At 39.5% G+C, this 70,478-nt stretch overlaps 2 protein-coding genes across 2 annotated transcripts; both read left to right on the top strand.

The window, feature by feature from the left end:
• Positions 1–11,652: 11,652 nt before the first annotated feature.
• Positions 11,653–23,199, top strand: LOC120526671 (olfactory receptor class A-like protein 1). The gene is made up of 2 exons (XM_039749826.1): positions 11,653–11,724; positions 22,225–23,199. The coding sequence occupies exons 1-2, from the start codon at positions 11,653–11,655 to the stop codon at positions 23,197–23,199; spliced, it is 1,047 nt and encodes a 348-aa protein (XP_039605760.1).
• A 43,087-nt stretch (positions 23,200–66,286) lies between these two features.
• LOC120526670 (olfactory receptor class A-like protein 1) lies at positions 66,287–67,243 on the top strand. The gene has a single exon (XM_039749825.1). It carries the CDS (start codon positions 66,287–66,289, stop codon positions 67,241–67,243), a length of 957 nt encoding a protein of 318 aa, XP_039605759.1.
• Positions 67,244–70,478: the final 3,235 nt, after the last annotated feature.

Here is a 70,478-nt window from a genome sequence, read left to right as displayed (position 1 = left end):
GTCCCAGTTTGTGGCCATGTGCACTCTGCAGCAGGTTTTATTCAGGAATCTCTCTGTAATTTAGTTACATTCATTCTTCCCTCACTTGTGACTGGTCAACTTGTCCCTGCCACTGAGAAACACTCCCATAGCATGATGCTGCCATTACCCTTCTTCACCGTAGGGTTGGTATTAGGCAGGTAATAAGCAGAGTCTTGTCTTCATCAGACATAGTGCTTGGAAATCATTTTTCTCATGCAATCAAAATCCTTTAAATGCTGTTTGTCAAACTCTAAGAGGTTTGTCATATGCCTTTTACTCTGCCTCACCACTTTCCAGTAAACACCCAACAGATGGAATGTTGCTGAGACGATTGTCATTCTGACAAGTTTTCCCATCTCAAGAGAGGACTTCTGAAGCTCTGTTAGAGTGACCATTGGGTTCTTGGTCATCTCCCTGACCCAGGCCCTTCTTGCTTGGTTACTAAGTTTGGTTGGATGGCCAAATCTAGGAAGACTCATAGAGTTGAAACGTTTTCAGTTTCACAATTATTGTGCCACATGTGGACTCCAATCGAATTCTAGAAACATCTCAAGGAAAATTAAAGCAAACAGGCTGCACCTGACCACAATTTGGACAGATACAGCAAAGAGTCTGAATACTTTAATATAAAGATTTCCAGTTTTGATTTTAATTTGCAAATCGTTCTGAAAAATGTTTTCACTTTGTTGTTATGCATCATTGAGTGCAGATTGGTCAAAAAAATGTCAAATTATTCAATTTAAAATTAAATCCACAACATTATAAAGTGTGCATAAAGTGAAGGGCTCTAAATAACTTCTGAATTCACTGTATGCGGAAATCTTGTTTTTTCTGTAAAGTGCATTTGGGTTGGTTAGTTGGCTAGAGGCTTAGGTGCTAAATGTTTTTAAAATCTCGTAAATGGTTTTCAGTGGCAAAATGTTTAAACCGTTTATATTTATATCCTGAGAATGTGCTAATTCCACAAAGACAGCAACTGGGCATGGCATTCAAACAGGACAGAACCTGCATCAGGGAGCAGTGCAAACCAATGAGACACCATGCCACCCCTAATAAATTTAATAAATTATAATCATTTTTCAGTTTTTTTCCAAATCAAGCCAATTGATTGATAATTACATGCCTAAAAGCCTAAATATTAAAGTATGATATTTTTTTCCCTTAACCACTGGATGCCATGTTCTCTCAAGTATTTTTAAGACACGCAGTACAGTGGTGATGCAGAGCTACACACAAAAATACATGGAGGTGTACTTTTTAAATGCCTCTTGTCCTTTTCATCTCAGTCTAGCACAGCTTGACATTTCTTATTACCTAATCAAAACTGAACCCTCGCAATCCAGTTCAGGGTCATAAAGTGGTAGCCTATTCCAAATATTAATACAACAAACATCTACAAATGTTATTAATCCAGGAGATGGCAGGAACAGTACTATTGATAACAACAGTAATTATTTAAAGAGTGTAAAGTACAATGCTGTTGTGATTATAAGAACAGTTTTAAAAGGCATAAATCATTCAGCACAACACAGCTTGACAGTTCCTATTACCTAACCCATAACTGATCCTCCAACCCAAAGTCATAAGGATGAGAGACCACAGGGCACACTCATGCACTGTGACAGTCTGGGTTGGCTGAAGCTGCCATAACGTCCTGTTGATAGTCATGTCTGTGATGAGCCAGCCAATAAAGACACATAACACACCAAGAGGTGGTGTGACAATATAACAATAAATATAGATATAAAAAATGTTAAAATCCCAGACAGAATTCTGTCCTTTAAAACAATCCAAGGTGATTCCACCCCTCCCGTTAGGGCCTTCAGCAGAGGGACATCCAAAGTTGTAGGTCACTCATTTTTCCAAGTGCAGTCAGCAAGAGTGACATCTGCCCCTCTCAAGTGCCACCATGAACTTCTCTTCGGCCTTGCTTCCTCTCCTCAATACACTGACTCTGCTATTTTTCTTTCTTTCTTTCTTTCTTTCTTTCTTTCTTTCTTTCTTTCTTTCTTTCTTTCTTTCTGTTCCTTGCTCAGGCTCCTCTTTATTTTGGGTGCTGATCCTGAAATTAATCATGGCCTCTGGAGTGCTAACAATGAAATGGACTACTGCACATATCTGCATTCGAATACCTGGCCAGTCAATTCCCCATCAGCCCCTGAACCACTCGACCATGCTATCTTGTGTACCAGTGCCCATCCATGTGCTGTTTTATATATTAAAAACTGCACATCACCAAGGACCTACAATGTGCCCCATCACATGCACACACCCACACTGGCCTTAATTAGATTAATTAGCTCCATCTAACCTAACCTGCACATCTCTGGTATGTGGCAAATAACTGGATGGAGTAAGAAGAAAAAAAAAATACAATAGAATAATGTGCAGACTGCATACAGACAGAGACCAGGGCTAAAAGTTAACCCACTCTCCAGCTACTAATCACTTTGCTACTTACAGTAACTGCCCATCTTTTCATTTCAACATGCTGATTGTAGCCAGACCATCTGTATATATAAATCTATGGGTGAAGAATATTTTGTAATATTTGTGCCAAAAGTACTTTTAAACAACTTCCTTAACCTCTGCCTCTTATTTCTTGCTCTTAGGTCTTAATGTTGAAATATTATGGACACCAGAGCTGTCATCAAAGCTTCCAGTTTTCTTATCCTGACAATCATCAGCGTTCCTGCCAACCTGCTTGTCTGCTGTGCCTTCCTGCACAGCTACTTGATCGAGGCCAAGCTCCTAACGGCTGACATCATTCTTTGCCATCTGGCCTTTGCTAACCTCATGGTGGCGTTCACTCGTAGTATCCCACAGACACTGGCCGCCTTGGGCTATGTGCATTTCTTTGATGATGTTGGCTGTAAAGTTTCTCTGCTCTGCTTCCGTGCCTTCCGGGGTCTCTCCATTAGCCTCACTTGCCTTCTTTGTGTCTACCAGGCTGTAGCCATCTCACCTGCCACCTCTCTACTTGCCCCACTGAAGACAAGAATCCCCCAGTTTCTGATGTACATCATTGTGCTTCTGTACCTGCTTTACTACTTTACAAGTGTCTCATCTGCTCTTTATGCTGTCTCCAGTCTCTTCAACAACACCATTCCTCCATATACATTTAATTTAGAATACTGTTTTGTTTCATATAGGGAATACTTTACATATATCTTTGTAGGTTTTGGTGTCATGTCCAGAGACCTTGTGTTTATACTGTTAATGATCATCATGAGTGGCTACATACTAATACTTTTGTACCAACATGGTCAAAAAGTTAAGAACATTCGAAGCTCAGACCACAGCCAAAAAGGAGGAAGAGCAGAGACCAAAGCATCTAGGGCGGTGGTCACCTTGGTCATCCTGTATGTTGTCTTCTTCGGTGTTGACAACATTATCTGGCTGTACACCATGACTGTCTCAAGGGTGGCACTTCTTATTTCTGACATCCGGGACTTCTTTTCAACCCTATATACTTCAGTATGCCCCATTGTGGTTATCACCACTAATCCAAAAGTCCAAAGAAAACTAAAACTAGTCAAGATGAAGAAAGAAGCCCAGCCCAGCGAGAGCAGTACACACACAATGTGAACAATAATTATTTTTTCCACTGCCCTAAGATAAGATGTATTGAGTGAAATTTATCTTATAAATGTACCAGATGTTTTACATTGTAAATTTAGATTATAAATGAATGACAAATCAAATTAAACTGATTCCATAATTTACCATTTGGAGACCTGATACATCTAGAGAGTCACTAAGGGACACACAGTTGGTGAAGCAGCTTGTCACTTTCCAAACCACAGGCTGAACCTCTAAGCCTTTATCAGCTTCCTTTAAGAGAAAAGAGAATTGTAACCAGGGTGGGATTTGGACACTGCATTTTACAGGAAACATACAAAGTCCCTACTGGACTTTGGCTACATAAGTTAAGCCAAACAAATCTGATCAGTCTCTATGGATAACAAGATGAATCAATCAAATATCATAAGAGCTCATCCATGCAGTGTTAACTAACGTCAAACACTCAGTGACCTTTCCTACATGAACATTATAATAAAACGATACAGAAAAAAAAAAAAAAACTATATGTAAATGCTAGGGGTCGCTGTTGCCCTGTTAACCCCAACAGGCAGTTGCTCTGGACACCGAGTAAAAGTCCCAAGAAGTATTTTATTATTATTTTCTTCTTAAAGACAATACTTTAAGCACTACAGCCACAATAGCACAGGTAAATAATAAGAAATCAAACACAAATACAATATAAATCTCTCCTCCACACCTCCCAGCAAGCGTTGCCTACCTCCTCCGGCTCCGACTCTGGCCCTCTGCTGGTTTCCCAGCAGTCCTTTAAATAGTCCTTGACCCAGAAGTGCTTCTGTCCTTCCAACCACATGACTGGCTAGCACTTCCGAGTCTAATGAAGAACTGGCTTCTGGTCCTTTGACAGCTCACCCTGGCAACACCCACGGCACCCAACAGGGCTGAGAAACCAAATTCCAAGTTCCAGGATGCCCTGTGAGAATCTGGGGCACCGCTGCACTCCATGGGAGCTGCCATCTAGTGTTTTGGGGGAGGCAGTGTCCAAAAGTAGCTGCCTTCCCCCATCCTTCCATCCTTTGGGTATCCCGGCCAGGTTGAGCTGCTGGCCATCCCTCACATATAATTGCCATGTTGGGAATGATGGCAATATTCAACTCAGGTAAATCACTACCATCCTGCACAATATTGCAAAATGTACATCTTTGCATATCTTAGCCCAGCAAGCCTGATGGCAAAGTGAAGCTCCTCATGCAAACAAACCATCTTTTATCTTTAAACCATCAAATGACAATAGATAGATAGATAGATAGATAGATAGATAGATAGATAGATAGATAGATAGATAGATAGATAGATAGATAGATAGATAGATAGATAGATAGATAGATAATGTAAAACAAGAAGCAGACACAGAAAACAGTTTGGGGAACTACTGTGACCCCATATAATCAAAATAAATCAAAATGGAAAATGACCTTTTTACAAAGATAAGTTTGACGTCTTTTCAGACATGGAGTCTGATATTGAACTGACTCATAAATGGCTAAACTGCTGGTCATATGGGTTCCAGGCAGGAAGGGGTGGGTCCAGAAAGGCAGGCAATGGAAGTGATGTCAGAGGTGGAACGGCTATCAATCTTCTGTTCTGCATGGGGACTGAGAGAGAAGTCATTAGCACACAGCGCCCACCCCTGTTTCAGCAGATAACTACCATCATCGGAGCCCTTAATCTGACTCCCAAGAGCACACACGTGACGCTATATAGCATTTTATTTGCCCCCAGTGGAAACTTGGAAAACGTTATCATAGCAATCCATTTAACTCTGTTGCCTTAAACACCTATCAACAATTTTACTTCCACAAAGTTTCTGTGGTCTGCCGCATCGCCATATTTGGTATATGTAGAAGGTTAGGTTTTTCATATTAATATTTTTATTTCTTTTGTTTTGATGGTTCAAGTTAATTTTGCAAGCAATTTAAATCTAATAGAAGTGTATGTAGAGACAAATATCTGTCCTGAAGGTACATGACATGCTCTTCTATCTTAAGGATATCTCTCTTAATTCCTGTGATAAATACGTTATCACATTTTATTATGTAGTAACACTGAGTGACTAATCTAAAATGACTTTAAATGTTCTCTTCTACTCTGTTTTTTCATTTGATTTTGTCATTACTCTGTGACACTCTTGTCTCTGTATGACTTCAGGTGGATTATTAATGCTATCTCTTTGCTTCTTCACCCCAATAAAAGCTTCAGAAAGGGTTTTAGGGCAGGAAGTTGTTGTTCTCCCTCGATATTTCCAAAGATATGTGCCGTGTTTCAAATGCGTGTTGTGCTTTTCTATTACTTTTCCTGTCATTTTCTGCTCACCATTGATATGTAGCTGAGGATAAATGGGTGATGTGTTACTGACTAGGGAAGTGTGACATGAATATTACTTTGCAGTTAATTACGGTTATCAACAATGGCTGAGTTACTCAGTATGCTTGGTAAAGATAAGGACACAAGCTTAATGGGTTTTTTATACATTTTACTTTAAAAGTGATTTTACCATTTAACAATAACACCAATTAGTTAAATCCAGTAGCAGGTTCCACTTCTAATGAAACACATCACGAGAGACCATCTTGGCCATAAACGACAAGAATTAGGACTTGCATGTCCATAACTCCAATTAATAGAGTTTGTTCACTTCAATAATCCAATGACTTTACACCAAAACACGAAAACCCACATTTTTGTTTGTTTGTTTATTTGTTTTTCTGCACCATTTCATATGATTATTACATTATTACCAATAATGATTAGCATCTTTATTGGTAATGTTCCTCTCTATAATGGACTGGTGCTTTACTGGAAACTTGAATATAAGCAAATACAGACAGGAAGTTAGTGCCACCCTTTGGTTGAAATATACCAAGGTAAAATAAAGTAAGATCTGACAAAAGAATACAGTGACGAATTCAATGGAACCTTGGTTCACGAACGTCTCAGACCACATACAATTTGGGTATGACCAAAATGTTCACCAAACTTTTGCATCTGTTTACGACCACACACTCGGGTGACGAACAAGCCAGTTTCCCTTCTGGTTCGTACACGCCAATGTATTCGGCACGTATTCAGTCTCTTCCTGTATTGTACATTGTTCTCGGTGCATCATGCAGAGGGACTCTCCCTCAAAACTGTAACCTCCTCTCAACCCAGCTTCTTCCTGTGGTATAGCAGGTCCACAGCTCCCGTCAAAAAGGCCAGTTTTAATAAATAATCACCGCGGCTTAGCAAGGGGGCATGGTGGTGTGTGGCTGAAGCGGTTCCTGAGGAGTTCATGATGTGGGTGTTTCTCACCTAAGTGCACAGGTGAGACGCGGTCCGCATCTGTAATTGTTCCCAGGAGCTGCTGATTGTCACGACTACCATGCCTCTTCATAAATACAACGTAGAAGCGTGAGTCGGCTTAACTGAAAAAGAAGAGAACAGGAAAGAACAGGAGGTTGCAGGAGAAGGCAGGAAGCAGGAGAGAGAAAGAGAGAGCGAGAGAGCGAGCGAGAGAGAGAGAGAGAGAGAGAGAGAGAGAGAGAGAGAGAGAGAGAGATTGAGAGAGAGAGCGAGCGCAGGCTTACATGCAGCTGAGAGCGAGGGAGCTGCTGAGCAGGGGGCCTGGGTGTTTGTCTCAGTGTTATTCAATGTTTTTTTTCATTTAGTTTACTATTACACTGTGTATTCTATGGTATAATTAACTATTTTTCTGCTTAGAAATCTTTAAAGAAAAAATATTTGCATACAGTTTGTATGGTCTGGAACGGATTAATTGTATTTACATATAATACTATAGGGGAAATTACTTCGGGTCACAACCAAATCGGGTTACAACCAGAGTTTTGGAACGAATTATGGTCGTGACCCGAGGTCCCACTGTACAATGAATGTATACAAGTATAAACAAAAGTATATAAATACTTTTATAAAAAGTATTCACACCCTTGGAAGTTTTCACATTTTATTGTTATGGATAAAATTGGGCTATTTTGACCCTGATCAACAGAAAGACTCTTTAATGAGATCACTGTAAGGAGGTTGGGAGCATGCACTGATACACCGTACCTCCCACATGATGAACCACCAGGACAGGGACCAGTGAATGGAGTCCAAATGTGCAACAGGTGACACCTCGGCAACAAACTGGAAGAGTGTGAGTTTTTTTTTACAGTGGTTGGAGTGCCAACCCCCAAGTTTTCTCTGCAGGTTGGAGGACTTGCGTACAGGGCTGGATGCAGATTAACGTCATACCCAGGACAAAGCAATTGCATGTTAAGGGCTTTGCTCAAGGGCACTTCTAGAGTTTATGGGATTTGAACCGACATCCTTCCGACTGACAGCACAGATCCCTGGCCTCAGAGCCAACACTCCACCTTAAAGGAAGGCAGTCTAAAATAATACCAAATACAAAACACAAAAAATGATAATTTTAGTATTTACCCCTTTCATATGACACACCTGCATCATCACTGGTGTAGCCAACTGGTTTTAGAAGTGACAGAATTAATTCAGTTGATATAACCTGCCTGGGGTTTCAGTGGAGTGTAGTCTAAATGCCCTGTATGTGAATTGTCCAACTTTGAGGAGTCAATATGATGGCTTAACCTACAAAATAAAGACAAAGGAATTCAACAAACAACTCAGTGGGAAGGGGATTGAACAGCACAGCTCTGTGGATGGAGACAGCAAAATGTCCAAGTGACTGAATAAACCTCGGGATCCAGTTAAATCAGTCATTCAGAATTTAAAAAAAGTATGGTAAAGCTGTAAATCCATGATGAAGACTAGTGAAAGAGGCAACCACGAGACCGCTAAGAGCTCTGAAGGAGTTACAAGTTACAGTTGGTAATACTGAAGAGTTTGTACATACATCTATTGCTTGGTGCTTCATGGGAGAAAGACAATGGGAAAGCCACTGTTAAAAAACATATATTACATCTCAATTAGACTTTGCTATAAGGCACATAAGGCACTGATATGGTCTGATTAGACCAACATCGAGCTTTTTGGCTATCAAAACAAATGCCATTTGTGAACACTGCACATTATTGAACTGTGAAGCATGGCGGTGGCAGCATAATGCTGTGGGAGTGTTTCTCTGCAAAAGGCCATGTAAGGCTTGTGAGGGCCAAGGTTATAATGGACGAAACAATATAAAGGGAAATCCTGGAAGAAAACCTAATGCAGTACACAAGAAACCTGCGCCTTAGGAGAAGATTAGGTTATAGCAAGATGACCACCTCGAGTATAAAGCCAAAGCTACACAGGAATGGCATTAAAACAATAATGTTAATATCCTGGAGTGGCTGAGCCAGAGTCCAAATCTCAGTTTAGTTGAGAATTTGTAGCTGGACATGAAAAAGGCTGTTCTCTCATGATCCCCATGGAACCTAATAGAGCCTGAGCAGTTTTGAAAAGATGAATGAGGTTGAAAAGGCGGTGTGGAGATGCACAAAGCTGACAGAGAGAAACCTCTGCACACAGACTAACGGCTGTCATGCCTGCCAAAGGGGCATTGACTGAATACTGGTATAAAATGAATTCAAAAGAAGTTAATTAGGAGCAAAAACAGGTCACTAATTAAGAAAAAAGTTAGAGTGAAAACCTGCAGCTACTGTGGTCCTCCAGGACCAGAGTTGGTGACCCCTACTCAAGACCATATCCTGTTAGCAACAAAATGTAACCAATCATGGTAAAGGTATTTGCTGATACAATACATTTTTGGAACTATTGTATAATTAATAAAATGTATATAAGAAAACGGTATTAGTTCCTCTTTGCAACACTTACTTACTGCCAGTTCTGACATGGCATCCATTCATAGCTGCAGCACTAAAATTGAATTCTGCACCACAAAGAATTAAATTGAGTCCCTGCGGACTACTGTGGGGTACACTTAAGTTAAGTTTGAAACACAAGAACATCTCAAAAAGTAACAACAACACAGCAGCAACTGTCATAAATGCAAGTCCATGTTTAGCATTATTATTTTGATTGTTTACTGATTGATCTCATTTTGTATATACTTTATTATTTTCAACCATTTTGTTTCATGAATGACACCATTTTGTAGTGTTCTGACTATGATGCCCATTGCTGTTCATGTGGTTGTAGCGTGTACCGTCACGTGGGCACACCATACTCGAGATGGCAGCACGCAGCCCATGGCATTCATGTTTTGGAACCATTTCTTAAAAATTAATTACGTTTTTCTTTGCAATAGTTATGTGAAATTAGACACATCATTTGTAAAGACTTTTGATTTATTTTCAGTTGTGTTTTTTCGGTTTTGATGAATTCTTGTCTCCTCTTGGCATTCTGACTCTTTGCCTGTCTGTGACTAAAGCTATGACTGCACTACTTTACTATCATTTGAAAATGGCATTTTTAAATAAAACAACCTCCATCCATATTAACATTTAGACAGTATGCCTGTCTACATTAAAACACTAGGAATTGCAAACAACGAAGACATTCAACCTTCACTGTGCATGTGTACATCAGGTGGAAAAATTCTTGAAGGGACATTGTAGTGAAAAACTCAGAGCCCAACGGAAATCAAATTCCTAATTTCTGGACAGAACTTTATAGATTGATAAATAGAATTTTATTTGTCTTCTTATAGAAGCTCTTTAAATAAATAAATACATAAATAGGTAGATAAATAAGAAAAATGAATACCCACACACTTTGGTCTGAACAGAGAAGACAATTAAAAAGAAAAAAAACCTTCTGACTTGGCTGTCCCATTTCCAGGGAGTCATTATGCAGACATATTGCTGTTGGTATAAAGGAGCCCGTCTAGCATTTCTTGACACACTTCTGCTGAATAATACATTGACTGAAAGTCCTCAATGTTAGCGCATCACAAAGAAGATGTGCAGGATTGTTCATAATGGCACTCAGTTTTGTTTTCATTCTCTCCTCCTCTATTATCTCTGGGGGGTCCAGAGTGTGTCCTGTAACTGAGACTGCATTTTTAATTAGCCTGTTGATTTGGTGGGCCTCCCTTCAAGTGATGTTACCAGCCCAGGACACCACACTGGCCATCACAGAGTTATAAAGAAACACAGTCACCTAAGGAAGAAGAACCTTCTCTGCCCTTTCTTATATAGTTCCTCTGTGTACTGAGAGCGGTCTAACTTGTCATTAATGTGGACCTCCAAGTACTTGTAGAAGTGCACCACTCCATGAATATTGACCAAAAATAGAGGCTCTTTGGTGCAGCGAAAGTCAATAACCAATTCCTTGGTTTTGCTGATGTTAAGATGCAGACTATTCCCTTTCCCCAAGAAACAAAGTTCTGCGTCTGACTCCTATACTCCATCTCATCCCCTTTATCTCTGCACTGAAACTATCAGCATGCGCAGGACTCAAATACTGCATTTACAGCACACATAAATAAATTCCTAAAGGAGCCATAGCAAATTGCCGCACTATCAAAATAATTATAACAACTGACCATACAAAAACTAGAGAATATTACACCAGTACCAAAAATATTACACCAGTACCAAATTCATGATAGTGTACACTACTTTTAACATCACCTAATTCTGAGAAATGTTTCCCCAATACCATAATCCTTTGCTCCTGTTGTTTAAGCCAATTTTGCATCCATCTACATATGGCATCTTGGATTCCCACTTCTTCTCTTTTAATCACCAGCCTTACACGTGTTACCTTATTCTGTTCACTTTCTTTCTCATAGAATTCTAGAATTTTAGTATAACAGAACCACCATTGTCTGAATCCATTCTGACCATTCATGATTGTGTTAGGTTGTGTTGTTTTTATTTTCAACACTATAAGAAAATATTTAGCAAAATCCCTTAGGTTATCCATAACCTGTGAGACAGCTTAAACTCTAATGAGCTTGTAATAACAGGAGATTTCCTTGACAGTAGATATCTAGAGTATTTTATTGACGTTCTTATCCATATGTGCTGTATCTGATGCCCTGCTCTTTAGGGGCTTTCATGGCTTTCTGCCATTGCTTCACACAGGAGGGACCTGTTAGTGGGAGGCTCACTACATAAAAGCAGGATGCACCACAGCAAATCTGCCAGCTGCTTTCACACACCGGCACTTGGAAAAGAAGAGTCACAGTCGACAAAGGTAAGACGTGTGTTTGTTTTCAGTGCTTCCATCCAGACGTAAGAAGACCGTAGCTGCAGATCCAAGTATTAGCCAGCAAATTCTATTGTCCCATTAGATCCTAACACGAAGAGTGGGATATTCAGCCAGTACATTTGGGGTACTTACTTAAAGAACATAATCTATTAGAAATTTCTAATTGGCTCTCTGATATTGACTCACTCTCTCTATAATTTCACCCTTCCCTCTCATAGTGACTACATGAGGCACAATACAACATGTCAGTCTATTACCAATGCACCTTGTGATTTTAAAGTCCACTGTTCTATCCACTATACTATGTTGCTTAACATATTATATCAATGTAATGGGAATTTCCTGAAAAGTTTACATTTTACATGGATAGGTAGCAACAACAGAAACCAACCAGAAGAAATGAAAAACTTTAATTATCCTTAAATTCTTCCACTCTACTATTCCCCAAAATTAAATCTACAGTAAAAATCACCTGAATTAAATTAAATCAAACATCAGGAAAATCATATTTTCTAACCTCTAGCATTTTCAAAATTTAAAAAGAATGGAGACAGTGAGTAGAATACATTTTATTTGAAATCAATAAATATTAGGGTTTTTTTTTCCTTGGGTAAGAAAAAGTCTAGAAGCTTGAGACCCTTGTAAATCACACGCCCCACCCTTAAAAAAATAATTAAAAAAGAAATAACCTATGAGTGTGCTACAAGGTTTTGGGATGAAGTAGTGGCTCAGGAGCCTCACACTTGTAAGTATGTTTGTTCTCTCACCATTTGTGTGTTTCTAATAGTAGCTTAATAAACCCTGAGCAGCATTAGGTACGTGTGGCTTGTACATCAGTAAGTGTTGTTTCATTTTAATTTCATTTATTTTGTTAATTCAAATCATGGGTTATGCCTTGATCTTGGAAAGATTTTACTGGGAGGTCATAACAGATTATTGTCCCAAACCTTCTAATTCTGGACATTATGGCTGAGAATGTAATTACTCTATGTGGAGCCACAAAGTTTTAGGAAGAGTCTTGACACCCTTGTCAAATTCAGTAAATGTTTTATTCAGAGGTTTCTTGGAAGTTCTTGGTAATTGAGTGATGTGCCTATAGGCTTGATTTAATGTTAACATTAATTTGATATGTTTATTATTAGGTAAATCATTGTAGAGTTTAGTCACCCGAAAGCTAATATCTGTTAAATGAAGCTCACTTGTCACATGCAGTCCCCAAAGTCTATAATTCCCTCATCCATTTACATTTCTTGCTTACCTGGCGTCTTTATCAAAGGCAACTTACAACATTTATGATATAAGCGGTTACATTTCTTTTGAATCTCAGAGTCTGAAGTCCAAAGCCTTAACAACTATGCCACAGCACCTGCAAATCCCACCTTAACAGTCCCCTAGATGCCCCACGTCCTGCTCACCTAAATACTCAATTTTAAGGAATGCCTGCACATGGTGCCAACGAGTGTCATGTGCCATATGTAGTTCAGATAAGCAAGCAAGCATGAAGCTCACTCTACTCTGTCTCTATAAATGAATCTTGAACTCTTTTTCCACGTGGATTTTTTACCAGTTTAGCTCTTTCTATGTTATATTAGCTGGTAACTGGATATGTGTGAGTGAGTATGGGTACGACTGTGAGTGTGCCCTGCAATGCAGTGGCACTCCACTCTGGGTTTGTTCCTACTTTGTGTTCAGAGATACTAGACCCAGGCATTCCATGATTGTGAATTGGATAAGTGGCCATTTAAAAATGAATGAATACAAATTTTAGGTCAAACATGTGTTGGTTAGGTTGAATAACTTATCTTGCACTTTCATTTATTTTGAATTCAATAGTCATTTGCTTAGCAGATGCTTATATCCAAAATGACTTACAAAAGAGGTCAACACGTTCAAGTAAGCATCACTCTGGGAAACTGTTAAAAAGTTTTACAGGACAAGAAAACAGAATTGATCACCACAAGTCCTAACAGTCAATATTAGTTAGACACCAAATTTACTAAACATGAGAATCTTCAAATGCTTCTTAAAGACATTGAGAGAGCCAGAATTTGATATGGAGGTGGGCAGTTTATTCCACCATCTGAGAGCTACACATGAGAAGAGTCTGGACTGAGATTTAATACCATGCAGCAGTGGCATCACAAGAGGCCGCTCATCAGCAGATCTGTGAGGTCAAGAAAGAGCATAGGTCCTCCCAAATGTCTCCATATATATTGGTGCTGACCCTATGACTACTCTGTAGGCAAGCATCAAGGATTTGAACTGAATATGTGCCACTACAGGGAGTCAATGCAGTGATCTGAAAAGAGGGGGGACATGTGCCCACCAGATCTGTCACAGCATTTTGAATCATCTGCAGTGGTCTGGTGACACATGTCGGTACACCTGCCAGTAGAGAGTTTCAGTAGTCCACACAGGATAAGACCAAATCCTAGACCAGAAATTGTGCAGCATACGTTGTCAGATATGGCCTGATCTTGAAAATGTTGTATAGAGTGAATCTGCAAGACCGAGAAAGAGAGAGTAGTAATATTGCTGTTGGACAGCTGGTCATCAATCACCACCCCAAGGTTACATACAGACTCGGTGGGTGTTAGCGATAAAGAACTAAACAAAAATGGAGAACTGCATAGCTGGAAGGCCAGGGATAACAAGAAGGTGTGTCTTTGTCAGGCCAAGCTAGAGATGGTGTTTCTTCATCCAGGCTGCAATATCAGTGAGACATGCAGAGATACTAATTGATACCATGTGGTCCTCTGGAAAGAAACACAAACTGTGGGACAGGATGATAGGAGATGTATATAGAGAGAAAAGGAGAGGGCCGAGCACCAGTCCCTGGGACACCCCCATGCTTGCCTAGTGCACCCTTAATATCTCTCCTCACCAGGACATACGGCAGAATCTGCCCAAGAGGAAGGACTCAAACTGCCTGAGGGCAGTCGCAGTGATGCCAAGATCAGAGAGGGAGGTAAAAAGGATCTGGCAGTTGACCGAGTCGAAGGCGGAGGAGAGATGTTTTCCAGTAACAAAACAGCGTAATGCATTACAGTTTAATATTTTTGCTATCATATTACAGTTAGAACTTCATTACTTGTTACATATGTTTCTAAGCAGATAAATGTAAGAGTACTGTAAACTTTTCAAAGAGCTATCAATCCATTTCAGCTAACGTTCAGGAAGGTAACTCCTCGATATGTGATCCAATTCCCAATTTGCTGTTAACTGTTAGCAAATGTAAGATCATTACAGCTGCAGGTGTTTGGCAGCATATCTTGTGGGCTCAAATAATAGGCACATCTCGAGTGGGGCAGTTCAAATGGCAAGTACTTTACTAGCTAACACCAACATTATTAGTCACAGATACAGAAATCACAGTACTATACATAAAACAGAGTTTCAAATTCATCACTAACAAATCACAATAGATCACAAGTCATTGATAAAAGTTGTTTCTTTTTTAAAAGGAAGTAACACAATGCTGTCAATTACTTTGTGCACAGATAAATAACCGCTCTCTGTTACTTACAACACACTGAAAAGAGCCAAACATTTACAAAAATATATATTGTTACATGTTCCTACAGACATGAATCCATCTTGCAAGCTCTTCAATGGCATTTTAAGGTTCTACATTGGGTTATTTGGATTGTTGTTGAGCTACTGCTTGACAAAGCGCCAGGCCATTCTGAGAAGGGTTCTCTGCATATGAAGTTGGATCTTTGTAATTTAAAAAACTTCTAAAAGGCAGAAAAAATTTTGAAATCCTATATGGAAGGCCACCTAGGAAAACACTGACAGATTAAGAAGACCTGGACTTAGCCTGTGTTATTATGTGCAGGAAGACTCCTTTTAAAATCAAGACTTATCATATTTCACAAATCTGTTGCCATCTCTTCATAGTTATTTGCTGTATGGAGCATATTACAGATCTAAATAAATAAAGGATCTTTCCAGAACCTTCATGTGGATTGGTCTGTTGGGAAACAAGAATTGTTCCCCTTTGGCATAACTCTGAAGAACCACTCATGCACCTTTATTTTTGAGAGTTTACACTGACTCTGAATTTGTCCAGTAGGATGGAGAGCGGATTTGTGTGAGGACCCAAAGGAAAAGCCAGACAGGTATCAACAGACAACAGCAAAATACTATAATTAAGGAAATTATTTGTGGTTTTTGAAGCACGGGAAGATGAAGTGAGATTTTCAGTATCACATAGTAAGACAAAGAAAGGAGCTGAACCTGAAGTCTTTTTGGTTAAAGTTCATAGTCACAGCTACACTGTCTAAAATCACATTTATTTATGTTATACTGCTGGAATGTGAGCATCCTGCAAAGGCAACATTATGTGGATGTCCTCTTTTTAACACTTAAAAGAGCAAACTGGCTAGTATTTTTAAAGTCCATGATTTTGGCTTGATTGTTACTTGGACTGTTTAAAGACACAGCACACCTATAGATGTTTTCTGATCCAGGTATGACACGTATGTGTCTTTGTGTCAGTGTCACGCCAGAGGGTTTGTTTAAAGAAAAGCACAGAAGGCAGAGAGCAGTTTGACTCCACTAACAGCCAGGTGGACTGGGTAGAGCCACACAAAGGTTCCAGAAGGAACTTGTATTTATTTAGATCCATAATAGTAAATACAGTAAATAGATGGTAACAGATTAGTGAAACACCAAATGGGTCCTGATTTAAAATGACTCTTGCTGCATACAATAACATAATAAGTTCAGTTGTTCTTAAATTGTTCGTTTCCTGCTAGAAAACCTACCATATATTAAAGATTTCAGGTTTTTTCCCCCTACATATTAGGAAGTTTATCACGCACAAAGAATAAACTTTGTATGCAGAGAACTCATCGTCCAAAAATGAAATGGTGCTTTGTCAAGCAATGGCTCTATGAAGAACCAGACAACCCAGTTACAGACCATAAAATGCTATTAAAGAAACAGTAGAGTGTACAGACAAATAATAATAACTAGCCAACCCGCGGCGTACCATACGACGCATAATCAGGACGTTTTTTTAATAATTTTAAAGCACAGGGAGAAAATTAACATTTGAAAAATCGGTAATGTAATAAATCAGCAAGAAAAGAAACATTGTAACAATGCACGGAAAGAACCAACACACAATCGTCCGTGACTAAAAACTGCCGGACCGCCATTGCTCATGTGCCCACCTCCAACTCGTCACTTGAGTCATTGTCATCTTTGCACAGTCCAGATGCACCTGTGACTCACGTGGACTTTTCGTGTTCCTGCAGGAGCATCTAAGAAGACGAATGTTTGTCGCGGATGCGAATTGCTGTATGTAGCGTGTAAAACAGTTTGCTATGGTGCACGAGATCGTGCGTCGTAACCGAAAACTCGGTTTTTAAAGACTGCTTACTTCTTGGAGTTGGTGGGCGTGACTCCTTCCTACGTGCACCTTAGGTGTCTTACTTGTCGGCGGCTTAGTGAATCCATGCCCCTTCCGGCGTGTTTTCCATGGGTGTCTTGCCTTAGTGAATTATATATATAGATAATAATAATAATAATAATAATACACATTTTTTAAATTAGATTGTAACTATTAGGAAGCTGAATGTGCAATCACATAAACTAGGATGTGCAACTTAAGGTTCACATTCTCTCTGAAGACCACAAAACTGCTAAGAGGAACGTTCAAAAAGTTTTCACACTTTTTTTATTTATTAAGTATTTCAAAAACAAATTTCTGTACCTCATTTTTCTACATAGTCACCTTCGTTTGCGCTTCGATTTTACCAGCGTCTACCAGCTTTTTAATGTCCAATTACTGCTCTCCCCTCCTTCTCCTATTATAACGAAAATATAAAAGTACGTAAACTTTTTGAATGTAAACATCATATAAATCACTTTAAGATGCATTCTGTTTATGAAAATGTGCTATAGAAACAATTGCTGTTGTCGTTGTTAAAATGGACATGCTAATTCATGGTTCATCTATACTAATAAAAGGCAAAGCCCTCACTCACTCACTCACTCACGCACTGACTCATCACTCAGCCATATTGAAGTTTCCAATGTCACTAATTCTCCAACTTCCCGTGTAGGTAGAAGGCTGGAATTTGGCAGGCTCATTCCTTACAGCTTCCTTACAAAAGTTGGGCAGGTTTCATTTCGAAATTCTACGGGTAATGGTCATAACTGGAAGCTATTTTTCTCCATATACAGTAATGGAGTTGAGCTCGAAAGCTGTGGGGGTGGAGTTTCGTGTGACATCATCACGCCTCCCACGTAATCATGTGAACTGACTGTCAACGCAGTGCGTAGAAAACCAAAAAGCGCTGAAGAAAACATGCATTATATAATTGAGAAGGCAGCGAAACAATAAGAAGCGAGCGAATGACATATACAACCATATTCATGAGTGCTGCTACTTCAGAAATATCTTTGGTAGGAATGGAAGTTGAATTCAGTCTTTAAATTTCTATGGTAAAGAAAAAGTTATGCAATGATGACTAAATTTAACTATATAAAGTCAAAACTTGTATATATAAAGTCATTCCCGAATATATAAAGTCAAAACTTGATTATATAAAGTCGCTGTCGGAATAAATAAAGTCAAAACTTGAATATATAAAGTCAGCATCGGTATATGTTTTGAATTTATATATTCCAGCGATGACTTTATATATTCAAGTTTTAACTTTATATATTCAGAACAAGGGCGGCACGGTGGCGCAGTGGTAGCGCTGCTGCCTCGCAGTTAGGAGACCCGGGTTCGCTTCCCGGGTCCTCCCTGCGTGGAGTTTGCATGTTCTCCCCGTGTCTGCGTGGGTTTCCTCCCACAGTCCAAAGACTTGCAGGTTAGGTGGATTGGCGATTCTAAATTGGCCCTAGTGTGTGCTTGGTGTGTGGGTGTGTTTGTGTGTGTCCTGCGGTGGGTTGGCACCCTGCCCAGGATTGGTTCCTGTGTTGGCTGGGATTGGCTCCAGCAGACCCCTGTGACCCTGTATTCGGATTCAGCGGGTTAGAAAATGGATGGATGGATATTCAGAAAAAAGTTTTGACTTTATATATACCGACGCTGACTTTATATATTCAAGTTTTGACTTTATATATTCTGACGCCGACTTTATATATTCAGAAAATCAATGTACAGTATTTGCCTGTTTGGCACCCCATAGTATATGTGTGTGTGTGCGTATATGTACACATGTATGTATATATATATATATATGCCAGCAACACTCATGACAATGACAAAACAATGACGTTGCCAATCATGTTACGTTATTATTAAAATGTTTCCTTTTCTTTTTACTTCTCCGCTGCCAAGCGCGGGTATTTTGCTATATATATATATATATATATATATATATATATATATATATATATATATATATATATATATATATATATATATAGATATATATATGTATATATATATAGATATATATAGATATAAATATATATATATATTTATAGATATGACAACAACACTCATATTAATGACAAAACAATTACATTAACAATCATGTTACGTTATTTTTAAAATTTTTCCTTTTCTTTTTCATAACTTCTTTTACACACTACTTCTCCGCCGCGAAGCGCGGGTATTCTACTAGTTGAGAATGAACGTGAAAGTAATTTTTTAAGTACCTGAAACCAAGAGGCTCCAAGTGCACAGTAATATCGCTGAAGCCAGGCGTACAATATATGCGTCTGGATACAACCTTGAGTGAATTTAACTGAAAACTGGGTGGGAACAATTAGACGGCGCACTGAGTGTCACATTTCTAAACCAATCAAACGCCTCGTGGAGGCTGTGCTCAAAGTGGGGGCGGTGATTTTGAAGTACTGCAAAGATCAGAGGTGCTCTCGTTTGACCTGGTCCAACAGACAGAAAATTTCTGCTTATGATGATAAATGTACAGTCGAAAAGTCTCCTTAAAGTACTCAGTTAGACATATAAATGTGTGCTGCGTGTGCCGATTACACAATTTAAAAATAAGCATAACCTGATGCAAGGGAAAAAACTTTCTGTTTTTCACCATCAGACTATACAAGGGACGTCCAAAACGTTTGCGTACCTTTTTTTTTTTTAACTCTGCTTATTAAGAATTTCAAAAACAAATCACATCACTTTTCTGCACAGTCACCTTCGTTTGCGATGCAATTTTCCCAGTGTCGTACCAACTTTTTAATGCCCAATTACTACTCTTCCCGTCTTCACGTTTCCAACGAAAATATAAAAGTACGGAAACGTTTTGAACGACCCTCGTACATTGGCATTCGACGGCATCAATGGACTAACGGTAAACGTGAGCGATATGTTATCGCAGGTACTGTGTGTGTTTTCTTTTGTTCAGCTTTACGGCAATAGCGTACAAGCCGGTGTAAGCTTGAAAGAAGTAGCAGCTTAATTAATGAAAACATCAACAGCAAAATGTGCATTTGAAGTAAACGGCGTGTCACATTGAAAATGACTCGCCATTAATAGAGAGAAGCTGCACAGCATCCATCAGATTGCACATCTACTAAAATAACTAACGATTTTTAAAATTTCTGTCTAATTTGAAATGGAAACATGCCATAACAAAATAGCCACAGCGCTTTAACATGTATAGCCATAGATTACACTGCTTATCTAAACTTAGTTTGCTGTTGTTATGTCATATAGGTATGCAATAGTCAAAATTACTGAAAGATATCAGAGCAGACAGAAAGGCACTTCTCAAATGTGTGGAGCCGAGCTGCTGCGATGATCTACGTGTGTACCTGTCTCTGTTGACGCAGCGATCATTACAACATGCAATTTAATTATCGAGCTTCAGTCACTTTGTACTACTGAGCTCCTGCATGGATAACAGAAACTTTATTTTATTTTTTTCAGTGTCAAGTCTTTTGTTCAGCATCATTTGCTCTCTCACTGAAAAGCAGGAGGCGGTTTAGCAAGCACGGAGTGGAGAAAGGTGGGGCGGGTGTTTAAGGTTAGACGCCCTGCGGGTGGAGCCTTTGCAGGACAGGATTTCACCGCAATTCACTACACACTTTTTAACTTGTATGTCTGACCCTATTGGCTATGCTCGTAATTGTTATAAAATAACCCCGCATCGTACCATGCATCGTATACACTGTTACAGACTAGGTAAGGGCATAAATATGCAAATACATCATTTGGAGCAATTACAAATAATGTAAATATGAAAACAGTATGTGTACAATATGTACATGTGCAAGAATTACAATCGGTGATTATTGCTTTGTCCACTGTATCTTAACTACAGGGTCACAGGAGCCAATCCCAGCCAACACAGGGCTCAAGGCAGGAAACAAACCCCAGGCAGGGTGCCAGCCCACCACAGGGCACACACACTAGGTATTTAGAATTGTCAATGCACCTAACCTGCATGTCATTTTCTGGTCTTACAATTTACTATGCACATCTAATGCACATTTTCACTATGTTCTGAAACCGGCTTAATTTGGTTTATGTTGTGGAAGGCAGGTCCATCCCAGCATGTGAAAAACTAACCTTGGGTGAGGCACCAGTCCATCATGGGGTTCAAACACACATCCTGACTGAGGCCAGTTCTGAGTTATTTGCACATCTCTGAGACTGAGCTATGTATCTGGTGAAAAAAAAACACCCAAGCAAAGGTAAAATGTGCAAACTTTACAACTAATAATAAGATTTGAGCCAAACACAGTGAAGCTCTGAGAGAGCAGTCGTACTGGATGAGCTGCCATGACATCCACCATGAAGGCTGTTTTCTTATTATTAAATAACTTCAAGCCTGACTTTTGGTCACTGGCTTTTTTATTTACTTTGACCCCGGTTGTCTTTGACTTTAACATGTACTGTTAACACTATGCATATTATAGCTCTGTCTGATATTTGAACAGCATGATATATTTAATCAAACGCCAGTGTATTTTCCTGAATGTTGAAAATCCTGCAGATGCATAGAACAGTAAATAACTGAGAACATCAGCTATTGTTAGGAGATTGTAAAGTCCAAATGCTGTTGTAATCATAAGAACAGTCATGGCAGGCATAGCTCATTCAGTACAACAAAGCTTGACCCTTCCTCTGTGCCTGCCTATGCCTGAACCCTCTTATTCCAGCTCAGGTTCGTATGGATGTGGAAACTGGACAAAAAGCAGCAAGCAGCTACAAACAGGGTGCCATCCCTTCACATGGCCCATTCGTGCACATGCTCAAACTGAGCTAATTTACATGGGATCTAGGAAGAAATTGAGGAGAAGAACCCACACAGACACTGGCACCGTATCCAAACTCCATGCAGGAACCATCATGGAAATGTCACCCACATATCTCGATGTAAACCACTGTGCAGCCCACATATTCATTCCACGATGCAGTTTTCAACCTGACTTTAAAGCAGTTTGTTCCCTGTATGTATAACTCTCTGGGTGAAATAGGTTTTGTAATATTTTTGAAAATGTATCTTTAAACAATTTCCCTAACTTTCACCTTTCATTTCTTGCTTCTAGGTCTTGACATTAAAAGTTATGGACACCAGAGTTGTCATCAAAGCAACCAGCTTCATTATCTTGACAATCATCAGTGTTCCTGCCAATCTTGTTGTTTGCTGTGCTTTCCTGCACAGCTACTTGATCGAGGCCAAGCTCCTAACAGCTGACATCATTCTTTGTCACCTGGCTTTTGCCAACCTCATGGTAGCCTTTACTCGTAGTATCCCACAGACAATGGCTGCCTTGGGCTACCTGAACCTCTTTGATGATGTTGGCTGCAAAGTTACTATTCTTTGCTTCCGTGCTTTCCGAGGCCTCTCCATTAGCCTCACTTGCCTGCTTTGTGTCTACCAGGCTGTAGCCATCTCACCTGCCACCTCTTTACTTGCTTCACTGAAGATGAGAATCCCTCAGTATCTGCTGTATATCATCCTGTTCCTCTACCTTCTCTACTACTTCTCCAGTATCACGTCTGTCCTTAATGCTGTTTCTAGCCTCTTTAACAACACAATTCCTCCATACACATTAAATTTAGAATATTGCTTTGTCTTATATAAGGATTACTCTTCATATATCTCCATGGGGTTTGGGATTATGTCCAGAGACCTTGTGTTTATAGTGCTAATGACCATCATGAGTGGCTACATCCTAATACTTCTGTACCAGCATGGTCAAAAAGTTAAGAATATAAGGAGCTCTGACAACAGCCAAAAGGGAGGGAGAGCAGAGACCAAGGCTTCCAGGGCAGTGGTCATCTTGGTCATTTTGTATGTTGTCTTCTTTGGCATCGATAACATCATCTGGCTGTACTCCCTTACCATCTTGAGAGTGGCACCTCTAATTTCCGACATCCGGGTCTTCTTTGCAACCCTTTATACCTCAGCGTGTCCCATTGTGGTCATCACCACTAATCCAAAAGTCCAAAGAAAATTAAAACTAATGAAGATGAAGGGAGAAGTCCAGCCCACAGACAGCAGTACAAGTACAGTGTGAACAATCACCAAATCCTTCTCTATTCCCAAGCAAATAGTTACAATTCTTCACAAATAAATTAATAATATTAAATGACTAGATGTATATAATTGTAATTTTATTTAGCCTTTAATTCTTTCTTTATAAATCAATGGCAAATCAAATCAAATAAACTGATAGCACAATGCAGAGTCACTCAGGGGTACACAGTGAGTCAAGGGCTCTGCACTTCTGAAATCAATGCCTGAGCCACTTAGTCACTGTATCTCTATATTCCTCTTCTTCACCCTAGCGTTGTCCCGCTGGTACAGGGTCTGCTTTTTGGATCTCAGTATGCCATTTTGCGCGATCAAGAGCATGGCTTGGGGGTCCATCCGTCCATCCATTGTCCAACCCGCTATATCCTAACTACTGGGTCACAGGGGTCTGCTGGAGCCAATCCCAGCCAACACAGGGCGCAAGGCAGGAAACAAACCCTGGGCAGGCGCCAGCCCACCGCAGTGACCTGGGTGTAGTTGAGGGATAATCGTGTCCACTCTGATTGTGTCCTGCCCACTCTGGCAGGCTTTGGCTGTCCTCGTGGGTGTTGGCCAACAACTCTGAAGTGACAGGCAATGTCAGCAATGGTTTCTGGTGCTGCCTGTAGGATGTGTCCATACTACTGAAGTTGCCTTTGCTACATTTTCTCCACAATTGGAGGACCCCCTATTTGCTTCTGAATTGCACCATTGCAGTCTAGGAGAGTCACGCCAGTAATTCCGCAGAACATGCATGGAGAGAGGGCCCAGGATTCAGCTCCATACAGTGCACTGTTTTTCTCTATATTGTTCAATCATATTCATTTTTTATGCTTCAAAATGAATTTTTTAATTTAATTAAGCTCAACAACACCAAAACTGGATAATTTGTTAATTCTTAAACCTATGTGGCAAACGGCCGGGGCCATTGCCCGGCCAGGTCACCTTTCCCTTGTATGGTCTGGGGGAACAAGCATGGATAGAGCATTACCTCCCCCGGAATGCTAGATACTGCAGGTCCCCCTGTGTGGCAGCTGTGCCTTGGACTCCTGCAAGGCTTCATGGGAGATGGGAGTTGGATACAACCCTGTTGGGTTCTGGAGGCTCCATCAGGAGGTTCTGCAGCTGTTCCTGAGCCTGTTTGGGCATTTCTTCCGCCACACCCAGAAGTGCAGCTGGAAGTGGGGCAACAAGCACCTGGAGCACTTCCAGGTGACTTATATAGGTGGCCAGCAGAGAGTCGGGAGGAGGAAGATGAAGCTTGCCGAGGAGGAGAAAAGAAGAAAAGGAACAGAGGAGGAAAGTATTGTGCAGTGTTGTGCTTAGTGGGACTGAGTGTGCCTGTGGAAAACAGGGAAGTCGTTGCCCACAGATGAAGAAAGAAAATAGGCATAATTGTGTTTTTATAAGTGTGCCTCCTGCATCTGTCTGTGTCAGGTTGGGTGGCTGGCATGCTCTCTATCTTTGTAACACCAGCTAATCCAGAACAGGGCTATAGGCAATATGGGCATCAAAGCAGGAAACAGCCAAGAACAGTGCACCATTCCATCATGGAGCCCTTTAGCATACATAAAACATCTCCACAAAATGGCCGATAGGGAAACAGCAATCACACTAACCTACATGTCTGTGCAGATATTAAAGGAAACCCACACAGTATGTCCAAGCTCCACATTGACAACATCCAGATATAGGATACAAACTCTAGATCCATGAAGCAGCGGCCCTGACCACTACATTGCCATGTCACTGACAACTGGATATGAACTGGATGTATGCATGGACACAAGGATGAATGGAGGAATTTTTAAGAGAATATTTGAACAAACAAAAATCAATTCTGTTTATGACCCCATACACTGTGTTTATTTAAGTTGTGAATTCAATGAAGGCAGAGACAATGCAACAATAAGTGGAACTTTGATGATAAAAAGGATGCAACACTTATCTCCCTGTATCATCTGTTTAATGTTTTCATTAAAAGCAAGAACTTAGTACAGAATAAAAGACCTGAGAGATGTATTTAATCATGTCTGTTTCTTTAATTTTATATCTTTCATGTAATGCCACACTACATACAAGTTAAAGATGCACCGTTAAATCCTATCTTAACTATATCAACAAAATGGTGGACTAGGAAAATTATTTGTTGTCAAATCAAATGTTTTATTATACTGTAGAATGGAATTTTCAGTCAGTCATTTTCCAACCCACTATATCCTAACTATAGGGTCACAGGGGTCTACTGGAGCCAATCTTAGCCAGCACAGAGCACAAGGCAGGAAACAAGCTCTGGGCAGGGTGCCAGCCCACCACAGGGCACACACACACACACGGGAGTCAGTTTAGGATTGGTAATGTACCTAACCTGCATATCTTTGAACTGTGGGAGGAAACTCACACAGACACGGGGAGAACATGCAAATTCCATGCAGGGAGAACCCTGGAAGCAAACTGAGGTCTCCTTACTGTGAGGCAGCAGTGATACCACTGCGCCACCGTGCTGCCCGGACATAAGCTTTCCATCTTTAATTTGCCAAACTGCTTAATGCTAATGCACAAATGCAGGAAACCTGAGCCTGGTCTGATACCACTGAGCATATGGCAGGTAGTTGTCCTGGACAGGCAAGTAAACTTACTTTTCAATTTCCTTAAATTCCTTAGTTTCTTCAGATTTAAGTAATTCCAGAAGGAAGAGGCGTTTCCAGGTGGACAGACACCAAAAGTGATATAATTGATGTTAACGCCGTCATTCTTGCTGTCTGCAGAGAAGGAAGAGAAAAGGTGTTAGTACACAGTGCCAACCTGTGGAATGGTGGGGAATTACCATTACTAGAGCCCTTAAGATGTCCCCTATGTGCATCCACATTGACTTTTACGTGACGCCTAAGGAAGGTTTTTAATGTCAAGTTTTAATGGAGAATGGAGATAATAAACTTTCTAACAAATTGGGCATCTATGGAGACCAACACAAAACCAAGGCAAATAATGCAAAAAACATACGCATGTGCCATGCGGCTGGCCTGCTGGCCGCTGCCGAGAGATGATTCTACAATAAGATAAAATAAAAATAAAAAGAGTAATAAAAATAATCGCCCCACAAGTGCACAGTAGAGGTCACGTAGTATATGTGTACCAAATTTCAGGTCAAGAGGTCAAACCGTTTGTGAGCCACATGTGATTTAAAATCCTAGACAGACAAACGGACAGCCACGGTAGCATATTATATAAGAAGACTAGCAAAATACCCGCACTTTGCAGCAGCGAAGTACTGCCTTAAAATTTTTATTAAGAAGAAAATTAAACCTTTTTAAACTGAGGGAAAATATGCCAATAATTATTTGTTAAGGATCTCTTTGTGTGCCACGTTGTCAGTTCGGCCCTCCGGTTGTAACATGACCAAGCTGTGCGCTGAGCTTACTCTTAATCATGCAACGTACAGTTGGCCATGTGAACAGTAATCTTGTTTCAAATCTCACAGCTTGGATTGCTGCTGTCATAAACGGTTTGAGTTTCATTGTTTGTTTCAATTACGACAGTATTTGTAGGACTTGTGTTGAAGAGACATTCGGCATCTGTCAAGCGTTGTAAGCATACAACCGGTTTCATTGATAAAGTCACATCCAGCTTTTGAGAGTTTAAACATTCATAAACATCAAAATGTCCACTACTGAAATCGTCACCTGTGAATCTAAGATGTTTAAGAAGCATTGGCGGTTGTCCAAAGGTGTAAAATATTTGGCCATTTCGGTACACTTGAAAGCAACAACCGAACAATTCACCGGCAGCCATCAACTCACATGCAGATGCATAGGTGAAGGGCTTAAGCATTTCACTCTTCTAGTGCTCCTGTGTAGAATAATCTCCTGTACCGTCATCAGTCCACACCTTGAACCTGTCCCAGTCATTCAATACATAAGACACAATGTTCCTCCAGATATCAAGAGTGAGCCTGATATGGGGTGCAATATGTAACAAAGAGAATGCAAAAGGCAGGTGCCATCTCCGGGCATGGAAACCACTCGGTAAGTGACAGTTCTTTGATCGATGGTGATCACCTCGATAGACATGTTAATGGGGGTACGGTTGGAATGATAAAGGAAATGGGTACCTGAACAATGTAAAGTAAGTCTAAAATACCTACACAATAACTATAATCGTAATAAACGAACAATAAAACAGCGGAGAAGCCATGGATTACAGTGGTGTGAAAAACTATTTGCCCCCTTCTTGATTTCTTATTCTTTTGCATGTTTGTCACACAAAATGTTTCTGATCATCAAACACATTTAACCATTAGTCAAATATAACACAAGTAAACACAAAATGCAGTTTTTAAATGATGGTTTTTATTATTTAGGAGAAAAAAATCCAAACCTACATGGCCCTGTGTGAAAAAGTAATTGCCCCCTGAACCTAATAACTGGTTGGGCCACCCTTAGCAGCAATAACTGCAATCAAGCGTTTGCAATAACTTGCAATGAGTCTTTTACAGCACTCTGGAGAAATTTTGGCCCACTCATCTTTGCAGAATTGTTGTAATTCAGCTTTATTTGAGTGTTTTCTAGCATGAACCGCCTTTTAAGGTCATGCCATAGCATCTCAATTGGATTCAGGTCAGGACTTTGACTAGGCCACTCCAAAGTCTTCATTTTGTTTTTCTTCAGCCATTCAGAGGTGGATTTGCTGGTGTGTTTTGGGTCATTGTCCTGTTGCAGCACCCAAGATCGCTTCAACTTGAGTTGACGAACAGATGGCCGGACATTCTCCTTCAGGATTTTTTGGTAGACAGTAGAATTCATGGTTCCATCTATCACAGCAAGCCTTCCAGGCCCTGAAGCAACAAAACAACCCCAGACCATCACATTACCACCACCATATTTTACTGTTGGTATGATGTTGTTTTTCTGAAATGCTGTGTTCCTTTTACGCCAGATGTAACGGGACATTTGCCTTCCAAAAAGTTCAACTTTTGTCTCATCAGTCCACAAGGTATTTTCCCAAAAGTCTTGGCAATCATTGAGATGTTTCTTAGCAAAATTGAGATGAGCCCTAATGTTCTTTTTGCTTAACAGTGGTTTGCTTCTTGGAAATCTGCCATGCAGCCCGTTTTTGCCCAGTCTCTTTCTTATGGTGGAGTCGTGAACACTGACCTTAATTGAGGCAAGTGAGGCCTGCAGTTCTTTAGATGTTGTCCTGGGGTCTTTTGTGACCTCTCAGATGAGTCATCTCTGCACTCTTGGGGTAATTTTGGTCGGCCGGCCACTCCTGGGAAGGTTCACCACTGTTCCATGTTTTTGCCATTTGTGGATAATGGCTCTCACTGTGGTTAGCTGGAGTTCCAAAGCTTTACAAATGGCTTTATAACCTTTACCAGACTGATAGATCTCAGTTACTTCTGTTCTCATTTGTTCCTGAATTTCTTTGGATCTTGGCATGATGTCTAGCTTTTGAGGTGTTTTTGGTCTACTTCTGTGTAAACCCTTTATCAGAATAAGTCTGCGTGCCAACAGTGTAGTGAATGCAATCACAATTTGTTTGTCTTTCTCCACTTTAAACCCTCTGGAAGAACCCCAAACACAGCTGTTAATGGGTTAGGAGGGATTGTGAGTCCAAGGCTGTCTGACAGGTAATTAAAATTTTTGTCCAGAATAATGTTAATTTGGTGCAGGCCCAGAACATGTGACCTGTGAGGCTGGGACTTGGTTGCAACGTCGCAGGTTGGATCATGCCCTGGAAACATTTTGGAGAGTTTTAGTAGACAGATGTGCTCGATATATAATTTTGAGTTGTATAATTGTATGCTTTGCATATGGAGCTCGAGTGAATTCTCTGCATTGCTACTTTCCACTCCTTTTCTGATATATTAATTGAGAGATCTTTTTCCCAGTGTCCTCTTGGATCTTTGAAAGGGAGGGATTGTAAAAGGATTTTATATATTGTAGAGATGGAGTCTAACTCCTTGAAATTGAGCAATATTTTTCCAGCGTGGATGAGGGTGCAAGATGAGGAAAATCTGGAAGGTTCTGTTTAACAAAGTTCCTGATTTGAAGATAGTGAAAGAAATGTGTAGCTGGAATGTTAAATTTGGAATGTAATTGTTCATAGGATGCAAAGACGTTGTCTATATAAAGATCTCTAAGCAAGTTAATTCCAAATTTTTCCAGATATTAAAAACTGCATATGTTTGTGAAGGTTGAAAGAGGTGGTTCTCTTGCAGGGTGCCACAGATAGAAGCTTCTCCGTCTTAAAATGCTTTCTACATTGGTTCCAGATTCTAAGTGAGTGGAGCACAATTGGGTTATTAGTGTATTGCTGATAACGTGTGTTTATTGGAGCAGAGCAGGGAATACAAAGAAGTACTGCAGGATTTTACTTCTATTGCTGTCCAAGCCTGTGTATGTTCTTCTATTTGTGTCCAGGTTCTTATCGCCTGTATATTTGCTGCCCAGTAATAAAACTGGAAGTTAGGTAGAGCCATGCCACCTTCTGCCTTTTGTCTTTGTAGGGTCGCTCTTTTGATGCGTGGATGTTTTGAATTCCAAATAAATGAGGTTATTGTTGAATCTAATTGCTTAAAGAATGATTTATTAATGTATATTGGGATGTTTTGAAATAAAAAAAGGAGCTTAGGAAGAATATTCATCTTAACAGTGTTAATTCTTCCAGCTAGTGTGAGATGAAGGGTTGACCATCTATGCAAGTCTTGTTTAATTTTTTCCATGCAGACTGCGAAATTTTGTTGATAAAGAGCTTTATGTTTACTTGTGATGTTTACCCGAGGTATTTAAACTGTTCTGCAATGAATAAAGGTAGGGTGTCTAATCTAATATTATACTGTATGCTTGAGAATTCACTGGAAAGAGTACACTTTTATTCAGATTAATTCTGAGACCAGAGATCTTTTGAAATTCTGTGAGTGCTGTTAAGACTGCAGCACAGAATTTTCTGGGTCCGATATATACAGTACCATATCATCTGCATATAATGAGATTTTCTGTTCCAGTCCTTCTCTGCTAATCCCCTTTATCTGATCAGTATTTCGACAATGTATTGCCAGTGGTTCAATGGCAATCGCAAACAGCAGCGGTGACAAGGGGCATCCTTGTCTTGTGCCACGTTCTAGTTTAAAGTAGTCTGAGCAAATGTTGTTGATGCAAACTGAAGCTTCTGGGTTAGTATACAGTAATTTAATCCATGCACAAATGTTTGGGCCAAACCCAAACTTCTCCAATGTAGTAAAAAGCATTTCACTCTTCTAGTGCTCCTGTGTAGAATAATTATCTCCTGTACCATCATCAGTCCACACCTTGAACCTGTCCCAGTCATTCAATACATAAAACACAATGTTCCTCCGGATATCAAGAGTGAGCCTGATATGGGGTGCAATATGTAACAAAGAGAATGGAAAAGGTAGGTGCCATCTCTGGGCATGGAAACCACTCAGTAAGTGACAGTTCTTTGATCGATGGTGATCACCTCGATAGACATGTTAATGGGGGTACGGTTGGAATGATAAAGGAAATGGGTACCTGAACAATGTAACGTAAGTCTAAAATACCTACACAATAACTATAAACGTAATAAACGAACAATAAAATAGCGGAGAAGCCATGGGTTAAATAAAGAGGCTGTAGTTATCAGCAGGGAGACGTGAATCCCATGGCGAAGCAAGGAAGGGAATGTAGAGACTGAAGTGACAGATGGCCTTATATAGGCAGGCAGCCAACAATGCGGGAGGCGTTGGGATGGGGGACCCAACACCGCCTCACACGATGACCGAGCTGCAGGCTATGGACGTATATATGTACGTAAGTAGGATTCAGTTAGTGTTGGGAACCCGCGTACCAAATTTCTTGAATATGGGCCCATAAGTAACAAAGACCGTTGAACCGTTGTTGACCATTATGACCGTTACGCGTAGAATTTCGAAATGAAACCTGCTTAACTTTTGTAAGTAAGCTGTAAGGAATGAGCCTGCCAAATGTCAGCCTTCTACCTACACGGGAAGTTGGAGAATTAGTGACATTGGAAACTTCAATATGGCGGCCGACAGTGGCGTCATACCACCGAAATAAGTATGTACATCAGTTTCGGTTAGCGCAGGGAAGCCACCTACCAAATTTCGTGAAGATGGGGCTATAAATAAGAAAGTTCAACATGGCAGACGTTTTCAACCGTTATGTCTAGAATGTCGAAATGAAACCTGCTTAACTTTTGTAAGTAAGCTGAAAGGAATAAGCCTGCAAAATTTCAGCCTTCTACCTACACGGGAAGTTGGAGAATTAGTGATGAGTGAGTGAGTCAGTGAGTCAGTGAGGGCTTTGCCTTTTATTAGTATAGATGTATCTGTTACGTTCACATCTATGTATGACTACAGATATGTTATACATTTTTTTGTCATCATTTCACCCCAACATAAGGTTCAAGAAGAGTTTTATGGGAGAAAGTTTTCCGTTATCATCTCTTAGGCGTGGTGTATGCCTTTGTCATTTTTTATATTATTTAGAAGCTGGTGCTGTCATCTCCATCTGCAGGCATTTACAAACCATATTTAGGGCAATATTGGTTTATAGACGCCCTGGTTGATTATCTACTTCAGTGTTTCCCAATCATGGCACACATTTTGTAGCCTAAAACATCTCACTATTTTACTGACCACAAACACACATTATATCTCATACACGTGCTAAACTGTCTGAAGGTGGTTGGCCTACCGGAGAAGCTGGTAAAAAAAAGTAGCTTCAAGGTCATGGTTCGCAGACATTGTGCTTTGTTAGCACTTTGGTGGAATCTTCAAGCTGCTTTGTTCCTTTGCCTGCTCCTCTCAGAGACAACTCGTATACTCACTATTCACCAGCCCTGTCAGGCTCACTGGCATCCACACACCCAGGCAGAAGTTCCCTAGCAGCAAGAAGACATGTCCAAAGTGCTCTAAATGGTGTGTCTGCAAAATAGCGATCACGGTGCTGCTTTTATGCCGACTTCTCCAGGTAGTCCTCTGACAGGTCTTGACCATCTGATGGGCTCTCTCAGATTCAGATCCACTGTTATTTCCACAGCACTGCTAGGTATCTTCTCACGGCTCACCACTGTGCCGTGGTGCATTGGATGGAAAACACTGAAATACATAATTGTATGATGAAGTTCTTGAATGCATTCTAAAGATGTTACTGTAGCAGATGAAAATTCTTCTCCTGTTGCTGCTTTCTTTCCAGTAGCCAATCAACAGAAAATGAAATGTTCAGTGAGACAGAAGATCCTTTCCTTATCAACTCAATGTTTTCCATCTTTAGCACTAGATGAACACACTCATGACTGGAGCCCCAGCTGTTGACACCCCTTGCCTCAACTTTTGATGATAATTTTAAATTTGATAGCATTCAGTTTTGGAATGCTTTGAATTGAAATGCAACTCACTTAGAGATTCCTCTAAGGAAAATGTAATACATTTGCTTTGCTTTTAGTTTTAACACACCATCTATAAACATGCACTAAAAATAAAAATATGATTTTGAATTACAGTACTTTCTAAACTGCATAGTATGCTGAAACAAATTTGATCATTTGTTTCAAAGTTTTTAATTATGACTCGATAAAATCAGGCCAAAATGAACTGCACCACGTACACTTGCATTGCATTACAATGTCGTTAAGCATTTCATTTTGGCACAAATAATCTTTCATAGGCAGACAATGTAGAATCAGCTAAATTGTTACAAGAGGGACTTAAACATTATGGAAGCTTATGCAGATGTGTGGCAGATACACTCAATAATATGCAGCTACAAAATAAATAGCACCATACGTCACCACAGGTCTGTGCCAGCAGTTATAGGATGGAAGTTAAGGTTAATGGTTAGTATGGTTATTGTGTAGGATGGTTGGCTGGGTTTGGTTGTAGCAGACCCCTGTGACCCTGTAGTTAGGATATAGTGGGTTGGATAATGGATGGATGGATAAATGGTTAAGGTTAGGGTTTATTAAATGTTAGGGGTTAGTTTTGTTAAGGTTAGGATTTGGTGTGTTTAGCATATCAAACGTTTTGATTACTGACGAGCTATAAATGTTTATTGCCAACCTGATGGTATAGACATGCAGTGATGTCACTTCCGCCCTGAAACCCACCCTGAAACTGCAGGCATATGGTGCTGTTTAAGTCGATACATCTCGATGCACTGGCATAGCTGGGTTGTGGTTGAGGGGGCGGTACACCCTGGGTGGCACTTTTTAAGAGGTACCATTTTTTTTAGACTTATTTGACAGTTGTGATTGATAGGGCTTCAGTAAGTTAATGTGTGTTATCTATGTCAAAATGACACCATTTTAGTGTTTAAAAACTGATTCACATATATACACTGCAATTTATATTTTACAAATGCAATTCTTGACCAGTTTGCAGACTAACTGTGACCAAAAGGGATGAACCCTTCAATCTCATTATTAATATTTTACTTATTCTCTCAATCTCAAGATGAACAAAATAGAGTGGTGATGCTTTTAGATAAAAGAAAAAGAATGATGAGGCATTATTGAAATATCACAATCGTGAAGAAACTATAGTTTCTATATTAAAGCCATCTTCAAGCTCAGGTAGTTCTTTATCTTCAAGCGATGAAATGTATGAAGAACAAAAAAATCCAGCTGTTAACTTAAAAGATGTCAGTCTTTGGCCAAGAAAAATTCACGAGGACACACAGATCTTACAAGGTGCATCTTTGGTCCAATATTCAGTTCCACATATCGTAATAATTGTGCAAATTTTCCTCATAATTGATACTAATTTTGCCAGATGTGGGAGTAGACTTTCTAAAGGTGAAACTTATAAAATATTATTTAAGAGGTTCAATGAGTACTTTTGTGTTTAAGAAACCTTTTACATGCCTTCCATAGAACAGCAACTGAAAAATGAATCAACTTCAATAATGTCATTGATGATTTTGCCAACATAAAATCAAACAAAGTAGTATTGTACATTTATTGTTTGAATGTTTGTAGTTTTTAGATTTTAGCTTGCAATTAAATTGTAATTGTAATTAAACAGTAATTGTAAATGTTTGTTTTCTTTTTATGTATGATATGTACAAAGTACGTTCAAAAAGTTTCCACACTTTTATATTTTCATTGGAAACGGTGAAGGCAGAAGGAGTAGTAATTGGCATTAACAAGATGGTACGATGCAGGGAAAATTGAGTTGTGAATAAAGGTGACCTGTGGTGGGTTGGCACCCTGCCCAGGGTTGGTTCCTGCCTTGTGCCCTGTGTTGGCTGGGATTGGCTCCAGCAGACCCCTGTGACCCTGTATTCGGACTCAGTGCGTTGGAAAATGGATGGATGGATGGATAAAGGTGACCTTGCAGAAATGTGATGTAATTTGGTTTTGAAATTCTTAACAAAATAGAGTACAGAGGATCTATAGTGGACTTGCCAAATGTGAGTAATTATTTTCATTTTATACCGTTACAGATTCTTAATTTCATACCTGTGGATGGGAAGTCCAGCAGACACCAGAACTGAAAGGAGCATTCCAAAGTGCAGGACAGAAGGTGGTGCCAAGAAGCTCTGGTGGTGAATGTTCTCAAAGTATTAAACTTTGTCACTGTGCCTCAAGGTAATGGATGGAACCCAGTCTTTAATCACTCCTGGCAAACAGATTTGGATGTAAGAGTGAGAATGTAGAAGAGTAGGTCAGGAGTTTTGAATAGGTATCTACTTTATTCCAATAGTGGAAAGGTGTCCTTAGGATGACCTGGCCCTTTAATGAAGCTATTGGGTCCAGGATTTCAGGGAGTGTCATGAGAAGTCAGCACTAACAGTTCCCAAGGTTATTCCGGTCTCCAGATCTAATCTACAGGTCAGTCCTGGAAATGTTTCTTGGCTGGAGGTTAAAGCCCACTTGTAGGCACCAGACCAGTAAGCCTAGAGCTGGGGGAAACAGAAGACGGCAATTTAGAGATGCTTCTCATCCAATCTAATAAAGCTTGAGTGAATCTGCCAGAAAGAATGAGATAAAGTGTCCAGATTCAGGTGTGCAAAGCCTGAAGAAGATTCAAATCTGTAATTGCTACCAAAGGGGTGTCTGCAAAGGACTGAATTAAAGACATGAATACTTCTATAGATGGTAGATTTCAGTCTTTGATTTTTAATAAATCAGTAAACCTTTCTAAAAACATGTTTTAACTTTGTCATTAGGGGTTATTGAGTGTAGCATGATGGGAAACAATGTCAGATGTATCCATCTATACTAATAAAAGGCAAAGCCCTCACTCACTCACTCACTCACTCACTCACTCACTCACTCACTCATCACTAATTCTCCAACTTCCCGTGTAGGTAGAAGGCTGAAATTTGGCAGGCTCATTCCTTACAGCTTACTTACAAAAGTTGGGCAGGTTTCATTTCGAAATTCTACGCCTAATGGTCATAACTGGAAGGTATTTTTCTCCATTAACTGTAATGGAGTTGAGCTGGAATGACGTGGGGGCGGAGTTTCGAGTGACATCATCACGCCTCTCACGTAATCACGTGAACTGACTGTCAACGCAGTGCGTAGAAAACCAGGAAGACCTCCAAAAAGCGCTTAAGAAAACATGCATTATATAATTGAGAAGGCAGCGAAACAATAAGAAGCGAGCGAGTGACATATACTACCATATTCATGACTGATGCTACCTCGGAAAGAAAGCAAGGTGTAAACCTAAACTTTAAATTAAGTTCATAGACAGGCTACGCTGGCGTTTCACATGCCCACAGGTAATGCGGGATACAAGTTTAATGAGAGGACGCAGGATATAAACGAGAGTTTTGATCACTTTATAACTAAGTTAAAATTGTAGGTGAAGGGGTGTGCTTATGCAAATTCCGAGAGACTGTGTTTGTGGGGGATTGACAGTTAAGGCGGGTGGGGGAGTCACGTCATCATCTCCCCTCCCACCTCATTTTGCTCTGAGCTGAGCTCCGCGGCAACTTCGTCAGACTGCCACCAAATACTCACAGAAAAATCCACAAGTTAATACACACGCTGTTTCTAGAGATTCTCCACACTGAATCCTCCAGGCACTACTTACAAAAGGTCACATTGACAATCGTGTTACGTTATTTTTAAAATCTTTCCTTTTCTTAGCACAAGCACAGCTGAGAAGCTTCGATGCATGTGCTCCATAGCGTTAAAAATAATGCATTTAATCACACTTTGCATTACGAGCTTTTGTCAATGCATGATTTCCTGGTACACCGATTACATTGATCAGCGCATCCCGATTCATTTTACCCTCGCACCACCTTAGTTTGAGAAGAAGTATGAAAAAATATGAGGTTAACACAGAAAAACAGATCACCAATTCAAGCTTTATGAATAATCGATTCGCCATCAATAATTGTTTTGGTAAAGCCATCCTCCTTCCATTTTATAATTTTTCCGCCACTAGCCATGATTAAATGAACGGTAAATAAAGTAAGAGCAAAGCGAGGGTGACTTATTTAGGCAGGCATATATATGACAGCAACACTCATGACAATGTCAATCATGTTACGTTATTATTAAAATGTTTCCTTTTCTTTTTCATTACTTCTTTAACACACTACTTCTCCGCTGCGAGGCGGGTATTTTGATATATATATATATACATATATATCATATAATATATGAATGACCTCCAAAGAGCTGAGACTTTTGATATCATGAACGCGTCTGCAAAACTGTGGTCTCCTGCCCTGCAAAAGTCGAGCAGCCAGCGCTGTGCATAGCTGTGCCGGCCTTTGAGACGCTGACTGCGCTTCTGCCTTAAGTCAAAGTGAGCACTTTTAATTTTTTTCTTCCTCCCCCTGCGCTATAGCCCAGACAAGTGCAAACACGGGACCCCTTTTCTACACCACGGAAAAATAATATTAAGGCGATTCACACTTTCTTTTGCGTATACGATTATGAGGTCATCACCTCGGATTATGAAGACACGCACACGAGTGGAGGACTGACAGTGCCATCACAGCCGATTAATGGCGGGGACGTCTCACCAGTCTACACAAGACCCACCGCAACTGTCCCCAAAAGGCGATCATAACGTCAGCGAACACATCTCTCTATACTATATAAAAGAAAAGGCAACTTTCCTTTCTTTACACCTTTTTCCTTTTATCCCAAACCAAAGCCTTTTCTCTTAACAGTGCAGAGGACACAAAACTAATTTTCTTTAAATGCCGGTAAGGCACATTACCAGAGGCACAAATTTGAACGTTCACATAGAAAATGTAATTTCTATACCACAGCCGTCGTGTAGCGCCTTTCAAAAGGGATCTACTACCGAGAGATGATCCATATACATTTTAGCTGCTGTTAGTTACTTACCTGTTGTGTTACACAGTCTTTAAAATGTAGTTTACCCGCAACAACTCCAGTAGTGCTCAATGTACCTGTACTTCTTAAAACGTTAATGTTTTACTGTTTAATAACTTATAGACTATATTTTATTATTTCTCCCTTGCACTCAGTGACCAAAGCTATACACACACATATATAAAAGCTATACACACAAGTATATGTATGTGTATATATATGTATGTATATATATATATATATATATATATATACACACACACACACACATACATACATACATATACACACATACATACATACCACATATATATAATTTGTGTGTGTGTATGTATGTATGTCGCAGCTGTCCTCCTAACACTGTATTTAGGCTATGGGACAAGGACAGGTGCTCCAAAGTGAAAGACATCTTAGAATAGTACCAAGAAACAGGTGCAGGCTTTCTTGGGGCTTGCGGGTTACTACCGGTTTGTTCCTCGCTTCTCCAAAGAGCAGCACCCTTGACTGACCTGACAAAAAGGGCGCCCCTATACGCGGTGTGGACCGACAGCAGAACACGCTCAGTGACCTAAAGAAGGCCCTAACGCCGGCACCTGTGTTACGGACGCCTCATTTTGGGCTCCCGCTTATTTATATATATATATATATATACGCTGCAGTAGGCCTTATTATATATATATATATATATATATATATACACACACACACACACATACATACATACGACCTCGTTAGGTCCGCCCATACATACATACATACACACATATATATAATGTATGTATGATATGATGTAGATAGGTATGTATATATATATATATATGTGTATATGTAGATATGTATATAGATATGTAGATATGAAGATATGTATGTGTATATATATATATATATATATGTATGTATGTATGTATGTGTGTGTGTGTGTGTGTGTGTGTGTATATATATATGACAGCAGCAATCCAAGCTGTGAGAAAACAGTAAAAAGGAGGCGTGTCAGACGTCGTGGTACATTTTCTGATGCAGCTAGCGAAAAAACTTTGTGACGCTGCCGCCAAATACACAAAACAATTACTTTGACAATCATGTTACATTATTTTTAAAATGTTTCCTTTTCTTTTCATAACTTCTTTAACACACTACTTCTCCGCTGCCAAGCGGATATATATATATACAGTATATATATATATATATATATATATATATATATATATATATATATATATATATATAGATAGATAGATAGATAGATAGATATGAGAACAACACTCATATCAATGACAAAACAATTACATTAACAATCATGTTACGTTATTTTAAAAATTTTTCCTTTTCTTTTTCGTACCTTCTTTAACACACTACTTCTCCGCTGTGAAGCGCGGGTATTCTGCTAGTTTAAAATAAAATCTACGACCTAATAAAGTGTGGAGAAAGTAAAAGCGTGTGAATACTTTCTGAATCCATTTAAAATCTTCCACCTCAGCAGAGTGCCTAGCAGACAGTGCATATGATGAAAGTACAGTATGTTGTATCAAAGTTGTGGACTAATTTGTAATAGACTGATTTTTTTGGCTAAGGCATATTTGTATTTGTGTGTGTGTTTTTGTTTTTATATGATGATTGTATAGAAAAAAAGAAATAAAAATCTGTACACCTAGAAATATTTTTAAAATTAATCATCTGATGTGAGAGCAGGTATTGCTTGTTTGATTGTTCTTTTTTTGATTGTGTGCTCAATAATAGTTCAAAATGTTTCGATTTTGCTTGTTCAGCCTTTCAAATAAATGCCTCTTTTAAAGCTCAGTTATGGTCGCTTTCATTGCAAGTGCTTTGAAGAGGGAGGTGCCCCCTTCTCAATAAATGTTAGTGAAGTAGATTTCTTACTCTAAATTAGCCCCATGTGGGTGTTGGCCCTGCGATGATTCCTGCCTTGCTGCCATTACTTCTAGGGTAGCTTTAGATCCTAGGAAACCTAATTATAATTAAGCTGGTTTAATTGTTATATGGTGTTATTTTCATTTTAAACAAGTTAAGAAAATATTTTGTAGAGCTGTTCAGGGTTTGCACTGGCTGGCCATCTCTTTATTAATTATCAACTTTATTTATCCATCTCTGCTGTGTGTGATGCCCTATTACTCAGGGGCATTTTGCTAGCTTTCTGCCATCGCTTTCCTCAGGAGAGACCTGTTTGTTTGAGGCTCACTGCATAAAGGAGGACCCGCTACAGCACAGTCTGCCAGCAGCTTTCACACACTGGCACTTAGAAGAGTCGCAGCTAACAAAGGTAGGACATGAGTTTACATTCAATATTTCTATTCATGCATAATAAGAGCAAAGCCTATTGTTTCAATTGTTCAGAACATAAAGAACAGATCAAATGGCCAGTATGTTAGAGGCCTGGTCCCACTTCACTGATCACAGAAAGTGAAAACAGAGAACTATACAAGTTACAGAAAAACAAACAAATGCAGATGATTCAAGCTCAACATTAGAAGATCAATGTCAATGTCAATTTTAATGTCAAATTTATTTATATAGCACATTTAAAACAACATAGAAATGCTGTGGCCAAAGTGCTTTACAATAATAGATTAAAAGAAAAACATACAATTAACATGAATAACATAAATAGAAATAAAATAAATGAACATAAATAAAATAAATAATAAATAGAAGTAATCACAATGAGTATATCACAATAAGTACATAATCACAATGAGGAAACCATCAGTATTACTGAAGGGCACGGAATGCAAGTGAATAGAAATGAGTCTTTAATCTGATTTTGAACAGTTCAATTGTAGACGACTCCTTTATGTGATGAGGTAAAGAGTTCCACAGGCGAGGAGCAGCAGCTGCAAATGCTCTGTCCCCCTTAGTTTTACACTTAGTACAAGGCTCAACAAGAAACAACTGACCAAATCTAAACACTCTGGATGGCTGGCGTAAAACACACAATTCGGATAAATAGGCAGGAGCAAGCCCATGTAAAGATTTAAAAACTAGCAACAAGATTTTAAAATCAATTCGAAAACTGACAGGCAGCCAGTGTAAAAAAGCTAATATTGGAGAAATTACTGCAAATCATCACTGCAAATCAAAAGTTAATGATAAAGACAATATATGTGTTCTTAAAGAGACTAAAACAATACTGTCAGCTAAGCTACTCTCTATACTGGTGTAATACTCAATTCTGTTACATTCAACAGACTGAGGATAATCAAATGTTTACAAAGATACAATTAAAATGTCCCAACAGACAAGATATGAAGTTTAAGCACGTTAGGTTATTTGGTGAATCTAAATTTTCCCAGTATGAGTGTAGGTGTGGGTGAGGAGGAGAATTCATGGGTAGGAGACAATTGTCTGTACTGTTCATCAGATTGGCACAACCAGAGGCGAACAAGAGAGTGGCACTTACTCAGAGGAGAATGAATGACATCCCTAAAACTCAAAAACTTACAACTCGTTGTTAGAGGAAATATCTGTTATGATGACTTGTCTGCTGTTCATCCATGTATTCATTCAATTCCAAATCTGTTTAGGATATCCTGATAGAAGTGAATGTGGGTGTGTGCAACGTGGACAATGCATAGACAGGAAACAATCCTTTCTACCACACTTCAGATTAACATTGGCATAACCAGAGACCATTAGTAGAGTGGCACTGCCTCAGAGAAGAATGGATGACATCCCTGAATCTTTTAAAAGTGGAAGTCATTGTAAGAAGGAATATCGGTTGTGGGGGCTCCATCTATGCATCAAATTCCAAACAGTTCAGTGTAAGGTGCTGAAGTCTGTCCCTGCACTTACTGACAGCAGCCAAAAAACAACTTCAGGTATCAGCCCACTACACTCAGGCTCACTCGATTTAGATTTATTTAGATTCTCCGTAATCGAAAATGAAAGGTAAAATGGGGAAAACAGGCAGAGTGCAAACACTGACAGACTACGCTGGGCTTTAACCCTAAGAATTCATTTTGGATAACTATATTTAATACAAGTTCACAAAGTCAGCACTGTCACATGTATAGAGTACAGTGAAATTCTTACTTGCACGTGCTCTTTAGTGCAAACCAAGATTATTCTGCAGTAAAAGTAGACACTGATTCAACAATTCATCCACTTCCATAATAGACTGTTTGTGATTTGAGGATCCACTATTTGGGGGTAAAAGTACTAGCGTTTAAATTGTTGCTACAAACTGTCCTTCCACATGAAAATACATGCCTGTGCTAATTGGCGACTCTAACTTTGCCCAGTATGAGTGTGTGTGGGTATGTGAAAGGGTGTCTAGTGGTGGACTTCTATTTATCAAGGATTGGCTCCTACCTTGGGATTGAATTAACATTAAACCACCACGTGAGTCTGTGACTTTAAAGAGCAGCTCACTGTAGATATTTGTGCAGTGCACTCCATTCAGTATCTGCACACTGCCTGATGAGGGTTGTCTTCATCACTCTGCTCATTTCATTCTTTAACCACAAAGTAAAATGACATCAGAAAGACAGAAAATATGATGACATGCAAGGAGAAAAGTAACAAAAACTGCAATGGGTGTCACAGCAGATGTTATTTAAAAAACAGTTGCATATTATGCTTTATTTTCATTCATATTATACTATTGATTGTGATACTCTGAGTGGCAAAACTACTATCAGGCAATTCAGTGTTTCCTCCTAATGTACACGTTAAATTCATTGTGAATTATCTGCACAATATACATTTATCTGTGTATTTATTTATTTATCGATTAATTGGCCATATTATTTGCCCTGTGAGTTCATATCTTTGTTTTTTATGTTTCTGCTGCTGTATGTGTCTGAATTTCCTCATGGGATTAATTAAGTTTATCTAATCTAATTTATGTTAAATTTAATAAATCTTGAAACTTACTGAAGCTGAATAGGTATCGAGTGAATCAAATACACTGAACTATAATATACTGTATTTTAGAAAAAGAAATCACTGCAAGTGTCACCTCCATCTCCAGTAGCCAACTGTCTTGTGATTTCAGGTTGAAGACAGAGGACACAAAAGTGTTTGTCTAATATGTCTGTAACCGTTTATTTCACTGCAATACAAAATATGTATAGCGTCTCATCACCTTAGCTATATAGATGTACAAAATTATTATTATTGCAGCAGCCATTAACACTAGAATTACCAGAGCTTACGAGAAAACTTGTAAATCCAGCCCACCTTAAATCCATTCACACCTCTCCGTCAGCGTCTTTTGTCCTGTAAATGTGCCGATTAAGACAAGCAGCCGGCTATTCCATCCCCCACAGCTGCAGAAAGTGCACAAAGTTCTCCCAGCTCATGCATTGTTTGATTATCTGGGAGTGAACTGCTGGAGTTTTAGAGTGAAAATAATAGATTGTTATTTGGAACACATGCATTTCACGTGTGTTCCGTTTCTACAGTAATCTGTGTAAACACATTGTTAAAACAGAAACGTTTTCATATTTTAGTAGTAAATGTTAGAAACTATAGAATGTGTGAAGCCTGAAGTCCAAAGATCAAATAAACACTTTCACAAAAGGTTTTACGAGTTTTCTCGTAGGCTCTGGTAATTCTTGTGTTAAAGAATTCAGATTACGTCCATATGAACATGCCCTTCTTTCATAGGAGGGCTCCAATTACATGGTTTAGGTGTTGGTGTTAACTACTTTTACGTTGTGCAGTGCCATTGTTTCCTACTTAATTGAAACTTAAAATATCCCTGGGCTTTTTAGCTCTCACATTCTAATTAAAATAACTAAAAAAAGATATTACTGGATAACTGTAAATGGAAGGCTAATTAACTTCCTTTTAAACAAGCAAAACATAACATTCCCAAACTGACGATACTGACATTATCGGGTGCAAAGCTGGAACCAGTTGTGAAACATGGAGCCCACCAACACAAAGAATCCATTTCCAACTATGAAATAAGATAACATGAGATGTAAGAAGAAGTATGGGATAGCTGGAGAAAACCCCACAAACATAGTGAACAAGTGCTAGGGATATTAGAATCCAAGTAATACGGAAAAACTTTAGTATAAGGAATCAGAAACATGTAAGCTCTTCCATTGAATTCTGAACTTAATGTCAAATTACAGCAGCTCAAAATCTGCATTTTTAATTATCAGCGTGTTTCTCAAAATTATGCTTGAAAACAGGAAGGTTTGGCTAATTATTATATGTTTCATGCTTACGTAGCTATGTGGATGCTTAAAAATTGTGAGGTGGTGTTTCAAATGTGCAGCATGCGCTCTCCTTTCTCTTTTCCCCATGCTTTCTCGACTTGTAATCTACTTGCCAGCTGTTAGCTGATACTACTGACTTCCACTTGGTAAAAAGGGGATAATATAAACTGGACTTTAAATGGTGGTTTGGGATAAACTTTATTATATTAGATAAGACCTAATTACACAACATAGAATGCACCAGTTTTTAGTTTGAACACACATGAACTCATTTCCTATTTGAGCAAATAGTAATTAATAAACATTTTTCACTCCGAGGCTAATCCATAGGGACAAAGGTACCATTGCACAAACGCTTACTTTATTTAGAAGTTCCCATCATGTGTATGAAATGAGGAGGACCGACATGGAAGTGTTCGGCAACCCACTGTACCTGGTCTGTCAGAGGCCACTTTGCTAATTGCAATACTTGATTTACTTATGCAAGTTTGACTTACTGCATTTTGACCAGGAAGCTACAATGAATTCAAAAAGTATTCAGACCCCTTCATTTGCTGGACACTTTATTCAGTTGTAGATTTAATTTCCATCTATCCATTCATTATCCAACCCACTATATCCTAACTACAGGGTCACGGGGGCCTGCTGGAGCCAATCCCAGCCAACACAGGGCACAAGGCAGGAAACAAACCCTGGGCAGGGCGCCAACCCACCACAGAGATTTAATTTTAAATTGATGAATTTTACATCGTTACCCATCAATCTACATTCTATAACCCACGGTGACAAAGTGGAAATATATTTTCAGAGTAGTCTGCAAATGTATTCAAAATCAAAAACTGAAATATCTAATTCGCAGAGGTTTTCATACCCTTAATTCGGTACTTTGTAGAAGTCCTTTTGGCACACCTCTTCAGGCTTGCTTCCTTTCCTCAATGCACTGACTCTGCCATCTTTCTTTCTTTCTTTCTTTCTTTCTTTCTTTCTTTCTTTCTTTCTTTCTTTCTTTCTTTCTGTTCCTTGCTCAGGCTCCTCTTTATTTTGGGTGCTGGTCCTGCAATCATGGACTCTGGAGTGCTAAGAATGGAATGGACTACTGCACATATCCGCAATCGAATACCTGGCCAGTGTGGACGCTAGAGGTTGCTGTTGCCCCGTTGAACCCACCAGACAGACATCCAAGACACATTTGTAAAACACCAAGAAGATTTTAATAATAATATTCTTCAATAATAGTGCACAAAGCACCACATTCTCCACAATTCTTCAATAATCAATCACTAATAATCACAATAACAATCCTCCACTCCCAGCAGCTCCATCACACACCCTCCCAACTCCGACTCGGTCTGCTGGGATTTCCCAGAGTCCTTTTAAAGTCCATGACCCGGAAGTATTCCTTCTCCGGGTCAAACCCCTTCTTCAGATACCCGGAAGTTCTGCGGGTTTCCGTCCTCCTGATTCCTAAATACTTCAGGGTTGACGTCCTCATAATATCTCCCTGGTTCTTGGTGAGCTCCCCCTGGCGCCACCCACGGCTGCCAACAGGGCTAAGGGTATGGACTCCATGTCCCATGCTGCCCTGCGGGAATCCGAGGAACCTTTTCCATTCAAGGGAGGTGCCATCTAGTGTTCTGGGGAATGTAGTGCCCTGCAAAGGCTGCTTTTCTTAGTAGAGGGACATACCGGCCGGACTAAAACGCCGGCTGTCAATCACACCAGTCAATTCCCCATCAGCCCCTGAACCACTCGACCATGCTATCTTGTGTACCAGTGCCCATCCATGTGCTGTTTTATATATTAAAACCTGCACATCACCAAGGACCTACAATGTGCCCCATCACATGCACACACCCAGACTGGCCTTAATTAGATTAATTAGCTCCATCTAACCTAACCTGCACATCTCTGGTATGTGGCAAATAACTGGATGGAGTAAGAAGAAAAAAAAATACAATAGAATAATGTGCAGACTGCATACAGACAGAGACCAGGGCTAAAAGTTAACCCACTCTCCAGCTACTAATCACTTTGCTACTTACAGTAACTGCCCATCTTTTCATTTCAACATGCTGATTGTAGCCAGACCATCTGTATATATAAATCTATGGGTGAAGAATATTTTGTAATATTTGTGCCAAAAGTACTTTTAAACAACTTCCTTAACCTCTGCCTCTTATTTCTTGCTCTTAGGTCTTAATGTTGAAATATTATGGACACCAGAGCTGTCATCAAAGCTTCCAGTTTTCTTATCCTGACAATCATCAGCATTCCTACCAACCTGCTTGTCTGCTGTGCCTTCCTGCACAGCTACTTGATCGAGGGCAAACTCCTAACGGCTGACATCATTCTTTGCCATCTGGCCTTCGCCAACCTCATGGTAGCGTTCACTCGTAGTATCCCACAGACAATAGCTGCCTTGGGCTATGTGCATTTCTTTGATGATGTTGGCTGTAAAGTTTCTCTGTTCTGCTTCCGTGCCTTCCGGGGTCTTTCCATTAGCCTCACTTGCCTTCTTTGTGTCTACCAGGCTGTAGCCATCTCACCTGCCACCTCTCTACTTGCCCCACTGAAGACAAGAATCCCCCAGTTTCTGATGTACATCATTGTGTTTCTGTACCTGCTTTACTACTTCTCGAATGTCACATCTCCTCTTTATGCTGTCTCCAGCTTCATCAACAACACCATTCCTCCATATACATTGAATTTAGAGTACTGTTTTGTTTCACATAGGGAATACTTTACATATATCTTGATAGGTTTTGGTGTCATGTCCAGAGACCTTGTGTTTATACTGTTAATGATCATCATGAGTGGCTACATCCTAATACTTTTGTACCAACATGGTCAAAAAGTTAAGAACATTCGAAGCTCAGACCACAGCCAAAAAGGAGACAGAGCAGAGACCAAAGCATCTAGGGCGGTGGTCACCTTGGTCATCCTGTATGTTGTTTTCTTCGGTGTTGACAACATTATCTGGATGTACACCATGACTGTCTCAAGGGTGGCACTTCTTATTTCTGACATCCGGGACTTCTTTTCAACCCTATATACTTCAGTATGCCCCATTGTGGTGATCACCACTAATCCAAAAGTCCAAAGAAAACTAAAACTGGTCAAGATGAAGAAAGAAGCCCAGCCCACTGAGAGCAGTACACACACAATGTGAACAATCATTATTTTTTCCACTGTCCTAAGATAAGATGTAATGAGTGAAATTTATCTTATAAATGTACCAGATGTTTTACATTGTAAATTTAGATTATAAATAAATGACAAATCAAATTAAACTGATTCCATAATTTACCATTTGAAGACCTGATACATCTAGAGAGTCACTAAGGGACACACAGTTGGTGAAGCAGCTTGTCACTTTCCAAACCACAGGCTGAACCTCTAAGCCTCTATCAGTTTCCTCAAGAGAAAAGAGAATTGTAACCAGGGTGGGATTTGGACACTGCATTTTACAGGAAACATACAAAGTCCCTACTGGACTTTGGTTACATAAGTTAAGCCAATCACATCTGATCAGTCTCTATGGATAACAAGATGAATCAATCAAATATCATAAGAGCTCATCCGTGCAGTTTTAACTAACGTCAAACACTCAGTGACCTTTCCTACATGAACATTACAACAAAATGATACAGAAAAAAATTAAATAAACTAAATGTAAACACTAGGGGTCACTGTTGCCCCGTTAACCCCAAAAGGCAGTTGCTCTGGATACTGAGTAAAAGTCCCAAGAAGTGTTGTAATATTATTTTCTTCTTAAAGACAATACCTTAAGCACTACAGCCACAATAGCACAGGTAAATAATAAGAAATCAAACACAAATACAATACAAATTTCTCCTGCACACCTCCCAGCAAGCGTTTTCCACCCCCTCTCAACTCTGGCCATCTGTTGGTTTCCCAGCAGTCCTTTCAATAGTCCTTGACCCAGAAGTTCTTGTATCCCTCCAACCACGTGACAAGCTAGCACTTCCGAGTCTAATGAAGAACTGGCTTTTCTTCAGCCCAGAAGTACTACGGCGCTTCTGTCCTTGTAACTACCTCATACTTCCGAGCTATAGGGAAAGGATGAGTCCCCTGGTCCTCTGACAGCTACCCCTGGCAGCACCCACAGCACCCAACAGGGCTGAGAAACCAAACTCCAAGTCCCAGGATGCCATCTAGTGTTTTGGGGGAGGCAGTGTCCAAAAGTAGCTGTCTTCCCCATCCCTCCATCCTTTGGGCATCCCGGCCAAGTTGAGCTGCTGGCCGTCCCTCAGATATACTTGCCACGTTGGGAATGATGACAATATTCAACTCAGGTAAATCACTACGATCCTGCACGTTACTGCAAAATGTACATCTCTACATATTTTAGCCCAGCGAGCCTGATGGCAAAGTGAAACTCCACATGCAAACAAACCATCCTTTACCTTTAAACCATCAAATGATGATAGATAGATATTCATGTTTTTATTTCTTTTGTTTTGATGGTTCAAGTTAATTTTGCGAAAAATTTAAATCTGATAGAAGCGTATGTAGAGACAAATATCTGTCCTGTAGGTACATGACATGCTCTTCTATTCTAAGGATATCTCTCTTAATTCCTGTGATAAATACGTTATCACATTTTATTATGTAGTCACACTGAGTGACTAATCTAAAATGATTTTAAACGTTCTCTTCTACTCTGGTTTTTCATTTCATTTTGTCATTACTCTGTGACACTCTTGTCTCTGTATGACTTCAGGTGGATTATTAATGCTATCTCTTTGCTTCTTCACCCCAATTAAAGCTTCAGAAAGGGTTTTAGGGCCGGAAGTTGTTGTTCTCCCTCGATATTTCCAAAGGTATGTGTCGTGTTTCAAATGCGTGTTGTACTTTTATGTTACTTTTCATGTCATTTTCTGCTCACCATTGATATGTAGCTGAAGATAAATGGTGATGTGTTACTGACTGGGGAAGTTATGGTTATCAACAATGGCTGAGTTACTCTGTATTCTTGGTAAAGATGAGGACACAAGCTTGCTGGGTTTTTATACATTTTACATTAAAAGTAATTTTACCATTTAACAATAACACCAATTAGCTAAATCCAGTAGCAGATTCCACTTCTAATGAAACACATCACAAGAGACCATCATGGCCATAAACGACAAGGATTAGGACTTGCATGTCCATAACTTCAATTAATAGAGTTTGTTCACTTCAATAATCCAATGTCTTTACATCAAAACACAAAAACTCACATTTTTCTTTGTTTGTTTGCTTTTCTGTGCCATTTCATCTTTATTGGTAATGTTCCTCTGTCTAATGGGCAGGTGCTTTACTGCAAATTTGGATACAAGCAAATACAGACAGGAAGTTATTGCCACCCGATGTCCCTTTGGTTGAAAGCTACCAAGGTAAAATAAAGTAAGATCCGACAAAAGAATACAATTAATGTATACAAGTATAAACAATAGCATATAAATACTTTTATAAAAAGTATTCACACCCTTGGAAGTTTTCACATTTTATAGTTATGGATATAATTGGGCTATTTTGACCCTGATCAACAGAAAGACTCTTTAATGAGATCACTGTAAGGAGGTTGGGAGCATGCACTGATACACCGTACCTCCCACATGATGAACCACCAGAACTGGGACCAGTGAATTGAGTCCAGATGTGCTAAAGGTGACACCTCAGCAACATACTGGAAGAGTGTGAGGTTCTTTTTTTACAGTGGTTGGAGTGCCAACCCCCAAGTTTTCTCTGCAAGTTGGAGGACCTGCTTACAGGGCTGGATGCAGATTAATGTCATACCCAGGACAAAGCAATTGCAGGTTAAAGGCTTTGCTCAAGGGCCCTTCTAGAGTTTATGGGATTTGAACCGGCAACCTTCCGATTAACAGTGCAGATCCCTGGCCTCAGAGCCAGCACTCTACCTTAAAGGAAGGCAGTAAGGCAGTCTAAAATAATACCAAATACAAAACACAAAAAATGATAATTTTCATATTCACCCCTTTAATATGACACACCTGTATCATCACTGGTGTAGCCAACTGGTTTTAGAAGTGACAGAATTAATTCAGTGGATATCACCTGCCTGGGGTTTCAGTGGAGTGTCGTCTAAATGCCCTGTATGTGAATTGTCCAACTTTGGGGAGTCAATATGACGGCTTAACCTACAAAATAAAGAACTGAAAAGAGACTGAAGAGTTTGTACATACAGCTATTGCTTGGTGCTTCATGGCAGAGTGACAAAGGGAAAGCCACTGTCATAAAACATACAGTATATTAAATCTCGGTTAGACTTTGCTACAAGGCACAAAAGGCACTGATATGGTCTGATTAGATCAACATCGAGCTTTTTACCTATCAAAACAAATGCCATATTTGAACACTGCACATTATGTGAAGCATGGTGGTGGCAGCATAATGATGTGGAAGTGTTTGTCTACAAAAGGCCATGTAAGGCTTGTGAGGGCTAAGGTTATAATGGATGCAACAAAATAAAGGGAAATTCTGAAGGAAAACTTAATGCAGTTGTGAAGGATGGCCGGCCATATATTCCGGCCCACACCTCCAAGCCGCCAGATGGAGCCCTACCAGCAGCATGGAAGTTCCCCAAATTCCAGCAGGACCTCAAGGACCTTGTAAATTTTATAAACAACCCTGCTGGATACCATGGGGATCACCAAGAGTTGCTGTAGGGAGGTTTGGGGAATGCTACGTACCCTATAACCAGGAAGTACGTCCTGGTCACATGAGCAGTAGGAATGACGTGCTTCAGAGGTGAAGAAAAGGACTTTGTATCTGACCCAGAAGTGATAGGGAATCTCATGGACTGTATGGTGAATTCACTTCCGGGTCAGGAAATATAAAAGGACGATGGGAATCCCAGACGAGTGAGCTGAGCTGGGAGGAAGGGTGGCTAAGTGTCTGGGAGAGGAGGATTGCAGAATAATTAAAGTATTGTATGAGTAGTGTGGATTGGTGGGTGCTTGGTGCACGTAATTATTATAATAAAAATAATAATTATTGAACTTTTACCTGGTGTTTGGCATGGTACCTGAGGGTTCAAGGGAGCTATATCGCCCCCAACTGCTACACAGTACACAAGAAACCTGCGCCTTTGGAGAAGATTAGGTTATAGCATGACTGCCACCAAGCATAAAGCCAAAGCTACACAGGAATGGCATTAAAACAATAATGTTAATGTCCTTAAGTGGCTGAGCCAGAGTCCAAATCTCAGTTTAGCTGAGAATTTGAAGCTGGACATGAAAAAGGCTGTTCTCTCTTGATCCCCATGGAACCTAACAGAGCCTGAGCAATTTTGAAAAGATGAATGAGGTTGAAAAGGCGGTGTGGAGATGCACAAAGCTGACAGAGAGAAACCTCTGCACACAGACTAACGGCTGTCATGCCTGCCAAAGGGGCATTGACTGAATACTGGCATAAAATGAATTCAAAAGAAGTTAATTAGGAGCAAAAACAGGTCACTAATTAAGAAAAAGGTTAGAGTGAAAACCTGCAGCTACTGTGGTCCTCCAGAACCGGAGTTGGTGACCCCTGCTCAAGACAATATCCTGTTAGCAACAAAATGTAACCAATCATGGTAAAGGGCTTTGCTGATACAATTAATTTTTGGAACTATTGTATAATTGATAAAGCGTATATAGGAACACAGTATTAGTTCCTCTTTGTAACACTTACTTACTGCCAGTTCTGACATGACATCCATTCATAGCTGCAGCACTAAAATTGAATTCTGCACCACAAAGAATTGGGATACACTTAAGTTAAGTTTGAAACACAAGAACATCTCAAAAAGTAACAACAACACAGCAGCAACTGTCATAAATGCAAGTCCATGTTTAGCATTATTATTTTGATGTTTACTGATTGATCTCATTTTGCATATACTTTATTATTTTTAACATCACCATTTTGTTTCATGAATGACACCATTTTGTAGTGTTCTGACTATGATGCCCATTGCTGTTCATGTGGTTGTAGCGTGTACCGTCACATGGGCACACCATACTCGAGATGGCAACATGTAGCGCATGGCATTCATGTTTTGAAACCATTTCTTTAAGAATTAATTAAGTTTTTCTTTTGATTTATTTTTTACTTTAATTGTTTCAGTTGTGTTTTTTCGGTTTTGATGAATTCTTGTCTCCTCTTGGCATTCTGACTCTTTGCCTGTCTGTGACTAAAGCTATGACTGCACTACTTTATTTTCATTTGAAAATGGCATTTTTAAATAAAACAACCTCCATCCCTATTAACATTTAGACAGTATGCCTGTCTACATTAAAACACTAGGAATTGCAAACAACGAAGACATTCAACCTTCACTGTGCATGTGTACATCAGGTGGAAAAATTCTTGAAGGGACATTGTAGTGAAAAACTCAGAGCCCAACGGAAATCAAATTTCCTAATTTCTAGATAGAACTTTATAGATAGATAAATGGAATTTTATTTGTCTTTTTACAGAGGCTCTTTAAATAAATAAATACAGAAATAAGTAGATAAATAAGATAAATAAATACACACACACACACACACACACACACTTTGGTCTGAACAAAGAAGACAATTAAAAAGAAAAAAAACCTTCTGACTTGGCTGTTCCATTCCCAGGGAGTCATTATGCAGACATATTGCTGTTGGTATAAAGGAGCCCGTCTAGCATTTCTTGACACACTTCTGCTGAGTAATACATTGACTGAAAGTCCTCAATGTTAGTGCATCACAAAGAAGATGTGCAGAATTGTTCATAATGGCAGTTTTGTTTTCATTCTCTCCTCCTCTATTATCTCTGGGGGTCCAGAGTGTGTCCTGTAACTGAGACTGCCTTTTTAATTAGCCTGTTGATTTGGTGGGCCTCCCTTCAAGTGATGTTACCAGCCCAGGACACCACACTGGCCATCACAGAGTTATAAAGAAACACAGTCACCTAAGGAAGAACAACCTGCTCTGCCCTTTCTTATATAGTTCATCTGTGCTATGAGAGCAGTCCAACCTATCATTAATGTGGACCCCAAAGTACGTGGAATGGCCAAATGGGGGAGGCAGCTTTATGGATGAGGTCTCCAGGACTCTAAACAAATCCATATCATATTTTGTGATACCATCTAATGTTTAATTCTACTCTGTACATCTAAAATTTTTATTTGTATACTGTATTGAGGATTTGTTCTGTTCAGTGTATTGTACTGTACTGTATTGTATTGACCCCCTTCTTTTTGACACCCACTGTACGCCCAACCTACCTGGAAAGGGGTCTCTCTCTAAACTGCCTTTCCCGATGTTTCTTCTATTTTTTTCCCAACAAGGGTTTTTTTTTGGGAGTCTTTTCTTGTCTTCTTAGAAAGTCAAGGCTGAAGGGCTATCAAGAGGCAGGGCCTGTTAAAGCCCATTGCGGCACTCCTTGTGTGATTTTGGGCTATACAAAAATCAATTGTATTGTATTGCATTGTATTGTATTGTACATGTAGAAGTGCACCACTCCATGAATATTGACCAAAAATAGAGGCTCTTTGGTGCAGCGAAAGTCAATAACCAATTCCTTGGTTTTGCTGATGTTAAGATGCAGACTATTCCCTTTGCCCCAAGAAACAAAGTTCTGCGTCTGACTCCTATACTCCATCTCATCCCCTTTATCTCTGCACTGAAACTATCAGCATGCGCAGGACTCAAATACTGCATTTACAGCACACATAAATAAATTCCTAAAGGAGCCATAGCAAATTGCCGCACTATCAAAATAATTATAACAACTGACCATACAAAAACTAGAGAATATTACACCAGTACCAAAAATATTACACCAGTACCAAATTCATGATAGTGTACACTACTTTTAACATCACCTAATTCTGAGAAATGTTTCCCCAATACCATAATCCTTTGCTCCTGTTGTTTAAGCCAATTTTGCATCCATCTACATATGGCATCTTGGATTCCCACTTCTTCTCGTTTAATCACCAGCCTTACATGTGTTACCTTATTCTGTTCACTTTCTTTCTCATAGAATTCTAGAATTTTAGTATAACAGAACCACCATTGTCTGAATCCATTCTGACCATTCTTGATTGTGTTAGGTTGTGTTGTTTTTATTTTCAACACTATAAGAAAATATTTAGCAAAATCCCTTAGGTTATCCATAACCTGTGAGACAGCTTAAACTCTAATGAGCTTGTAATAACAGGAGATTTCCTTGACAGTAGATATCTAGAGTATTTTATTGACGTTCTTATCCATATGTGCTGTATCTGATGCCCTGCTCTTTAGGGGCTTTCATGGCTTTCTGCCATTGCTTCACACAGGAGGGACCTGTTAGTGGGAGGCTCACTACATAAAAGCAGGATGCACCACAGCAAATCTGCCAGCTGCTTTCACACACCGGCACTTGGAAAAGAAGAGTCACAGTCGACAAAGGTAAGACGTGTGTTTGTTTTCAGTGCTTCCATCCAGACGTAAGAAGACCGTAGCTGCAGATCCAAGTATTAGCCAGCAAATTCTATTGTCCCATTAGATCCTAACACGAAGAGTGGGATATTCAGCCAGTACATTTGGGGTACTTACTTAAAGAACATAATCTATTAGAAATTTCTAATTGGCTCTCTGATATTGACTCACTCTCTCTATAATTTCACCCTTCCCTCTCATAGTGACTACATGAGGCACAATACAACATGTCAGTCTATTACCAATGCACCTTGTGATTTTAAAGTCCACTGTTCTATCCACGATACTATGTTGCTTAACATATTATATTCATGTAATGGGAATTTCCTGAAAAGTTTACATTTTACATGGATAGGTAGCAACAACAGAAACCAACCAGAAGAAATGAAAAACTTTAATTATCCTTAAATTCTTCCACTCTACTATTCACCAAAATTAAAATCTACAGTAAAAATCACCTGAATTCAATTAAATCAAACATCAGGAAAATCATATTTTCTAACCTCTAGCATTTTCAAAATTTAAGAAGAATGGAGACAGTGAGTAGAATACGTTTTATTTGAAATCAATAAATATTAAGGTTTTTTTTTCCTTGGGTAAGAAAAAGTCTAGAAGCTTGAGACCCTTGTAAATCACACGCCCCACCCTTAAAAAAATAATTAAAAAATAAATAACCTATGAGTGTACTACAAGGTTTTGGGATGAAGTAGTGGCTCAGGAGCCTCACACTTGTAAGTATGTTTGTTCTCTCACCATTTGTGTGTTTCTAATAGTAGCTTAATAAACCCTGAGCAGCATTAGGTACGTGTGGCTTGTACATCAGTAAGTGTTGTTTCATTTTAATTTCATTTATTTCATTAATTCAAATCATGGGTTATGCCTTGATCTTGGAAAGATTTTACTGGGAGGTCATAACAAATTATTGTCCCTAACTTTCTAATTCTGGACATTATGGCTGAGAATGTGGAGCCACAAAGTTTTAGGAAGAGTCTTGACACCCTTGTCAAATTCAGTAAATGTTTTATTCAGAGGTTTCTTGGAAGTTCTTGGTAATTGAGTGATGTGCCTATAGGCTTGATTTAATGTTAACATTAATTTGATATGTTTATTATTAGGTAAATCATTGTAGAGTTTAGTCACCCGAAAGCTAATATCTGTTAAATGAAGCTCACTTGTCACATGCAGTCCCCAAAGTCTATAATTCCCTCATCCATTTACATTTCTTGCTTACCTGGCGTCTTTATCAAAGGCAACTTACAACATTTATGATATAAGCGGTTACATTTCTTTTGAATCTCAGAGTCTGAAGTCCAAAGCCTTAACAACTATGCCACAGCACCTGCAAATCCCACCTTAACAGTCCCCTAGATGCCCCACTTCCTGCTCACCTAAATACTCAATTTTAAGGAATTCCTGCACATGGTGCCAACGAGTGTCATGTGCCATATGTAGTTCAGATAAGCAAGCAAACATGAAGTTCACTCTACTCTGTCTATAAATGAATCTTGAAATCTGTTTCCACATGGATTTTTTACCAGTTTAGCTCTTTTTATGTTATATTAGCTGGTAACTGGATATGTTTGAGTGAGTATGGGTACGACCGTGAGTGTGCCCTGCAATGCAGTGGCACTCCACTCTGGGTTTGTTCCTACTTTGTGTTCAGAGATACTAGACCCAGGCATTCCATAATTGTGAATTGGATAAGTGGCCATTTAAAAATTAATGAATACAAATTTTAGGTCAAACATGTGTTGGTTACGTTGAATAACTTATCTTGCATTTTCATTTATTTTGCATTCAATAGTCATTTGCTTAGCAGATGCTTATATCCAAAATGACTTACAAAAGAGGTCAACACATTCAAGTAAGCATCACTCTGGGGAACTGTTGAAAAGTTTTACAGGACAAGAAAACAGATTTGATCACCACAAGTCCTAACAGTCAATATTAGTTAGACACCAAATTTACTAAACACAAGAATCTTCAAATGCTTCTTAAAGACATTGAGAGAGCCAGAATTTCATATGGAGGTGGGCAGTTTATTCCACCAGCTGAGAGCTACACATGAAAAGAGTCTGGACTGAGATTTAATGCCATGCAGCAGTGGCATCACCAGAGGCCGCTCATCAGCAGATCTGTGAGGTCAAGAAAGAGCATCGGTCCTCCCAAATGTCTCCATATATATTGGTGCTGACCCTATGACTACTCTGTAGGCAAGCATCAAGGATTTGAACTGAATATGTGCCACTACAGGGAGTCAATGCAGTGATCTGAAAAGAGGTGGGACATGTGCCCACCAGATCTGTCACAGCATTTTGAATCATCTGCAGTGGTCTGGTGACACGTCAGTACACCTGCCAGTAGAGAGTTTCAGCAGTCCACACAGGATAAGACCAAATCCTAGACCAGAAATTATGTAGCATATGTTGTCAGATATGGCCTGATCTTGAAAATGTTGTATAGAGTGAATCTGCAAGACCGAGAAAGAGAGAGTAGCAATATTGCTTTTGGACAGCTGGTCATCAATCACCACCCCAAGGTTACATACAGACTCGGTGGGTGTTAGCGATAAAGAACTAAACAAAAATGGAGAACTGCATAGATGGAAGGCCAGGGGTAACAAGAAGGTGTGTCTTTGTCAGGCCAAGCTAGAGATGGTGTTTCTTCATCCAGGCTGCAATATCAGTGAGACATGCAGAGATACTAATTGATACCATGTGGTCCTCTGGAAAGAAAGACAAATTATGGGACAGGATGATAGGAGGTGTATATAGAGAGAAAAGGAGAGGGCCGAGCACCAGTCCCTGGGACACCTCCATGCTTGCCTAGTGCACCCTTAATATCTCTCCTCACCAGGACATACAGCAGAATCTGCCCAAGAGGTAGGACTCAAACTGCCTGAGGGCAGTCGCAGTGATGCCAAGATCAGAGAGGGAGGTAAAGAGGATCTGGCAGTTGACCGAGTCGAAGGCGGAGGAGGGATGTTTTCCAGTAACAAAGCAGCTTAATGCATTACAGTTTAATATTTTTGCTATCATATTACAGTTATAACTTCATTACTTGTTACATATGTTTCTAAGCAGATAAATGTAAGAGTACTGTAAACTTTTCAAAGAGCTATCAATCCATTTCAACTAACGTTCAGGAAGGTAACTGTGGCTACTCGATATGTGATCCAATTCCCAATTTGCATTGTATGTGTGCACTATTATGTATGCAGGTGTAGTGTACGTTGAAATTTACAGTGCTGTCAGATCTACACAGGAGATACAGCTATAAGTTACTTTGTGACATTACATAGATCATTTTACTTTGTGGTTGTACTGAGGTTGACTTTATCTTCATTAAAAATTAAGATGGTGAACTTTACTTTAAAAAATAACTTTTTAGCTTTGCTACATACAGAAAGAATAAGACAAACAGAGAGAATTTAAGGGAAATTGAGAGAAGTGAACTTTTATATGCATCTGGGAACTTTTATAATTAAAACTTAGCTGCCTTGATATTTCTTTTTAACATTTTATTAATGTTATTAAAATCAAATAACATTCCATACAAGCAAGTCAAGTTTAACAAAACTAGGTTTGAAACAAATTGACCCCCACCCATGAGAAAGAGAGCTAGGTCAGCAGAGTAAAACTTTAATAACAGTAAAAATATGTAGATAAATAAATGAATTGAAATAAATAGAATTGAAAAAAGAGGGGAGTGAATCCGCTTCCTCAATGCTTTAAATGCTTATTCTAAAATTTTACCGATCAGATCCTGGCAGGTTTTGAAAGAGTTTTGCACAAGTGAGAATTTGATTTTTTCCAATTTTAGATAATACATAATATCAGTTACCCACTGCCTTGATATTTTGGCTCTTTGCGATATACAGTACAGCCTCTTGATCAAAGAGCTCATAAAGAATGAGATTTACAGATCTAAAAATGTATTCAATGTCCTATTAAATCAAAGCCCTATTAGCATCACATGTTGTAAAATGCAGCACTGAATCCCATCATGCATTTTGATTTTTTAACATTCATGTGAAAATGGAAGAAAAGTCTGTGTACAAAACTGAATCTTTCCCTTAACTGGTAGTAAATATAAAATTCGTTAATTCCATATACTGTATTCCAGTTTCTACTAATCATCCGGGTCTGGGTCACAGGGGCAGCAGTCTAAGCAAAGACATCCCTTTCCTTGCCACGTACAACTCCTCCAGGGGAAATGCCGAGGTGTTCCCAAGCCAGCTGGATGATATAATCTCTCCAACATGTCCTTGATCTTCCATGAAGTCTCCTCCAGTTTGATCTTGCCTGAAAAACCTCTGCAGGTAGGCATCAAGGAGCCATCCTAATCCAATGCTTGAACCATCTCAACTGGTTCCTCTCAATGTGGAGGAGCAGTGGCTCTACTTTGAGCTCCTCCCAAATGTCTGTGCTCCTCACCCTATCTTTAAAGCTGAGTACCCTGAGAAGGAAACTCATTCCCATCACTTGTATCCATGATCTAGCTCTTTAGGTCATTAACTGAAGCTCATGGCAATAGGTGAGGATAGGAACATAGATTGAATGGTCAACTGAGAGTTTTGTCTTTTGGCTCAGCTCTCACTTCATCACACCTGACTGGTACAATGTGTGCATAACTGCAGATGCCACTCCAATCTGCCTTTTGATCTTTCAGCCCCTTCTTTTCTCATTCATGAACAAAATGTAAATTCCTCCACCTGGGGTAGCAACTTCTTCCCCACCTGAAATCAAATTTTTAAAATTTACATATGCACAAAAAGAGGCTCAAAATTGTGCCTGTGTAGCGTTTCATGCAAAACTCTGGATGTAAAGAAAGTAAGTAGCAGCTGTGAAGAAATAAGCACAGAGCAACTCTGGCTAAGAGTTGGGGATCCTCTCCGTATACTGGGTGTAGCGTCCAGTACAAAACTCAGGTCAAAATTAAAGCAAAACATTTGATAATATAAAGTTCTTTCTTGACTCTTTTATATGGGACAAAAAGGAAGTGCAATTAGTGGGGAGGAAATGCAGTGGATAGTGGAGCTGACATTAATCGCAGTCATCGGAAGTCATGAGGGAAGTCCGGAAGTGTGGTGACTCCACGGAGCCAGTCGAAGAGTCTTTTGTATGAACGGGAATGTGATGACCGGTAGGATTGTGTTATTCTGTAGTTTTTCTGCGGAATGAAGGAAAGAAAAGCATTAGTGCTTCATCTCAGCCCCTGTCTTTTGTACTTTCACGCGTGATCGAGCCTCTTGATTGTCCCCTAATTGTGCCTGTGTGACACAGCCAATCCAGTTAAATGACAACTCTCACATATAATATTTGATGGATTTAACCTGAACAGTGATGAAAATTATATATACACTGTATTTTAACTCCCTTTTAACAGGATTAGTGCTGTGTACTTGCACTGAAGAACTTTTTTGTTTTTTCATCAGTTTATATTGGTTACCTGTTGTCAGTTCTAAGGACTAGAAACCAAAGCGCAGTAAAACAGGCATGATTCACTCCCTGCGTACAGAAAGCTATAATCTTACACCCTATAATCTATCTTTAGTCTGATGGTTTGGCATAAAATGACTTGCTTGGTGCTGCTTTAGGACTAAATAAATGGTCATATATGAAAGCTTTCAGTGTTTTGTTTTTTTTTTGCCTAGCATGATGATGACAGACCTATGAGCAGATTTAAAATTTCAAGAGCCACAGTCTTGAAACTATTTGCTGAGCTGGCCCCAGCATTAGAAAGAAAGGCTGCCCAAATCGGGCTGTACCTGTTCAAATGCAGCTTTTAATAACAGCTATCTTTCTGGCAAAAGGCACCTATCAGAGGAAACTGGCCGACAGGTCAGGAATATCTCAGTCAAGCTCTAACTGCATCATGCCTACTGTGCCAGAAGCCATAAACAACTGATGAGGTGCTATATTCAGTTTCTATATGGTTTGGTTGTACATGCCACATAAAAACAACATTTGCAGCAGAATTCGCTTTCCCTGACATAATCATGGCAATCGACAGCCCTCATATTGCAATGCGCAGTTACCTGCCATTAAGGCATAAGCCGTCTGTGATGCCAAGATGAGACTGACAAATAGTGGGACTCACTGGCATGGGTTAACACTTGACTCATTTATTTTGGGGCAAAGTAACTTTGAACAGAAGACTTACTGATGGTGCCATAAGTGATGGCTGGCTTTTTGGTGCTGTAACTGGTTGAACCCTTCTTAGTGTTTCCTATGACCTATTCATTGTAACAGCAATCATGTCATTACATTTGTCAGTTGATATGTTGGCACAATGCACCTTCTGCCTTTCCTCAATCCCAAAGCATGGAGGATAGGCACTTCAATGCCATGCAGAGAGCACCATGGGTACTCCTCAAATGCAACTGGTAGCGGCTGGATACATCAGGTGGGAGGCTGCTTTACCAGCCAATGAAGTAATGCAGCATCGTGATTGCATATTGTGACCGCTGCTGCTTGGGAACGTGGCTGCTCTTCAGAAACTCCCTCTTAAACAGTGTTTTAATGGGAAATAAACACACTCTTGCACACTCTTCCCTCTCCTCTGTGCGGGATCAGCTGCAGACTTGCCTCACGAGGACTTCAAACATTTAAAAGACTGAGCTGTGCACGTCGTAATGTTTCACTCTCCTGTCCTCTCTCCCCCAGACCCCCTCTGCTCCGGTCACAGCTCCCAAGCTGCTGTACTCACTTGAGGTGTTCTTTTGACCAGGAGTCGAGGCCTGAGACATCACACTTGACCGCTGTTTCCTGTGAGCGCAGACCGCCTCTGAAAGGGTTTTGTGTTTATATCTGCCAGTACAACAATAAAGTTGTTACTCCCCAGAAAACCTTCTCTGCTCTCCTGTGGAACTTGGTGACCCAAACTTGACAATATGTACAAACTTCATTAGCATAGCCCATATATGGTTGCTTCATGGTGGCAGCTGAGCAGAGTTTTCGGTGCATTCATAAATCACAAGAAGATTGTGATTTCTAAAGGGGGATTGAGTAGAAATATGTGTATGCCAGGTTTTATAAATCAGATTTTTTTTTTTTTGCTGTACACATTTTTCTGTTTATTGGCATTCTGAAATTCTTGAAAACTTTTATAAATGGTACTTCTAAAAAGGACAACTTTTCCTTTTCCAGCTGAGGACCAGACTTCTTCATACTTAGCTACAAATTGCCCCAGTGCACATAGTTATTGGCAAAATGTAATGCTTTCTTTTTGAGCAGTAATTGCTTTTCTGACAGTGTAAAGAGCAGTGAAATGAGAGAGGCACAGAGACACAGGCGTACTTACAGTATTGTGTTAAAAAATAAAATACTGCAGTTAGCCAACGCCAACCGATCAACAAATACACTTGACTGCTGGCTGCTACGCTAGCAATATTTTTACTGTTTACTGATTCCATATTTGCAGGTATTTGATTTGTTAAGTCTGTTTTATTTTTTAAGACTTTTTTTATTAAGAATTCTTTTTGTGAATTAAAGACCTCTACTTGCCAATTCAAACATTTGAAATAACACAGTGATAATGTTAGTCAAGTTCTTTACCAGTTTAACTGCTGAATTTACTTGTGCTGTTCTGGGTTACTGTATATACTCATGTATAGCGCATGTCTTGAAACCCAAAAAATCAATCATAAAATCAGACCCTGACTTATAAGCCTGTTCAAAAATGCGACTCTTAATTTTTGTTTTTTTTTTACATCTTCTTGCCTCCTTCAAAGTCACATCAGTTTCTCAGACGCATCGAATTTTGTTGCAGCAGCACATTTACCAATTTCTTTCACTACTTCAATGTCGTTTAATTTAAAACCAGCTTCATATTTTCTTCTGATCGAATGCTCCATCGTCGATAAGGGATGCTCTTACAATAAAGGTGTATGAGGGTGCGAGATACAAAAAACACAAAACAGTGCAAACGTTGCTTCAGAGTAGTGCGGGTATTACCGTGTTGTCACGTAGGCACAACAGAGAGAGAGAGAGAGATAAGGAGTACCCGCTGTTACAGTGCATTGCCGCACCCACATAGAAAAAAAGTCAGTGTGCTTCTGTGGTTACTCTCTCAGGTGGGCGTTAGCATATCATAATCTCTTGGACCAATAGCGTGAGTTTTCCACATTCGCCTTATTTGACCGACATTATAAAATACCAGAAATTATACAGTAAAATCAAGTCAAGACTTATCCGAGGGAGTATATACGGTACTTTCACCTTATTAAAATGCTTAATGGACAAGTATTACCCTTGTGCTTTCCAAATGATACATCTTTGCATGGCTTTTGAGAGTACTATATCAGTAATTAGTAATAGGATTGCTCTTTCCAGGAAGTATATAAATAAAGCAATCCCAAAACAGTTTGCGAGCAGTCTTTAGTAATTTGTGATAGATTACTTTTACTGAGTAACTACCAAAGCTGTAGCTAAATGTGAACATGATATATTGAATCCATAGATTTGTTAGTACAAATTAAGCAGCCAAATCACCATGGATATTTCCATGGTCCTAATGAACATACCACATTTTTAGCTCTGTCTCAATATTGACCACATTCTATAGAATCCACCAATTGTTGGGCCTGTGCTGCTTTTCTACACTCATCCCACTCAAGGGCGTCTTTGTTTCCAGTTCCATTACAACCTTCTGTCCTTTCAGGTATTCTCCATGCATATTATTTTGAGGGAAACTTCTCTATACCATTCTCTTCAACCACTTTTAGGCGTAGTCCTGGTAGTTTATACATTTTTGGCCCCCTGCTAAACCTACTCTTTACTATGTCTGTCTCTTTACCCATGTTGGTGGGTGGTGACATTTAATTTTGATTTATACCTTGATGATGAACCAACATAGATAGATAGATAGATAGATAGATAGATAGATAGATAGATAGATAGATAGATAGATAGATAGATAGATAGATAGATAGATAGATAGATAGATACTTTATTAATCCCAAGGGGAAATTCACACAATCCAGCAGCAGTATACTGATACAAAAAAAAACCAAAAAAAAACAATATTAAATTAAAGAGTAATTAAAATTCATGTAAAAACATTGAATAATGTTAGCATTTACTCCCCCGGGTGGAATTGAAGAGTTGCATAGTGTGGGGGAGGAACGATCTCCTCAGTCTGTCAGTGGAGCAGGACGGTGACAAAAGTCAGTCACTGAAGCTGCTCCTCTGCCTGGAGATGATCCTGTTCAGTGGATGCAGTGGATTCTTCATGATTGACAGGAGTTTGCTTAATGCCCGTTGCTCTGCCACAGATGTTAAACTGTCCAGCTTTATTCCTACAATAGTTTGTCCAAGTGTGAGGCGTCCTTCATCCTTATGCTGCCTCCCCAGCACACCACCACGTAGAAGAGGGCACTCGCCACAACCGTCTGGTAAAACATCTGCAGCATCTTATTGCAGATGTTGAAGGATGCCAACCTTCTAAGAAAGTATAGTCAGCTCTGACCTTTCTTACACAGAGCATCAGTATTGGCAGTCCAGTCCAATTTGTCATCCAGCTGCACTCCCAGGTATTTATAGGTCTGTACCCTCTGCACACAGTCTCTTCTGATGATCACGGGGTCCTCCTAAAATCCACCACCAGTTTCTTGGTCTTGATGGTGTTCTGGTGTAAGTGGTTTGAGTCACACCATTTAACAAAGTCTTTGATTAGCTTCCTGTACTCCTCCTCCTGCCCACTCCTGATGCAGCCCACGATAGCAGTGTCATCAGCGAACTTTTGCACGTGGCAGGACTCCGAATCGTATTGGAAGTCTGATGTATATAGACTGAACAGGACCGGAGAAAGTACAGTCCCCTACGGCGCTCCTGTGTTGCTGACCACAATGTCAGACCTGCAGTTCCCAAGACGCACATACTGAAGTCTGTCTGTAAGATAGTCCACGATCCATGCCACCAGGTGTGAATCTACTCCCATCTCTGTCAGCTTGTCCCTAAGGAGCAGAGGGTGGATGGTGTTGAAGGCACTAGAGAAGTCCAAAAACATAATTCTTACAGCACCACTGCCTCTGTCCAAGTGGAAGAGGGATCGGTGTAGCATATAGATGATCATATAGATGTAGCATATAGATGATCAAATAGATGATGGCATCCTCCACTCCCACCTTCTATAAGCTACCCTACTAGAGACTGAAGGTAATATTCAATCTTGCAATTTTTTTCATTCATTATGAACCTTCTTTTTAACATCCTGAAGTTCGATCCATTAGCCCAACAGCACCTAATTTCTTAGTTTCACATCCCCCTGCATCAACACCTAAACCCATTTCAAGTTTCAATTGTGTTTGTATTTCTGATTCTGTTTTTGAAAGTGCTTCTTAATCCAACTGCTTTATTCTTGCAGACAAGCCATCCATCACTTAAAAACACTCAGCAGTTTAATTTTGGGACTTCCACATCAACATGGATGTGTATCAACATTTCTTAATGGGACCTTTTTTATTCATGGTCAAAATGCTCATCCCTAGTTACCAAGGGGATGGTGTGGCTCTTGTTGTCTTACCTATGTTCTGTCCCATATACCCATGTACCCTTCTTAATTCTTACCTATCAGCAATATTTACCCATAGAACTTCTCCAGAGCAGCGGAGGGGTTAACCCCCAGTTCCAGAATGGATTATAATTCTAGGTTCTTTCTTCTTGGGGGTCACTGCTGCTGCATATGGGCTGCAAATTAACAAAAGACTAAAGACTTAACCTAAAGACTGTCGCCAATTGGACTTCAGAAGGAGTCAGTGAAGTGTTGGCTGAACTGGTTGCTATGCGTACTGTTGCTCTTCAGAACAGGATGGCTCTGGACATGGTACTTTTAAGCAATGGAGGAATGTGTGCTGTGGTTGGAAGCCAGAGTTGCACTAATGTATCCAACACTTCCTCTGATATTACAGTACATCTATTGTGAGCCATATGCTTTCTGTAACAGAAGAACTGCATAAACTGTTCCATTGGCTGACAGACTGGATGACGTGGATACCTGAGTGGATAAAAATCTTTTTGTGTTTATTATAGGGATTATTGTTATTCTCATAATATTGTTTGATCTAGCTAATCTCCCTTTGTTCTCATTGCTCCTCTTCAGCTACACATGGGGTTGGGGGGTCTGGTGTTGTTGAAATATTGAAGTATTAACCTTAATTTTAGTATAAATCAGTATAAATCTGAAACAGTTAATCCAGCATAGCTGATTCAGTACTAGCAGGAACAGCACTGACCTTTTAGGTGTCAACTGATAAAGAACTGTACAAACAAGTAATAGTAGAAAGGGAAATTTAGCAGCTGTGGGAAACCTGCTTGCTTCATGTGTAATGGACTTTGATGGAATCATGCCACTGTGGCATCACGTGATGGTACTCAGAGGAAAGGCAGACACCTTGGCATACGCTGTTCTCGTCATTGGCTCTAATTTTGCATGTAGAATTATACATAACTCCATGATTCTATGAGTTAAATTATTAAGCCTGTTGTTTTCTCATACAGCATAAATCTTCATGTTCTGCAGATGCCTAGAACAATACATATTTCATAGTACCAGTTATTTTTAGGAGACTGTAAAGCCTAAATGCTGTCGAGATCATAAGAGGTGATGATCACAGCCCGGCCCAACATAGCTTGACACCTCCTAATCATTCATCAAGAATGGAAGCTCCATAATCCAGTTTAGGATCCTAAAGTGGGAGCTTATTATGGCAGCAGTGAATGCAAGAGAGGAAACTCTTTCATACAGGGTGTCAGTCCATCACAGGTCTCCCTCACAACCACATTAGGCCATTAACCTAACCTGCATGACTCTGGGTTCTCAGGAGAATCTGGAGTGCTTTGAGAAAATTAACACAGACTCAGTGATAGACCTATCAGAGACCATAGCAGGAATTTTAACCTATTCCTTAACCACTCTAACTACCGTGCCACCACAGTGCTCATCTGTTCAATTCAAGGTGCTGCTTTCAAGTAGACTACTTGATATTCTTTCCCTGTATCTAATCTGAGTAAAGAACATGCTATAATTTTTGAAGTAAACTGTATTTTTAAACAAATCTCTTAACCCCCTTTTCTAATTTCTTTCTTCTACATTTTTACAGTGAAACGCTATGGACAGTAGAGGTGTCATCAAAGCTTCCAGTTTTCTTATCCTGACAATCATAAGCGTTCCAGCCAATCTTCTTGTCTGCTGTGCCTTTCTGCACAGCTACCTGATCGAGGCCAAGCTCCTAACGGCTGACATCATTCTGTGCCATCTGGCCTTTGCCAACCTCATGGTAGCCTTCACTCGTAGTATCCCACAGACTTTAGCCGCCTTGGGCTATGTGAACTTCTTTGATGATATTGGCTGCAAAGTTTCACTTCTATGCTTCCGTGGCTTCCGAGGGCTCTCTGTCAGCCTCACTTGTCTGCTTTGTGTCTACCAGGCAGTAGCCATCTCACCTGCTACCTCAAAACTTGCCCCACTGAAGATGAAAATCCCCCAGTTTCTGCTTTACATCATTTTATTTCTCTACCTGCTCTACTATTCTACAAGTGTCTCATCTATCCTTTATGCTGTTTCCAGCCTGTTTAACAACACCATTCCTCCATACACCATGAATTTAGAGTACTGTTTTATGTTATATAAGGAATATTCTTCATATATGTCTGTAGGTTTTGGTGTCATGGTAAGAGACCTTGTGTTCATAGTGCTAATGATTGTTATGAGTGGCTATATCCTAAGGCTTCTGTACCAACACAGTCAAAAAGTAAAGAAGATTCGCAGTTCAGATCATAGCCATAAGGGTCGAAGAGCAGAGACCAAGGCTTCTGGGGCAGTGGTCACCTTGGTCGTTTTATATGTTGTATTTTTTGGCATTGATAACATTATCTGGGTGTACTCCATTACCATCTTGAGGGTGGCACCTCTTATTTCTGATATCCGGGTCTTCTTTGCAACCCTTTACACTTCAGTATGTCCCATTGTGGTCATCACTACTAATCCAAAAGTCCAACGGAAATTAAAACTGGTCAAAATGAAGAGAGAAGTCCAGACCACAGGGAGAAACACATGTACAATGTGAACAATTACTGTTTCATTCACAGTCCCAGGATAAGACTACATGACTCATTACAATAAAATAGATGTATTTAAAATTACATTTATTTAGCTGACCTTTTCATTAGTAATTAGTTGGAAATAAAATGAAACTGACTCAATAATCTGGAGGCTCCATAGGTTCAGAGAATTATTTAGGGACACACAGACAATCAAACAGATTTCCACTTTGCAAACCAACATCTGAGCCATGTTATCAAAATATTATTCAACAATCAGCTGAAGTCATCTCAATAAATCATTTCAATTGTATATTATGCTGTTTAAACCCTGAATTGGAGAAGTGGGTTTAGAGAACAGGATAGAAGGATGGATGTTTTGTAGGTTAAGCCTGTTACGTTATCTGGTGACTCAGATAATATGCCCAGAATGAGTGAGTCTGAGTGTGTGACAGTGTACATTCGTGGGCAGGAAACGATCCTTACTAACGCTCTTCAGATTAATGTTAAAACATCCATTGATTTACAGCAGAGGGGCACCATTGACAGTGCAGGGTGGAAGAAATTCATTTTTGTGATGTGCTCTTTGTTATCAATCAATTCATCCACTTCTGTCTGTGTTCAGTGTATCCAGCTGGAAGGTAACCTTAGTGGGGTTAGCTGCAGGTTTTTGTTTGTGTCTTCCATTTTTAAGTATTTAAGTAAATCAAAAAGTGTGTGATGAATACACACAGAAGCAAGTGAGATGGAGAACTGCTGGATCCTTCCTCATTTTCATCTGATTTCTAATAAGCAGTAATTAAAAACAATGAATGCAGCTGTTTAAGACTAAAATAACAAATTAAGAGTTCAAAATCCTAAAGAGCGAGACAACTAAAATGAAGGAGAAAAATGTCACTTGAGCAATAAGTGCTTCATCATCAATAAATTACTTCTCATGAAGCAGTTGGGTTGGAACAAATACCTGCAGCCACTGCGACCCTCCACGACTGACTTTGCTCACACTTGCTTTTAAGGGTCTGAGTCTTAAATAGCAAATCACTTAAATGTAGTTAATTAGCACCAAAAACTGGTCACTAATTAAGAAAATGGTTAGAATGAAAACCTGTAGCCACTGTGGCCCTCCAGGATCAGTAACAAATAATATAAACTTGGTCATGTATAAAACTATCCATCCAGCCATCCATTATCAAACCCGCTATATCCTAACTACAGTGTCACGGGGTCTGCTGGAGCCAATCCCAGCCAACACAGGGCGTCAGACCACCGCAATGTATAAAACTAGTGATGATAAATAAATACTAAAAACCTCTAAAGTTTGCCAAGAGATGGAAATGAGAGAAATAGCACATGCCAAAAATTGTATGAAAATCTATGCAGTAATACGGTCCTAAACACACACACACATCTAAATCAGCCTTAAAATCTGTATTCTGTATGCAGGTCATCCAAACTGGAGTTTCAGGCATGTGTTTATTGCTATTTACATATTCATGGCATTCATGTTTGGATGTTGTGTGGCTTTGTGCTATACCAGCTACGCTACCTGTTGAAGACTGGTAATAGAATAACTAAAAACATATTTGCTCTCTCTTGCCCTACTTGTACTTTCTGAGCCTTTCCTCAGTATTTGAGCATGAGATGAGTGAATTAAAGGAGTGGATGGATAAGAACTACTTGTCTTTAAACACCGATAAAACAGAGATGTTAATTGTTGGAGGGAACGACGCTGATCACAACAGTATTCTGTTATCATTTAATTCAATTGGAATCACCATTAATTTTACTGAATCAGCCTGCAATTTAGGAGTTATCTTTGACTCTAGCATGTCATTTAAAGCACATATTACAAAGTTGTCCAAATCATGTTTCTTCCATCTTAAAAATGTTGGGAAATTAACGCGCTTTCTAAATAAACAGGATTCTGAGAAATTAATTCATGCATTTATCTCTATTAGGATTGACTACTGCAATGCGGTAGGGGGCTACCGTGAAAGTGTGCACGGTTTTATGCCAAGTTTAGTTTTTATGCATCTCAAAGTTTGTGTGGAAATTGGCGTATGCAACATTTTTGTGCATACACACCATTTATACGTGAGGCTCAAGGTGTTTATTAATTTCATGCTGTAAGTCACTAACAACTTTAGCCAAAGCAATTTCCCTGCTATGGTGTGATCTAAAGCCTGACTCATACTTATTCAGAGTAGATTTTAATTAAATGAAGAACTTTTTCTATAGTCTTACTTAACAAAAGACATGTTAGAGATTGTCCAAAACAGAGCAGTCAAGGTTATTTTTCTTGAGCAGGGTTTTATCTGTAAAGGGGATTCATTCACTGTGCTGCACATGTTTGGTTCAACAATGTTGGTTTCTGAGGTTTGTACTTTATAAACATCTTATGTTATTTATTTTTTCTTTAAACAAATGCTGATAAAGGCCCACCACTAGCCTCTGAATCTTGTAAAACGCATAACATTGATGAGGCTGGGGTTAACAGATGATCATATTTTAAAAATACTCACAGATTTCTGGATTTGTTTGTTTATAAGTTTTAGAAAAGTAGGACTGTTACTTAAGTTGAACTGTTCAGTTGTCTCAGCCCTCACAATTTTACAGTGGTCTGTTAATTTAGTTTTCCTCCAGTGTACTCGGCCTTACAACCACTGCTGGTTGAAGCCCATTTGGAACCCTTGGTGGGATGGACAGCCATCTACCCTCTTTTTCCATAGTGTGTAGTCAGTATTAGACTTTGACAGTTTGATGATATTTGACTTTGTGATTTCCCTCGATGTCTGGAGTGAAGACCCCTTCAGTAGCACAAACGACACTCCTTTGTGTAAATACCACAGACTTTAAGAAACGCGTGCCCCTTGGTACACAGTGTGTGCACTTTTGCTTTCAAAGAAGGCACTCAGCGGGTAATAGCGCCCACCCAGTATCATCACAGTTCGACGACTGGGGTTCTCCTCAGTGTCCAAAACTTTCAAAAATGGCACCCCTCTAATGACAGCAACCTAGGAAGTCACCTATATGGCTTAATGGATTGATTGGCTCTTTTCATTATACTTAAAGAGCAGAAAATTTCTTTACTAGTTCATTAAGGGATACTATGTCAGCTATGGCCACTAGTTTAACATGAACATTTTCCACCTTTCTATTAATCTTACTGGTTGTATTAGAAAAAGTAGTAACATCAGACTGACTATTGGGAATTTTAGCAACATTTATAAGCAGCTGACATCATGTGTTTTAACAGTGAAC

This window comes from Polypterus senegalus, chromosome 3 (genome assembly GCF_016835505.1).
Source record: "Polypterus senegalus isolate Bchr_013 chromosome 3, ASM1683550v1, whole genome shotgun sequence".
Lineage (NCBI taxonomy): Eukaryota > Metazoa > Chordata > Cladistia > Polypteriformes > Polypteridae > Polypterus > Polypterus senegalus.
The sequence above is the reverse complement of the archived record's forward strand: the minus strand, read 5'-3'. Positions and strand labels throughout refer to the sequence as shown.

Excerpts from the sequence above, each read along its gene's own strand:
- LOC120526671 (XM_039749826.1), top strand. The coding sequence starts at position 11,653 with ATGCACCACAGCAAATCTGCCAGCTGCTTTCACACACCGGCACTTGGA. Across the intron at positions 11,725-22,224 it reads AAGAGTCACAGTCGACAAAG|GTCTTGACATTAAAAGTTAT; the intron begins GTAAGACGTGTG and ends TCTTGCTTCTAG.
- LOC120526670 (XM_039749825.1), top strand. The coding sequence starts at position 66,287 with ATGGACAGTAGAGGTGTCATCAAAGCTTCCAGTTTTCTTATCCTGACA.